This window comes from Manacus vitellinus, unplaced genomic scaffold (genome assembly GCF_001715985.3).
Source record: "Manacus vitellinus isolate BGI_N305 unplaced genomic scaffold, ASM171598v3 scaffold_4_pilon, whole genome shotgun sequence".
In the NCBI taxonomy this organism is placed as follows: Eukaryota; Metazoa; Chordata; class Aves; order Passeriformes; family Pipridae; genus Manacus; species Manacus vitellinus.
In genome coordinates, this window is record NW_021940604.1 from 8685006 (window position 1) to 8757094 (window position 72089).

Below are 72089 nucleotides of genomic sequence, written 5' to 3' on the forward strand. Positions count from 1 at the left end.
TGCCCATGTAAACTGGTGACACTTGTGAGCAGAGTTGGCATGGACAAGTGTTGCTCTGGGAAACGAGTAATTTATGGTTCCAGGAGTAGAGATGTGAAAAAGAGTTTCAATACTTACATTGCTGATTGACATTTCCACATTCTAATTCTTTTACTCTAACTGTACAATATATTTCCGTATATGACTTGCTCGATTGATTGGAGGTCAATACAATTATTTTTGACTTTTAGCTTCTCCAGAGCAAGAGAGATATTTTTCAACATTTTTTTCCTCTTTTTTTTTACCTAGAGGAAATGGACTCTGACTTTTTGTAGCTAAATCCTTCTCCATATGATCATGACTTGTGTCAAAAGCCTCTTAAAATGCAAAGAAGTAAAATTTGCTTTAATTTGACACTGAAACTATCTTGACAGTTTTCTTTCTAAAGAAAGGATATCCTTCTTAGCCTTGTTTTCAGAAAAAAAAGGACTTAAACTCACAAATCATTATTGTAGTGTATTTCAAAAATTGCATTGATTTTCCCCAGTAGAAAAACTGCAGACCATATCTCTCTATGATAGATGTCAATCATGTTGCTCAAAGCAGATCTAGAAAGTGCTTGTATTATGTGATGATGGCAGCAGAACTTGGGTTAAGGGAACATCTATGGCTATGATTGATTAGACCCAGGCTTCAAATTAATTCCACAATGATTGCTTGCCCATGTGGCATTTACCACATGGTTAGTATGGGAAATGGGGAGCTTTGTACAGGGCTGGAATAGAATATGACTCAGATGCTAATTGTCCAGAAACTAATTCCTCCTTTTTATCCCTTTGCTCAAATCAACCACAACTAGGAGGCAGCTCTGAAAACACATAAAGCTAAATGGGGGACCCAGGGGCTGACAGATCCGGCCTTTGGTAATTGAACACCATTGCACACTTAAGTGATTTGGCCTTCTATTTGTTTGAAGAAATTGTTCCTCATTGTTTCTCTGTATAGACAGTCCTGTTGAACACAAAGACCAGAATTATACTGCGGGATTTGGGAGTGCTCTGTTGTGAGTCAAAGAGGGTGAATATCAGCCTTTTCCTTACCACAAACTCAGGTTTCCACACAAGGACATCTGAGTCCAAGAAGGAAGGAAGCTGTGGTAGACTTTAGTGCATCTATGTTGAGATAATGGGGGAATCAGAATTTCACTACTAGATAGTAGTGAAATAGATAGAATATCTATCACACAATATAAGCACACCTGACCTGTGACTTTGTAAATGTACGAAATTACCCCACTAAGCAGAATAAAGGAATATTAAAGGAATACACTGTAGAACCAGCACTGTGCTCTAAATTCTAAAATCCCACTTTCCAAAGTTGTTCCCTCCTGCCATGTATTTGCACTCTTCATCTGTTAAAACACAACTTCATTGGTCATACTGTACAGGCACACAGCAGTTCATGCTTGGAGGTGCACGCAACTCCAGTTGTGCTGAAATGAATCACTTGTGGTTGATCAAGGTGATAAAAATGGACTAACTTCTCTCCCTATCACATATAGCTTTTTGCTCAAACACATTAAAAAAATCACAGCTGACACTGAGCAAAGTATTCATGGTTTCCTATTTTAAACATCAGAATATTGTGACTGAAAAAAGGAGATGACCTGGAAAGTTCAGTATATTTCTCCATCCTTCAAAGTTAAGATATCATATTTCAAGAACTTGATACAATTCCCTTAAAGGGCAGAAGTCAGAAAACTTGAAAGCGACTCATTCATCCTAAGTGCCTACTTTCCAACTGAATCAGTCTTTTTCTAGGAGGTTCTTTGAGCTGGAGGTCTGTTTCTGAACTATATATAGAGATCAAATCCCCCCACAGTATTTGGAATCACATGTGGAAACCAGCTGAAACAGCTGTCTCATATTTTAAAGCCAGGCTAATAATATTTGTTAAGTACCCATCAGCATACAGGCATTCATCCCATTCACAAATCTGTATCTACAGAGCTTTATAATACAAGCAAAAATAAATGTTCTATGAAACATCTTGGCATAGGAGCATTATTTTCAAAGACCTTCTTCTGCACAAACTTGAGCATGTCTGCACAGGGAAATTGCCCATTACAACTACAGTAGAATAAGCCCTCCCTGTAAGCTCTACTAGAACAGCTATTCAATGAATATTTCACTCCAGAATAAAAGTGATTTAATATCAAAATAATTATTCCACTGAGATTTACTTTGCCATTGGTAAGCTGGACAATTTCCTGTTTCCAATTTTTATGTTCCAACCTATCCGGATATTTTAATCATGTACTAAAAATAGAAAAAAAGTGTTGTCTGTGCTTTCATTCCACTTCTGTTTAAATGAACATTATTTATTTGTTCAAATATGATCCAATTTATGTGATGTTATTATTTATTTCTGCACTGACAGAGATCTTGCACTTTAGCAATCGGTTACTGCACATCTGTAGCAAATATTGCAGATTAATGTGTTAGAAGGATTTTGTTCACAACACTGCTACACTTTCTAATAAAGTTTAAACCTTTTAGACTCTGGCTTCAACAAAATTACTTCCTATGCATATATAAATAGAGACTTTATTCATAAAACTGGAAAGTCTATAGGTACAATGTTGCTCCAGTTAATCATTTGAGTCACGTAAATATCTATGATTGAGACTTTTCATATACCTACAATATGAAGTAGTTTATGCAACATAAATTTAAACAACTCAAGAGGTTTTGCCTTCTACAACTTCCTTTACGGCATCTATCATATCACATAATGGGGATCAGACCTCTGCTGAGCTATTATTGGCCTTAAGTGGTGACTTAAGGCCAAACTGATAAAAGAGGAAGAAAAATTTCTCAGAAAAGTCCAGTCTCCATAAAGTTCATTTCTCAGCTTCACGTTTGGAAAGTAAACCAAGGAGAGAATGTTTGGTTAGATGATGTATGTACAGATCCTTCATAACTAACAACAAAATGATCTTAACAAGCTTTGTGATATCCTTATACCTGAACACTCCCAAAAGCTTTGGTTGCATTTAATCAGCCTAAAGACTTATCTTTTTTACATTGAAAATATTTGAGGGGAAAAACCCAACTGTAGAAAAGGGGCAGAGGGTTTGATAAGAAAGAGATGGAGCAATTGCATAATTACTTTAGAAAAGGATATAAAAAGTTAGTATCAATTCCATACTTGATCTAAAGAAGTTTGTCTATATTTGTGGGCTTGAGCAGCACCCAAAAAGAAATACAGACAAGTCCTGTGATACTATGAAGTCTCAATCTTCTTTTGCAGGTCATAGCCATTAACTGTCTTTTAAACCTTGGCACTTGATACTTCAATAACTGAGGAACTCAAGTCTCTTTGAAACACATCTGCCAGAGGATTACTGCTCACCCTGGAGGAGACACATGAGGTTCTACTCATCTTGCTTCTACTGGAGCCTGAATCACATCTGAAATGATCTTGTTAGAATCACTAATCTGCAAACCAAGGAGAGGTACCAAGCTCCAATTGTTAAACTCAGAAAAGCAAATAGTATTGTGTTATCATTGTAAGTCATAAAATCATCATACAGTTATAAAATGAACATTTTTGGTATTGATGTTATAGGTATTCTAGCAAGTTGAAATATGTTTCTCTTCTCGAAGCTTAGTTTGTGTTTGTGTCCATGTAAGATCTAAATATATATTAGATCACTGCCACTGGAGACTGACTTTGCACCTTCTGTTAACACTCAGGTAGGAATACAGAAACTAAGCTTTATCAGGCTTTAATCTAATGCTGCAGTATTTTAGTGAAACAGATTCTGAGTCTATCTTTTGTATGATGAAAAATCAGATACTAAAAGTGTGATAAAAAAGAGAATTATTGTGTGAACTTTGACATGGGAAAGCAATAAAACAGGCATCTACTAACTGCTTGCTGCTAAAATTTTGGAAGTGATTCTGAAGGCTTTCAACAGAAACTTGAGTATGTATGCAGTTTTAAGCACCTATGAAAGGGTGGGAGGGGGATGCGGGGGTGTTGAATACCACTAGCATTTAAATGTCAACCCTGACTGCCTGAAGAGGTATTTATGTGCCTAAATTCTCCTTGTGAATCTAGGTCTTTAATGTTTAATGTAGATGTTACTGATTGCTAGAGTGAGATGAATAATTCACAATTAGCAATGTATTCATCCAACCTAGCTCTTTCTGCTTGTAGAATGTGCAAGAGTAAATCTATGTTTTCCTGAATTTATTTGCTTTATTCCTTTAGATGGATTGCAAACAGCTTCTGTCAGAGATTTGTCCATCACAACAGAACTCTGAGCTTCATAAATTAAAGTTTGAGAGTTCAGATTATTCAGTGTATTTTCTGATCTCTGATCCTGGTTTATAATAGGTTTTAAACCTTTTGGGAAGTTTCAGTAGATAAAGAAGATTAACAAATTTTAGAACACTTTAATTCTTGTCCTCTTTAGTCATATAGCTTTTAAGGAATTCATAGACACCAAAATTAGTTTGTTATTGAATACAATTCCTGAAAACTGAGCTGAAGTAACTTTTTCTTTCACTGTATTTTAGTCTTTGCATAGAAGACTTATGAACTTGAGTAAGGAGGGGAAAAAACCACAGAAGCCTGATATATCTGTTTCAGTTGCCCATGATTTGTTACATACAACTTAATTCTCTTGGACTGCAAATTTTGATAGTCAATGCATTGTGTTGCTACCTTCTTGTCCGTAGAAGTCACCTACTGTCAATGAGACAGCTGGATGCAACTGTTGCCCATCTCTCCGAGTGATGTGCATCTCTGAAGCTGCTCTTGTATCTTGAGACATCAAACCTGCCCTGCAACAGACAGTGTTAATACAGTTGGATAAAAGACTGCAGTCTCTCTCTTACTCCTTATTGGTAAATCCCTAATAACACAAAAACTATTTTTGAATCAGTTTTGCACTTAGGTGTGCTGCTTCTGTGTTTCCTCTGTAATAAGTGTCACTTATTGCATAGAATGGTGCCTGTTTGCTCAAGCCTTTTTAAAAGCAAGTGCAAAAGGAATAGGAAATGGATGTAGAACTCAAACAAAAATGCACAGAAGATATTTTACATTATTTGTCTAGCTCTTAATGATTAAACAACCAACACAGGAAGCAGTTGTCATGCAGAAAGTATTCACTGTTTGTTTTGTAGTTTTAGGCACCTAGTGTACTCCGGTGCAAAATGCTGATGTTTTATTAAAATGTCAAACGTTTTAAATGTGTCTTTAATTAAACATTAAAAAAATTCTCAAGGATAAATGTTTTGATAAAATTCCAGTGTTTGTCATTGCTTTTCAACCATGTCCTCTATCTGCTAAATCTCTACAGTACCAACTGCACTTTAGCAATGGGAATACTCTCAATGTCCATCTTCATTTTATAATAATTATTATTTAGCTTTAGTTTTTCCTTTGGACAGTCTCATCTCTTTTTCTTTTGGAAGTGGAGAGGTTCATATTGCCTGGGGTTTCAAACAGGAAGCCTATTTACAAACGGAAATCAGGTGATTGCTTCTTTTATCGGATATTGTTGGCCTAACCGGGGTTGATTCAATGTGGACATGTCATGGCAGAAAGACCAGAGTCTCCTCTACATATGTCTGCATAGACCCTCTTCACTCCATGAAGGTTATAGAAACCTTGAAAATATTAGAGAATGCTTCTTATACACATATTTTGTATTTACTATAGCAGCATATTTTGACATTATGCCACTGGGAAATAAGACAGAGGTCGGTAACATGTAAGTGATTCAAAAAATAGAGTGACTAAATTGCTGCCACAAGCATCTGGAACTGAATGAATACTAAAACCTCTTTTAACGTTCAGTTTTTAATAGCACTTACTTTTCACATACTATTCAGCTTGGATAATAATAATATCAGACCCAAGCGTCTGTTTCCGGTTAGCTTTAATTTCATAAATTGTCATATAATTCCTTAGGTTTTAACATAGTACTTCAAGTTTCCTCCAATCTAAAAGAATGTTTAAAAGCCCATAAAATATTTCCATATACTAAAACAAACAAAACAAAACAAACAAAAAAAAAAAGCAAAACCCACAAAAACAAGCAAACAAACAAACAACAGATCCAGTTTATTGCTATTTCTGCAAAATTTAGTTGATGGGAGAATAAAAGTTTCATTAGTAGAGTTTAACTTAGATCCTCTCATAACTTGTGCATAAGAGTAATACTGATAGGATACAGATGATACACAAAGCTTTTGTGTGGATTTGGAGTCAGGATAACCTAACTTACGCTCTTCCTGGCAACATCACTGCACTGACAATGTATCACAAGTGGGCATATCCAAAGGAATCCCAAAGTCAATTGCAATCCTTTTCATTTCTGTTTAGAGAAGTATTATCATGTGGTGCTTATTCAAAGTGGCTATGTTTCAATCCACTTCATAGCCTAATACAAATGAGATATTCATACCTTTGAGCACATAACATTTGAAAAACTACAGTTGCTTCAACAGGTAACTAGTCAAATACATGAAAAATCTTTCCATGAAAATCTCAGAAGAATGAAGTTTTCCCACACTTGTGACAAAACAACACAAGAAGAGGATGTTTTAAAAGAATGTTCTTGTCACAAAACCCCATATTCATAAAATATAGACTGGGTCCTGTGGGACAAATAAAAAAAATACAGTGCTAGAGTTACAGATTCTCTTCTTGAAAAAGAGAATCTGATAACAAAAAATCAACTGGCCTTTCATTGACAAAAGGCTCTTGAAATGCATGTTTTTGCAAGTCTTTTCATTGAAGATCTTAGAAACATTAAGGCTGGAAAAGACCGTTAATATCATTGAGTCCAATCACTAAACTGGCACCATTAAACCATGTACCTAAGTGCTCCATCTACACATCTTTGAACACTTCAGAAATGGTGATTTTGCCACTTCCCTGGGGAGCTTGTTCCAAGCCTGACCACTCTTTCAGTGAAGACATTTTTCCTAGTGTTCAACCTAAACCTTCTCTGGTGCAACTTGAGGTTCTTTCCTCTTGTCCTATCACTTGTTACCAGCCCCAGCTGGCTACAACCTCCTTTCATGTAGTTGTAGTGACAGATAAGGTCCCACTGAGCCTCCTTTTCTCCAGCCTAAACATCCGCAGCTCCCTCAGCTGCTCCTCATAAGACTTGTGCTCCAGACCCTTCACCAGCTTCATTGTCCTTCTCTAGACATGCTCTGGCACCTCAATGTCTTTGTTGTAGATCTACAGTAGCTCCATAAAACATTATTTCTATAAGACTCATAACCTTATACTCCTGCTGTCTTCTTAAAAGACAGGCTTTCATTTGTAATGTTCTTTGCTGCTAGGTAATATGTTTTAGTTTTAGATTTCCTGCCAATAAAACTTCAAGTGATAGATCCCTGTTGTTTAACTCCTAATTTTAAAAAAGCATGACAAGCCTAGTAAATCAAGATGAAATTTCTACCCAGTTAATTTATTCCACATCTATGGGTGAACCTAGTGACTTTAGGAATTTCTCTGCTTTGGATGGTTGAAATCAGGTGTGTTGCTGTAATGATGAGCTTTTTTCTGAGGAAAAACAGAAAGCAACCATGCTTTTTCAGCGTCTTTCTCTAATCTTGGCCTGAAGATACCATTAATGAGAGTCAGATGACTGTGCATTCCACTCTGCTTGTTTTCTCATCAGCTTTCCTGATTTATTCAAGCCTCTCCTGATTGCAGTCTCTCATAAAACTTGAAGTCAGTAAACATTCTAGAGATCTAAATATGCACTCATTTGTTATCTAAATATGTACTTCTTTGTTTGTTCTTAATGCAGGAGTTCTGGGGCAGCCTGTCTGCATGACCTCAGCCCTTCGTATTTACACTGTAGATTTACATTCCTGTGCTCAGCACTAAAAAATAATCAGGTAACTCCACCTCTCTCACAATTTAGATAGTTCCCATCTAGCTGTACTAATTTTGATGCTGTTTATGTACAGTTGGCACTGGTGAACAAATCTAGGAGGGAACTATAGACAAGCACTGAATTAAAAATTTAAATTTTTAAGGGGTTGATCTGCCTAGGAACTGAGTCTTCAAGATACTAGCTGAGGCAAACAAAATGCATGGTGATTAATATCTCTTGATATCCAAGATTGCTTTCTGGAATCATACACTTCTAAAGGAAGGTCACATGGGCACTTGAAAGTCTTCACTATACTGTTTATATTTTATATCTTTGCTTTGATACTGAGCATCCTGGAGCCAGTCCTGTGAAAACGTACTCTGACAAAAATAATTTCATTCCAGCATATGCACTGGCTCTAGTGGCATCACTGTTCGATTAAGCATTCAGACCAAGAGCACGAAATTGCCAGATTAGTCCAAAATGGTGACAGGAATAAGAAATGCTTGTAATAAACAAAGGAGGCATAAAAACAGAATCTCTTCTTATTGCTTCATAAGTAGTAACTTATGCTTTTAGGCCATTTGAATATTTTCCTGGAAGATGGACATATAAAATCTGAATATTTCCTGCTGTTTAAGCATCAGAAAAATCCGCAGTTTCAAGAATCAGTTACATTTTCTCAGCTGTTTTAGTGGTTGTGTACTTCCATAAAATAATCTGTTTGTGATATAAAAGAATAGTACAAAATATATAACGTGTTAATTGCAGTTCACATAATCTCTATATTACCATTAGTAAATGTATTTCTTTACTCATAAATATAAATAGACAACTCAAAACAAAAATAGAATAATCTGCTGTTTATATTAAGTAGATGTATGTGGATTTTATTTGCACTATTCTTCATTATCCAGAAATCAATTAAATTAAACTCATATTCAAAATCCTCTGTATGAAGAAATTGTAGAATCAAAAAGATTTCAATACTTTCACATATATGGGCAAAACTTGATCTATATGAATTTTCCTGGAAAATGTAATTTCTTTAGAAGATTTAGAATTTGAATGTTAATATTCATAATTCTTATTAAAGATCATCATCTGTATACCACAAAAGAATCAGAATGCTTATTTTTAGTGTTTTTTCCCACCTAAATAATAATCTCTTAATACCAGTATTAATGTTAAGGGACTGAAAATAGATATGAACGGCCAATTTACCAAGAGGTTTCCAGGACTAGCTAAACTTTTCATAAGACCAGGGAATTGCTGCAGAAGTGGCTCTTTCCCAGGGGCTGATGAAGATAAAAAAGATCACATTTAATTAAAGCATAAATAGGATACCATCACATGCTTCTCAGCATAGGTTTTCACAGGATATAAAGGTTACTTTTGTGTTAATTTTCAAAGTTGTTTTATACATAAATTATCATTGGATGGAATTAATTTGTTGTTTTCTTTCAGGAGAAAAATCTTCAAAGCACCATGTATAGTAGGTAGAGTTTATTTAGGTTAAAATGCAGAATTGCTGCAACATTCTTCCTAGGAAACTTCCTTACTCTGTGCCCAGTTCACAATATAGAAACATGGGGAGGACCCTAGAGAAGGTGAAGATGGTGAATGAAGTGTAGGCAGGCACAGATCTACTGTGAGGTGAGGTTTCTTCCTTTGCCATGGATAAAGTGTATCAAGTGGCTAATACTTTTCCCACATTCATGAGATGTTTTTATTGCCACTGTGAGCTGGCAGCCTCCCAGATATAATTGTTTAGACATTGGAAAGACACAGAGTTATGCAGATGTTGACCAGTTGTTTATAAAGATCAGGTGAGCTTTAGAGGGAAAAATCCCAGTAGTCTAGTACAGTATCTCCATAACACAAGACTAATTTTAACCTAGTAAGTTAAACGTTGCCAGAGAAGACAAACAGAACAGAAACACAAAATGAGGTCAGGAGATTAAAATAACAATGCCAAACACAAATGCATGAAAGCCAGGACTTCAATAAATGGGTTATCTCTGATTTTTTTATAGTACAAGCTTCAGAGCAGTTACAAGTACCTTTGAGTTCAGTTTATCCTTTGGGCTACTATGTCCTTTTTCTTTTATGATCAATTGAAGTACAAGTAGTAACACTCACCAGTATTTGTGGGAGACTTGCTGTTGTGGACAAAAAAAACACTATTAAACTCTCATATTCGCCCTACTTGTTCCCCAGAGCTATAGGGTGAGAAGGCAGGCAGACACGCTTTCCTTGTCTCTGATACACCTCGGGTACTTTGTGTCTGCTGAGGAAAGGTGAGGACATCATGTAGAAAAGCAGTGCAAATAGGAACCCAACCTACTTGCTTGCATTTTTTCAGGTCAGGAATCATATGCTGTTCCGGCTTATTGCGGTGGACAATTATTCAGGTGGAAAAGGCTAATAAAGAAGGGTCCTGTGCTGCCCAAATACACAGGAATAAAAACAGAGGGATAGAGAGAAAGGAGTCAGCAGCTTAGCATTGGCAGATGATACAGATCAATAGTGAAGATATACAGCATAGGGAATAAGGTGTCCAGTTGTGGGTAGATGTTGCTGGATGGGTTGCAGGTAATTAATAATGAGAATAAGAAGGTAAATTTGAAATTTCATTCAGCCAAGAAACATGATTTCTGATATTCTTCTTCACACATCTTCAGTCTGTTCTGCACAGAAGGGAAAGCGCTGCAGGGGAATCCCTGCAATATTTCCTAGGGGCTCTGACAGACGGCAGTTTACTCTGCATTCTTCCATTGTACAGGAAAGAGAAAAAACGTAGAAACCATTTTTAGTGTTGTTTATTTATATAATAATATATCAAGAACTGTTAATACTCACAAGTACCTTCACTTCTCAGAAGGACTTACAACCAGCAATATAATCTTTGCAGTATGTTTCCATAGACCTGGACAATATTCGAAGGGTAGCCAGATTCTTTCAATTTCCCTCCCTCAAACATCCATCTGTCCAAATCTACTTCAAAATTAGCTGCTTGTTATGTCGTGGCAAATTAATTGTCACATTGATACCAACTGTAACCAAACAATAGCCAAGTCCAAAAGAGAACCCATCATATTTTTTGTAGCAAGGTTGAAGAATAGACTCCTGTATTTAATAAAAAAACAGCAACACCACGTTTGCTTTTTCCTCAAATCAAGACCTCTTTTACTGATATTTATTTTAGCTGTATTTCATTACTGAATATCATTAAAAAAGTAATAAAAAGATACAACACGTTAGTTTCCCTCAAAGTGATGTGAAAACACATCTTATTGTATTTATAATCTTTTTAGGCTGTAACTTTATGATCAAACAGTTGTTGCAACTATGAATTTTATTTACATACTCTCAGCTAGTGATCTGTCTTAAAAATTGATATTATCTTTTGCAATATTAATAATTTAATTCACAAATAGCTGCACAATATAGATGTACTATTGAAACTAAAGGACAGTGCTGGCACAAGGACAAATGAATGTAAACTGATTCTGAATAAATTTAGGCTGGAAATCAGAAGAAGGTTTTTAACCATCTGGGGTCTATGGTTCAAAAATAGCCTTCCAAGAAAAAAAAAATAAAGAAACCTGTAGCGAGGGCAAAGAAGCATTTAATTTCTGGAAGAATATGATTCCTGCTGTCTCAGCAAATGTTGCTTTTGAAGGCATATGCTCTTTGGTGTTCTTGCTCAATTTGGGAGGGTCTCTGAATTAACTTTTTTTTTTTCAATTTTCCTCTGCAGTTACCCTGTCCTTGACACTGCAAATAAGAACAACATCCTTCAATGTCTATTTTTCAGAAGACTTTTAAGTTTTGAAGACTTTGCCATGAAAAACTGGAGACCTTTTCCAAAAACCCCATGACATATTTTTGAGAACTCCACTCAATGGAAATGACATGTTCACACTTGAGATAGGTTTGTTCTCAGAGCTTTGCTCTTCACTACCTGTTTTAGATCATTACCAGCATTTTATATGTCTTTTCATATCAGTGAAAGCTCCTTTATTTATAAGAGGGGATTTTGTTCTTGAAGAAGATTTAATTCATGTCTTTGACTTTTCTCATTCTGTCCTCTGTGTGGACCACCCTAGCCAAAGACAGAAATTCTGAGATAGAACACTGTAGCTTATTTCCATATAACTTTGCTAGCTACTCTTTCAAATGAGCAAATTTTTTCTGCATGTAAGCAAGTCTTTCCTTCAGCACACTGTTTCTCCATGTCAGCCTATACTCACAAAACATTTGAACTTCTTACATCTTCCTGTTTGCCCCAATAAGAAAAAAAGCCTGTATTCATGCTACTTGTCAGATCATTGACATTTCTCTTCACTTGCCTTTTTTTTTTTTTACTTTTACCTTTTCTTTTCTGCATTTTTCCTTGTTTAGTTGTGCTCTATGTCTCCTTCAAGGACCACAGCATGTTTTCATGGTTGTTATTCAGCATAAGTGTCAGGTCTCTGAATGTATTTCCTATTTACCTTCTATTGCTGCACCAAAAGTTATTTAATTTTTAATGAGAAAGTCTTTGAACAAGACTTTTTATCATTATGAAAAATGACTATACTGTTTTCTCTTCTTACTCAGTCTGTACCTTTTGGAATATACATTTCTAGAAAATTTATTAAGCTTTTCTGACTGTATATCTGGCTGCTTAGCACCCCCACTGCAGACAGAAAAATCAAACAGCTCACATTTTCACAAGATAACTGATCGTGTGAGGCTATAACTTCCACTTTTAGGAGGCTACAGACCTCCTGAAATGCACTAACACTCTTGTTGGCCAAGTGCTATGTTAAAGTTCCTTTGAAGGCACTCAGCTCAGACTTCTCTGGAAAGACTTGAAAATAATGTAAACACTTAGAGTTTGTACTTCACCTCTTTCTTTGCTCAAGGCTTACCACAGCCTCCTCCTGTACAGGCAACATGTGTGTGCATACAAGTTCTCATGCAGACTCTACAAGCATATATGTGTTACTGTAGCTTTGTCACCTTACTCACTTCCAGCACATTATTTCAGGAATAATGAGATATTGTGAACAAGAGTTTCATACATAGATGAAACTATTTCTGGTGATGATTTTGAAATATCAGCAAAGCTCATTGTTTCTCCCTGTTCTTATACAGACTAAGATCCAGTCAAGTCAGCACTCCAGTTCTCCCAGTAGATGGTCCTTCACAAAGGTATGAAAAGAATAAATTCACCACTGAACAGCTGATGCTCAGTTGTCATGCAGACAGGTAAGCACAAATCTACTAATACAGCATCTTTCTCTGAATCAGAAAGTTCTGCTGATTAGAACATGTATTGATAGGACAAGGGGGAATGGTTTTGAACTGAAAGAGGGCAGGTTTAGATCAGATATTAGGAAAAAATTCTTTACTGTGAGGGTGGTGAGGCACTGGAACAGGTTGCCCAGAAAAGCTGTGGATGCCCCATCCCTGGAAATGTTTAAGGACAGGTTGGATGGGATTCTCTGAGCAATCTGGTGTCGTGAAAGATGCCCCCGCCCATGGGAGAGGAATTGAAACTAGGTGATCTTTAAGGTCCCTTCCAACCCAGGTCATTCTATGATTCTACTATTCTATGATTTTCCTTGATTGTATATTTCTTAGACTGTTGTTAGAAAACCAGTGGAAGGCTTTGGATGCACTTTAAATGGTTCAGATGTTTCTTTTTTCCTATCTTAATTATACTCTGACTAATATTATGGAAAAAGTAACTTTTTCTTTTTTTTTTTGCCTGAAAACTGAACTTTTTGAAGAGACAAAAAGCACATTGGAAGTTGTTCCTATCTCTGTAGCTATTGTGAATGCAAACGTCCTTTAGTCCAGGGCATCCAAGGCCACTTATTGGATTATATCTATTTTAATATTTTTGGCTATTATTTAGAGAGAGATTGGCAAGTTTTGTCTTTCCCTCAAACAAAAACAACTTCATTCATAAACAGAAACACTTGCAGATCTTTAGTACATGAGGAAGCTGGGAAGGACATCTTTGGGGTTTTCTGAAACAGCAAAAAGTTGAAGTTATTTATTTTACCAAAAAAATTGCTCTTCACACATACTAGAGAATATATTCTACTTCAAAATAAGATGACCGTATTCATTAGCAAGACGTTGCAGCATCAATATTCAGAGGCTTTGCAGACTCTAGGAGAGCATACCTAGTTCAAAATTATCAGAGCACCACCAGATGTAATGCATAGTAATCTTATTACGCATTGACAGTTTACACCCTAATGGCTCTGATGGAGCTGTTATGATGTATTGTGTCACATCCTAACAGGGATATAGTGCTAAAAACAGCTGTATCTTGACAAGCTCCACACAAACTAGATCTGAAGGATCTATGGCTCTGCATGCTGACAGCGCATATAAGATAAAAAAGTTTATATAAAATGAAAAATAAAGTGCTCAGGGGAGGTCTGCTTAAGTAACAATAATACTTCGTTCTTATCTAGAGTCTTCAGTGTGAAAATATTGAAAGACTTTGATTAATTGAACCTTACCAACACCTCTGCAAGCTAGGAAATGTTTTAATATCCCCCATCTCACGCTGAGGCACAGATATGTTCTGTGACTTGGCAAGGTCACCCTGCAAGTCTGTGACTGGGAACTCAATGTTCCTTGCTTCAGACCTAAGCCTTAAGCAGAGAGTTCATCTTCTGCTATTGTTTAGGAATATTAACAAACTTGAATTGTACCCAGTTATCATGTCATTCAAAGACCATTTAGTAATGTAAATTCATCCTAATTCTAGTGCTAATTCTTCAGCATTAGTAGAGGATAAAACTGATGGCTTTACCCTTGCATTTCCTTGATTCTGTTCATTAAACTTAGACTGGTGATATTATTTGCATATAACTTTTAGAATTTAATTTTGAGTCAGGGTGAAAGTAAAAGAGAGATTTTGTATTCTCTTGCAGGTTGGTTCAGAGGTGCCACAAGACTGTGTTTCTACATAATTTAATGCAGTCAGTGTGACTGAAGAAAGAACTGCAGGACTATAAAATATAAAAATAGAGAGACAGTTCAGGTGCAGTGTAAAATGAGATTCTTGTGCTGGTACCATCCTTTGCTTTTCCCATGGGGAGTTGCAGTTTTGAGCCTTTAAATTCCAAAAAAAAAAAAAAAAAGGCAATGTTTTAGTACAAATGAATATTAAACCTGGATGGATGGATGCTTTTGGCTGGGGACATTTAAGTCAAAAAGGAAAGTGAATAGAAGATACATAGTATTTGTTCTCTATTGCGGCTGTTATACAGGAACAGGGTACAAACAGGCAAAATATTTTCAGTATAACTGGTGGAGAATGCAACCAAGAGATCTGTGCAATAGAATTAATTTCCTTCTCACCATGCTACTTCTCATACTATCTTTCAGTGAACGATTTGCACTAACTCAAATAATTAATGTGCCAACATTATTCAGAAATGGGCATGGACATGAACTGTGCTCCTAATTTTCCTAGTCAAAGCACAAGCCACCATATAGAGCCTTCCACTAACACAAGTTAGCCGAATGAAAAAGATTCCACGTGGCTTCCTCTGAGGCTCTGGGTAGGCCGTTTTACTTTGTCCTTAATCATACTTATTTACAACAGAAAGAAAAGTGAAGGACAGATACCCAAGGGATGTCGGATAATATTTCGAAAGACATTGGCACATGTTTAGAGCAAAGAACCAATAGTCTGTCACTTTCATGTCATTACTCTAAAACATAATTATCATAACTTATATGAGGCTTACAAAGTCATGAAATATCAAAACCTAATGAGCAGTTTAAGACATGTGCTCAAGATGGTATAAATACAATTTCCAGATCACATCCACGAGAACTGCTTAATGGTCAGTACAGTAGCAGGAAAAAAGCCATGGCCTAAGGGGATGAGAGACTTAATGTCAGTTAATAACATTTCATGCAGCATATACATGTACACTTTCCCAAGAGAATTGCAAGAGGATAAGAGGATGAAGAGATAATAGATATCCCAGTGGCTTTTTTATACTGGGTTCTCAATTTAATCTAGTCTGCTTATTAGAGAAGAGGAAATAATTCAGAAAATACAATTTATTCAAGAAATTTCTTCTCTAATCCAAAGGAAAATTTTCTCTAATCTGTTTAGTATTCAAAATGATTTATGAAGTGTTTTTTGCACACAACAATGGGTCTGAAATGACTTCTGAGATTTGCTGTGTAAGTATGCAAACCATATTGATTAGAGAGAGATAGATTTATGCTTCAATGAATGTCAATTGAAAAATCAGGTACCCGATTTAAATTCAGCAATCCATTCAGTCATAATGTAGTTTAATATTACTATCTACTGATTATTCAAGGGAGTGGGTTAACAAAGTAAATTTACCTTCATGTTGTTATTAATACAGTGAGTGCTTTGTCTCTATAAGCCTAATTACTGCTATGTATTTTATGTGAGCATTATTTTCTATCAAATCTAAATAAATATATAATAGATTTTATAAAACTATTAATTTATCTGATAGGAATGTTCTCCAGTGTTCCCTTAGGAAAATACAGGATAGTATTTTAATCTGTTCCTAATTTTATTTGTTATCCAAACAGCACAGAATCACTTGCTCATCTCTAAGAACATAAATAAAATCCATTGATTTCATTGCATTATGTAAGTGTCCTAAATAAAAATTATTTTCTCAGGAAAATTAAAATTATATTTAGCCATCTTTCCACATAAAATGGCACTGCAAATGAGAATATTTGATTATTTTTAAATTTTTAACCCTTTCACAGGTTACAAAGCTGAGTGTAACCATAACCACTGAGTAATTTAGAAATCCTCATTGCCAAAAGTATTTATTAAAGGTATTATTAGAATAATGCAACAACCTTTAATTACTAAACAACCTGATCACATATCCACACCTAAATAACCCAAATTACCTGTAAGACCATTTCTGAATGGAAAATCTTTACACGTATTTATCCAAATAAGACGTATTGTAAACTGCTTGTGCTATATAGTTCTCAAATGGTTCAGAAATTGTACTTTATCATTTGTTGTAATGTTTAGTTGAAATATTTTTAGCATGTGACAACAATTTAAATATTTCCCCTACACATCACAGGCTACCTGTGCCTGAATATCTAAAAACTTTAAATGGTGTTTGATTCTTGTACTCTCTGAAATGGAGAGACTGCTAGGCCTAGCAGGTAGAAGAAATTCCAACATGCTCCTTTTATTTGCCATTTGTTCATTATTTTCCTCCAAAATCGCTTCGAAATAAGAAGTTTAAAGTTTGCTGTGCCCTGGTATTAGTTCTCTAACTCAATTATATATGCGTTACTTATCCTGGAAAGAAGCGCTAACGTATTTCGTGATATGTAATCCAAGCCACATAATCAGGTGGCTGTGCCTTCCAGAGGCCTGTGGCAATGTAACGTGCCAGTTAGGTAAATGACAAAACGTGATCCTGGACTTCATTTATTCCACTTCTATTTGCCAGTGATATTTATTCTTATACACCCGGAAACCTACTGACTTGTTACCTTCTTCTTAATTTGCTATATATGACTGTGACATTATTCCATATTTGTTACTTGTTTTACTGGCTGGGAAAACAAAATGACATAAGAAACTTCTTTCTCCTCTCAGTCATGTTTTGCCATTTGTGTATACTCAATTTTTAGCATTGTCTAACCTTTTCAGGACTTACAATTTGTTGATTTACCAGATTAAGCAGAATCTATGTGCTATTTTGATCTATGCATAGAAATCATTATCTAATAGCAATACTTTCACTTGAGACAACCTGTGTGTTGCAGAGGTATACGCAGTCATCATCTGTGAGACCATAAAAAAGTCAATCTTGTTTAAAAAACAGATTGAGCATTCACTAAAAGAAACCATATACAAAATTCTTTGGCTGAATAAGGGAAAAGCATAAGTAAGAAGTGCCCCTGAGGGGCTCATTCAGCACAGTATGCTGCCTCCAGTAACAACAGAGGTACAAGGAGAGCACATAAGCTTGGTCACTTTTTGAAGTCCATTCCCCACATACATGTCCTCAGTGTCCAGAATGGTTTAATTAGTATTGTCAGTGGGTACATGCCTGCCCAATATTAAAAGAACTAAAGGGCACCTTTGTGAGAGTGTTATCCATGAATAAGCCCTTTCCAGATCCGCAGGTAATGGCTTCCTCCACCCTTTCTAGTGACTCCTGGTTCAAGAAATTCACTATGTTAAGGAGTACACTCCACCAGCTTAAACAAAACCCCTATCGATTTCAAGTCCCAATAGATCTAGAATTGCGGGATTTTGTAAACAACCGTGGTGTATTGTTTATATATTTCCTATATGATTTCATGAACCTCAGTTATAACCTCCCTTGGCCTTCTCTTCTTCAAATGAAGTGTCCCAGCCTTTTAGTGTCCCTGCCCAAGGCCGCTGCTACATCATCTTGAACATTTTACTTGCTTTTCTCCATACTACTTTGGATCCTGTTACATACTTCTGTTTGGACCCTTCCTGATATGTGGAGACCAAACTGCACGTGATACTCAGGATATAGGCACATCAATTTCCGGAGTGATTCTCTGATATTCTCTTATTTCAGGCACCTTCTGTTCCTAAGGATAATCTCACTAACTTTTCTAAACTTGCCTAACAGTTTGGTAGTTTTTTGTCTGCTGCTTGACGCTGAGACATTGTCTTCAGAGAAATGTCAGGGGTTCCCTTCTGAGTTTTAAGTGTCAGTTCTGAGTTCAGCATCATGTCAGCAGGGTTTATGTTATTTTTTCCTAGATGTATCACACTGAACTTCACCTGTTGACTTTTAGTCTGCTCAGTTTTATTTTGGAAATTCTTGCCATTGAAGCCAAATGACACTGATTGCAAACAGAATTTGTTATCCACAGACTTGCAGATTTCACTGTTCATTGCTCTATCCAGAGCAGACATGCTGACTAAAACTGGTCCTAGTATCAATTTCCATTCTGAAATGTTGCCATTAGTAAGGCCTATCCATTGATTCCTCTTCTTTAAAAAGCTTTCCCTCAATCCAATGGCAACACAGTTTCTTTAACAAGCCTTTGGTGTGGAACTTGATCAAAGACATTTTAAAAAACGAAGTGTATTATGTCCATTTGATCCCATTTATTCTTATTATTACTGATAACATCCCTGAACTGCAGAAGCCATGCAACATCAGGCTCACTGGCTTGTCATCCCCAAGATCATCTCTAAAGCCCTTCTGACAGATGGCAGATACAACAGCTGTCCTAGTCCTCCATTTGTAACGTCATTTTATATCCCTTAGCCAGAAGTTTGGGAATTTTATATTCAGAACTCTTGGTTTTATGCCATCTGGTCCTGACGACCTTCCTAACCTGCCTGACTGGTCTAATATTTCCTGTTCATTTACTTCAAGTTGATCTGTATCTTACAGACAATCTGCTACAGAAATGCATGAGGTGTGAGAGTCAAAGCACTAAATACCTATGCAAAGACTTCACTGAGTTTCTCTGCTGCATTTTCATCCACACTGCATGTCCCTTCTACGACCTTACCATGAAGCAGTAAAGTCATTGACAATCCTCACTTTATGAATTATCCATCTTTGTAAAACATAGGATGAAAATTGTTTGTTCCTATTGTTAAGTGAATGGAGTAAATTTTAAAGTTTGTGAACATAACCCTAATATATAAGTATGATGTGATCTTAGTACTAAATAGAAGTCTAATGTTCTGAGGTTAGTTAGAACATTAGAACATCAAACCTAGAACATACCTTTCTGTTAGGTACTATTTCCACAATCTGCATAACTTGCAAATATTTGAAGACTTTGAAATCCTTCAGAAAAGTCTAGGTCTGAGATCACACACTGTAAAACATGCAAAGTTCACCTCCACAAAAGATTTATCCAGTCAAAGGACAAAGATGTAAGAGAAAAATAACCAAGACTACAGCAGCTTCATCCTCTTCTTAATGGCTTTGGAAAAATTTTGGAAAGTAAGCTTTCCAAAAAGATCAGGAACAGTCACATTGTCATCAAAGTTTGTGTACTGCTACATGTTTGCTGTTCCTATGAAGGAAAAATTTTTCAGTTTCTATACTTCATGCAGGCTACCTTCTAGGAAAACAATTAAATATACAGAAGTGGAAATCAAAATCACTCCCCAGCCAAAGGAAAAAGAGAAATTATCAATTGCCTTTGGTAATTAAAGTGATAAGAGAAAAATCTATGTTATTGTACTAGAACTACTTAAACTACAAAAAGAAGATTTAGCTCTCATACAATGCTTTTCAATTTTAAAACATTTATAAACACAAAACTGTAAAAATTCTGAATGACATCTAAACCTGGAATAGTACATGGAATAGTATAGGGTTTATATGCCTCTTATTCTGTACTTCAGACCACATTTTGGAAGCATGAGAGTGTTTTGGGAGTGATGAGAGAGTCAGAAATTCTTCACCTCAAATGGGTGTTTGAATTAGAATTTGGGAGCTCTAACTCCCACAGCTGTGCTGTGATCATAACAACCTTTATATGTTTGGCTCAAAAGTCTGCAGGTCTTAGTTATTTTTTTCAGGAAGAAAGGATTTCTCTCTTAGAATGATTGCCTTTTTGTAGACCAAAAAGAAGTTATTGTTGATTTGTTAATTGTGAAGGCACATCTGTCCTATTAAACATTAACATTCATTATTAAAGTTAACTTTTAAAACAGAATTTTCAATTAAATGTTCAAACTTGGGTCATATATGTAGAAAAAGTTTTCATGGACTCATGACACCCAGTGAGAGTGAGATCAACCCTCAGAAATACATCATAAAACCAGATTACTAGTGGCAGTTCGAAACCTTTCCTTCTGCAAAATATTTTTTATAACCTCAAGTAGAGCAGAATGTTCTAGAAAATAAGCAAACAATTGGATTTTTCTGACTCGATGTATGCAATCAGTTCTAATAGCTTCAGCATTTCCAAATGATATAAGCAGTTTTAACAGATTCAAGTAATGTTTGAAGACCAAAGGCTGCTCTGCTTCTCAAAGGGAATAAAGTTCTGCTATTCCTAATATTTCTTATTAGTTTGCTCTTAAAAGATATGCAGAGATTTTTTATAAGTGCATTGATTTTACTTAATGGTAGCACACTAAACGAAACTTTGGCCATCATCACTCCTTAACTGAAAAGACAGAAATCACACTACCTTTATAACAGTCCATTAATTCACATCTGCACAAATAACTGACTGGAGTGGAATACTGAAGTAATATTTTGTATAGCTCTATTAAACTCCCTCCTCAAAGTTTGGGTTAACCCTTTGCTGGAGCAAAGAGCACTCTTGTCTTTTCTGAGATGTTAAACATAATTAAGCTGTGTGCAGTAACTTAAAGCCTGAAATTAGGTACTGACTACATTTCATACACCAAAGTGCAATTTCTATACTAAAAAAGTCATAAAACAGTCTAAATATTGTCTGGAATCCGGACAGAAAGTTTGAAAAGAAATATAAAAAGTAAATCTATTAATAATTTCTCCTCAGCTTTCACACCATTACACATCTATTCCCATGTGAGGTTTTTACACACCACCTTCACGTTTAGTCTTTAGCAAACATATATCAATACATTTACTTTTGAATTCTATTCAAAGACAATTTCCCGTTCTTTGTAGTACACCCAGAATCTTTAAAAATTTTAAAAAACAGTAGTGTCTATTCTTTCTGAGAGTTAGATATGAACTTTCCAAACAAAACAAACTTGCAGTCTTTGCTCCATCAGTCTTTGAATACACAGGTCCTATACCAATAGAGTATAGATGGGGTTTTTTTGGTCAGATATGAATACCACTGCCTTCATCCAAGGTGGTACAGACCAAGTTTCAGCATATAAAATAATCACCTTTGGAATTCCCTAGAACTATCACTTTGCATGTCATTTAAAAAAAAAAAAACAAAACTAAAAAAGACTATATAAAAGTTTACCTCAGCAACTTCTTATTCTTTCTACTCTCAATATCTGAGACAGCAAAACAGCTCGAATTTCATTAGTATATCTGTTAAGCTCTTTAACCTCTGGAACCAGTGGAAGTTTTCCCACTGACCTGCCAATTGAGTCCATAAAGTGTATTGAGAAAAGTTTCCCTGAAAAAAAGAAGTTGAAATAACATACAAAACTGAGGAATTTGTGTGAAAAAATTCATTCATAGATGGGGTTCAGCTCTCACCCCTGTCTTTCAGGCATCCTTGACCTCAACGCCAGCATTTGAACTACTCCCATCTTGAACTCTTAGCATTTGATTTCTCAGATTATAAGAACTATAATGTGAGTAATTTGTCAATATACTGCACATGAATTGTTACAATGAAAAATGTAGTTGTACATGGAGTGAATTATATCATATACCAGACAAACCAAAACTAGCAGACCAAAGATGATCCCACTTGAATGGGAGGACTCTTGTACAGGGTGTTCACACTACCAACGTTAAATTAGTTTTGTTTAAATTGTCTTTGTGATTGAGGAGGAAAGAATTGCCATTTGGAGAATAGGAAATAGAGAGAGTGAAGTAAAATCAGCTAATCCTGAATTTAGAATAGTTATAGTAATTTAAGCAGAATTCAAAGGAATTCCCACAAAAACCAGAGAACACAGCAGGAGAACAGCACAAAAAGAAACGGAATTTGTTTTCTGCTTGAGAATTATGAGGAAAAAAGGAACTGACTTCACAGGGTACAAAGAGAGTATCCATGGTTCAGAGGAGAAACTAGAGGGACAGGGAAGATCCTGGAACATACATTGGCCATTTTGGTGCAAACAAAACACCAGTCCGACCAGAACTTTGTCAACAGCAATGACCATAAACAGATGCAAAGGGAAGCACAGCAACATGATAAATTATACTTTCCCATCTATTTTCAACTATAGGGATTTCCTGATTCTGATGTGATTTGTCTGTTTAATTACACTCAATACATCTCTCTTTCAATTACTTGTCCAGTTTCTCCTGTGACACATGTAAAACAACACAGTTTGGAAAGGAACTCCACAGTGCTGTTTGTGATCCCATCCTCTAACAGCTTCATTTTATGGTCTTTTTTCCTTAAATTGGAAGAAATGGAGATGCAGAAGTTTAGACCTTAACATTTGTGTCTCTTCTACTTGGCTTTTTTTGCCAACCTTAAACAATAGAATGCTGCTGTAGAAACTGCACGAGTTGGCTACAGAACTGAAAAGTCAACATTTTTCTTATAGATGGGAAAAGCACACTGTCATATTTGAACCCCAATGTGTTATAAGTAGCATATGTCCTGTACAACCCCAACAATGTGGCTATCAACTTAAGTCCTAGTACATTTACAGCAACAGCTGACAAAAAGGCCACCTAGAAAGTGGTCAGTACTTTTCACTCACACAACCACCAGTTAGTGGTCAACAAATAGTAATATGGAAAGGGATGTCAGGTAGTCATCTTCAACATTTTAAGTACCAGTGTGAAATTAATTTATAAATTAATATCTTTTTAAAGTTAAAAAGTTGGGAGACATCATGTGGGTCTGAAAGATAACGGGTTTTGCTCAGAATATGTAGGACAGGCAGAGAACAGAGAGATGATATTCACCATTATCATCATTGTTATTATTATTATTATTACAGTGTCTCACCCATAATTCAACCTGAAAGTGTCCTTGATAAAGCAGCTGTGGCCTGAAGGATAAACAACAGTACAAGTAGTCACCATCAGGGAAAGAAGGAACTCACAAAGCCTTATGATTTGCTATCAAGGTTGTCTTGTTTTCAGATAACCTCTCTTTTTCTGAATTCCCCTTGGTAAAGGTTATTTGCAAATGCTTATTAAATGCTGTTTCTTAACATTCTCTCTATGCCTTGTCATTGTAACACAAAACAAATGAATAAACTTTCAGGCTGATTGTTTTATTTCATCTTTTTCCAAATTTCATGGTGATATCAGAAAAACTTGACACTCTCTTGAACTCTTCACCTCAGAATCTGACATGTGCTGTATTTCATATACCCCCTTGGGATTCATGCTCTCTCGTTAATCTTCAGCCGGCAAGAAAGCTAAATGGAAGGAACCTTTTCATCTAAGAAACCTATCTGAAGCCAAAATTTTATGGTTTTTATCTTTCTTTGTTTATATACATCAATTTTTCTTTTCTGTAGCTCATTCCAATTAATACACTATTGGTCAGATGGTTAATTAAGCACGCTCTACACAGTGCCCTCTCTAATAGTTATCACAAAAAATCCAGTCCAATTACAAATATTTGGCAACAGTTGAAATTCAACCATAAAAGAAATACAAGTAACACTGGTGCAAAACATGATATAAATGGCATACGAGAAAAAAAAGTCAACAGGCAAGTAAATCTGTGTGATGATGTAATTGCTGGATAGAAATAGTCAAGACTGATTCTAAAAGAACAGGGGGGAAAAGCATGGGATGTTTCTGGATAAGAAACTCCAGGTGGAATCATCACTAGAATCCAACAAAGAGTATTTCTAAAAATGGCAATAAACAATGAAAATTTCAAAAACTTTTTTAATACAACACCAGCAAATATTTTTTTGAAGCATATTCCGCTTTCTCTACATTCATTCTACTTTCATTTTGCTATTCTTGCTAAAATAAAGGACAACAAAGGAGAAGAAATAGCTCTACATCTTAGGTGTTGTATATGGGCTATTGCATTCAATGCACATTCTTCAAAAAGATTTAAAGTAAGCTCAATGCTTATAATTACCTACATTTCCATTGTAAGATAAGATTTCTGCTGTACGAAACTTTCTCCCTGTTATGAATTGAATGCTTTGCTTGCACTACACCTTTTGCACATTCGATCAACAAATGTAAGACTTCATTAAATCTCAAAGAGCTTAAGCTAATACAGAAGGAGTTTATTTTTCTAGGCATGGTTTGCATTATAACTACCTGCAGTTCATTTTAGACCTGAAGAGTTTTATTTGCCAGGAAAAGAAAGGAATACGCTTATCTTTAATATATGATCATTAAATAAACATCTTTCATGCAAGAGATTTGTTATATTAAAGAGTATTAAAATTATATCAGCCAACTCTTTTAGTTTGAAAGACTGCATACAAGTGATGAAATACAGTAATACTGATGTAGAGAGGTATAAATAATAGGAAAATCTTCTCACTCTCTCTCCAAAGAAAGACTCCATTATTTTACCTGCTATCCTGACAGTCCTCCCTGGGAGATGAAATTACTCCAATTCATAGCTGACTTAGGGTAAGATTTTTTTGCATTTCTATCATGGTATGCAACTCCATCTAATTTTCCATGCAACCTGAGTATCAACATCTTTTTTCAATCCTAGATCAATCAGGGAGCCCCAAATGTCCCATTTTTCCAGTGATGCTCACACTGTTAGTGAAGGGAGAAAATGTAACTGAGCTTCTCAGACTGCTAGTAACAACCAGTTACATGAACAAGATTTGTTAGCTAACAAATCTGTGGTTCACTAAGGACTATGTAAGTTCTTCTTCTCTTGTACCTCCAGAATAAATCTTCAAGAAAAGCCCATCAAATGGGTTATGGAAATTCAGAACTATTAATTTAAAGCAAACTGGACACACAACTGTATTCTCCACTTACCCAACACCATGCCCTGATGTGACCATCCTTGATCAGTCTAACTCTTCCCATTCAGGAATGGAAAACAATAAACACCTGGGATGATCTGTGATGTCAGTAAAGACAGGAAGGGAGGGAAACTTTTCCTGATAAAGAGCAAAAAACTAAGGCAACCACACAAAGAAGCAACCTCAGAAAAGTAGAACTATTAATAACTCCAGAAGGAAAGCATGGAAAGCATCAGTTGAAGTCCCCCACACCAGCTCTGGCAACAGACAGGTATGCACTACTTTTTTAATCTTCTCAAGTGTTGCTTGATCACTATTAATGGATCATTTGTCCTACATCAATATTACACGCAATTATTATAGGAAAATTATTACCCTAGGTCCAGTGCTAGGAAATATCTGAAGAGTCAGGGTTCATAGCTCAGCTGATTATGGTGTTAATAACACCAAGGTTGTGGGTTTGATCCCTGTATGGGGCATTTAGTTAAGAGTCGGACTTGAGGATCCTTGTGTCTCTCCTCCAACTCAGAATATTCTGTGATCTGTGTTCAAAAGAACGTGTTAAGGGTCATATATTTTTCTGAAGCTCCGATAATGTATTACTCCTGGTGTGGGGTTTGGTTGGTTTTTTTTTTTTTTGGTGGGTTTTGTTGCTGTTATTGTTTTAAAAATAAAAATCAGAAAAAGTGAGATCATATGAGTTGTATGAAATCTGTTGTATACAATTGTCACAGTTTTGTTAAACAAGAACAAGCAAGCTTTAGTTCATATCCTGTTCCTGAGTAAAATTCATTTTCATGCACACTTTCTCCCTTTGCATGGGTTTTGTTCCATGGAAGCCCTCAGTTCTACTGGTTTCAGTAAGGCAATTCTAGACTACCCAGACTGAGAAAAACGTTTTCCAACAGTTCTGTAAGTCTCTGATGCTCCTTTGAAACTGCTGCCAACAGGTGGTAAACTGCTACCGTTCACTGCAAACAAATTTGCAGCATCAGCATCAGGATGTTACAGTAATGGATGGTCCAAAACAAATGGACCTGCAAAATTCCTGGGACCACATAGTAGGTTCATTCTGGCCATGAAGCAGCCATCAGATGGCAACAATTTTGTCACCACTAGTACAGAACATAATGGAATATGTGTCTTGGAGCTGAAAAGCTCCATAACTCATTAACTATCCCCTGAGTCATGCCTGTCACCACTAGCTTTAAGTTTTAATTTCCTTGCTTTCACTGGTTGTCAAGGCTATTTGACTATATCTCTTTTGTGTTTAATCACCAGTACCAATGCTTTTGATGAGATTATGTTGCTAACCTGGTAGTCCAGGAAGTCATAAACACAATTTGTTCCTGTATAAACAGATCTAAGTACAGCTTTTTACTTTGAGATAGAAAAAAATAACTAGCCCTATGAAACATAACATCTTTAGCAAAAATGCTTTGGAGAGCTAGATTATCAAATGTAACAGTTCAGTGGTTCAATTCATACCTGACAGGCTTCAAAGAATATATATGCAAATTGATCTCCCAGCTGCAAGGGTAATTAATATGGCCTTCTGCAGGGGGCTCTTCTTCCACCCATTCTGTTTGATTAGTATTTTAGTGACTTTACATTTTTCTCAACCCACTGTCTTTTGGTATGGAAATAAATCTAACTTCCTGCTTTATGTAAACTTCATTACACCACAATCAGCAGGGAGTCTAGCCTGCTGCAAGTGAGAATGTTTGAAAACCAATACAGCCTGACATAAAGCTTAGCACTGTACAAACACTTTTGTTGTTGATATTCTTATGTGTATTTTCCTGGTTTTGCCAATACACTTCTTGTACTGTTTTAAGGGACTACAGTAAGCTCAATTCATCCCTTGAACTTAAAGCAGTTTAACAACATTGAGATAGAGCTAGCAAACGAGAAAAAAACAAAGCATCTTGGAACATGCTGTTTAATCCATCTTTTGCTAGGGCATTAAAACCCTATTTGTACTCAAACCAGCACACTTTTTTTTCCCCTCCCAAAGCAGGAAGGATACAGCCCTAAGGGTGGAGCACTTCATGCAGTGTTGGACCTGTTGGCAATATACTGGGTCATGAACTGAAGTATGTGGTTCTATTTCCACAGAGACTTGTGCCCTCTGAATTACATATTGTTAAATGTTGTCCTTATGGTTATGAAGGAACACCAAAACTATTTTCCCATTGTATAATGAGTGCAACTTACAGGGAAACAATCACGTTACACATGCCTGGGAAAGCTATAGACATAAAAACATTACTGCCTTTGGAGACCTTTCGTAATTAGAAACTTCTGTATGAAGCCATTCCTACAAATTATAAAGCAAAATTGTATGTTAAATCATTTTAATCAAATGTTTATGAGTAGATATAAAGTAACAGGTATCTCTATAATTCATAAGTGGCTAAACTTTCCCTTACAGAGGGTCACTAAAGTCAATTGATTTACTACAGGGACAAATGTAATCCAGCCCACTGCATGTTTCCATGTTACTCATCTTTATATCAAAGTTTGATAGTGCTTTTTTCCACAAAAGCCTTTACAAGCTTGAAACAACAGTGTGTATGCAAATGTGTGCATGTGTATAAGCACACATCTATGTTAAATAACATTTGGAAAATCCTGTCAGTGGTTGTAATATATTGTTAAGCATTCAGGCTGTTTCCTCATCAAATCAGCATCAGTACACAGAAAACCTTCAGTTACTAGATTTAGGCCAGTGCCTTGAAGGGCCAGGTCATGCCCTGTATTTATTCTCATCTGATGCCAGAGTACTAAACTAGAGGAGCTCTTCTGCTGCCTACACACTATTGCATATCCAATACTTAACCAAGGTTAACTGTACGTATGCTAAGAGGACTCTGGGGGGAGTGGGAACAGACTCACTACTGCATGGCTGGATAAGGCCAGTCCTGACCCTGGATATCAATCCCATATCTTTCCAGAAAGTAAGTAAATTAACTATGAGATGGAAAAAAGAAAAATATGATAGAAAGAGAGAGAGAGAGCACATGTGTGCTAGCTGTTTGAACCAATTTCACGTTTATGAAGATATATTGTTTTAAGCATTAACAGATGGGATTTTTCAGTATTGCCTTACAGAATCAGGTACCTATTTTCCCTTGAACTTTATTGCTCGTTAAGAGTTTATCTTTCTCAACCTCCACAGAGTAGGCCAACCTGCATTTTGGTCTGAAAAAGGAGGCTTCATAAATTACGTGTTGCTGCTATGGCGAATTGCACCTTTATGAGTCAGTTTCTGGCAGATTAGCATCACCACAGCTTCACATTCAAGTGATTTGGACATGGCCCGTAATGAATAAGGCATCCCCAACAACCAAACACTGATTTTGCATTATTATAAACCAGAGGTTGACAATAAAATACCATTTTTACATTTTTATAAATGGGGGACCGAGAGTTACTGCTGCCTGGCAAGGGTTCAGCAACCATTTGTTGGCAACCTCAGTTGAAAGGCCAAAGACTGGGAGGGCAGGGAATCTGAACATATCTTTCTGTAAGAGATTCCTTTCAGTCAGTGTTGAGAAATACTTCAATGCCCAGGGAAGTTGCTGAGAGTTAAGCTTGCCATCATCAGTCCTGTGTCATGAAAGAACAAAGTTTGAATTTTCAGAGTGGACAAACTTCCACATCCCACAAAACTCAGGCTTTAAAATAATTACAAAGAAAATGGCAGACCTGTAATAGGAACCTGAAATGCTGACAGGACAACAGAACAGTCACAAGCAGGGACTGATTTTTTCCACCTCTGCTGTAGAGCTGAAAAGGATGAAGTGGCCAACAAAAATTCTGCTTCTGTAATTTTCCACTGTGTCTGCAGAATGGTTCTTTAAATGCTACTTGACCTTGAATGCAAAAATAATTTGTCCTTTATCAGTCCTTTTCATGGCCTGGCTTACAGCATCAAATTTACACCCTGCCTTATTGTGGATCTTCTTGTGATAATGAATTCAAATAAGTACCTGTGCTCCAGAAATGCATTCCTTTTCACTGTATAAAATGAGGAATGCAGATGCCTTTTGTCTGTCACTTACCATTCGACTCTGACCTATGGGCATCACCACCATGACAGATCTGGCTCAGAAACCCTCCCCACCTCCCCTTCCACTAAAGGCCTATGCCTTATACTGGAAAGCAGTGCTCAGGCTTTTGAAAACTAAAGGTCATTCTTATGCAATAACAAACATTTCTGCTTTGTTACCCTCTATACATCTTTCTCTCCATCCACTCTTCCTCTTATTCTATTTTACTAAACTTAGCGAGATTGCATGAAAATACACACCCGAATAAGAGGCGGCAAAACCAAGCATTTAGATTATACAGCTGTGGGTTCAGCTGAGTCCTCCCCTTCATACTGAATAGTGCTGTGTGCTACGTCAGGTGAAGAATGACAGTAGGGCTGCAACACATGGCTAGGGTGGGCTTCTGGTGTGTCATGGTTTGAGATGGCCCCCCCGGGAGTCGGGGGCTCAGAGGTGGTTGGGTGCCAGGGCAGTGTTCCCTGGAGAGCCAGTCACCACTCGTCTTATTCGCTTCTGCTCAAAATCATACATACACAGCCACTGGAAGCTGTTGGCATATCTCTCTGTTGGTGTCTGCTGCGTGTAGGTGGAGAAGGCCAGGGGGTGGCTGGACTCCTTCTTTCCCCCCTCCAGGGGGGAAACTCTGCCTAGGCCAGAGTTAGAGGCAGCATTTAGAGTGAGTGTTTGTGAGGGACGCGACTCACAGTACCTGAGGTAAGAGGAGAGAGGCAGGCCTTGCAACCAAGCCCTCTTCCCCCCACCACCTTTCTGCAGTTAAGCTGTGGAGGGGGACCTTTTCTTTCTCTCCACTGTAAAGTGGAGGAGAGGCTCAGCATTTGAAGCAAAGTCAAGTGGACGAGCTGATAACGAAACAGCTCGGCGCTCCGGAGAAGAATCCCAGGCGAAATTAGAGACGGATCGGAGACAGGCCCGGAGGATGTCCTTCACAGTGATTTAAATGCAGGACAGCTGAAAACCCAGAGGAGGAATCAACCTTCCAAGATGCGTACGTTGATAAGCTACACTACAGCAGCCTATGAACCGAGCTATGAGATTGAGAGAGAGGGATCATACAGCAGAAATGACACATGGGACAGAGGAGAAAGGACTCAAAGCTACCTTCTTGGACTTCATGAGGAGAAAGACTGCAGTAAATAGCTGAAGGTTGGTGAGGGAGTGTTCAGGGCCCCCTGAACACTCCCACAAGAGAGAGACTGCGTTACATATCAGCCTTGAAAGGCTGTTCCTGGACTAAAGTTAAAGGGACGGGCTTAAAAGGACTGATAGAAGTATAATATGTATATATATAGCTGCTTTTAGTTTGTACAGTATATTTATTTGTGTAAATAAATGTATACACTTCCCCTTCCCCCTATAGAAGCCTCTGGCCTGAAAGTTTTCTCTTCAGTGTTAGGATAAATTGTGGGAAGGGGTGGGGGAGCCTGAAAATTGGATTTTGGATTTTCTAATGTGGCTCAAAGTGCCACATTGTGCAAGACTGGAAGGTAGACAATGGAGTGGGATATGGAATAGACACAGCTTTGACTCCTGTGTAGCACACAGAAGCAAGAGACAAAGAAGCGGAAGGAAAATTTAACTGTGGGGAAGGAAAACTTCGCTAACCTTTCTCACCTATTCCCATTTACATGAGAGTATGTATTTTTCTGGATAGAGGCAGTAGCTATGTGCTTGAGAATGTCTGGCATCTGCTGAGCCTGTTTCTGATTCTTTTGGAGCATGCACTGAGACAAACTGCAACAAAAGGTAAATTCAAGAAAGAGTAGGATAGCATGGGTTAAATGACATCTCCTCACAGACTAATTAATGTACGTCTAAATTAGGACGCATTCAGTTAAAATGCAAGTATAAGATTTTACTCCCCTGGTTCTTTCCACTGAATTCAACACACTGATTATGCAGCCTGGAATAAAGATGTTTGCCTGACAAAAACTAACTTCAGGATCTGCAAGGCTCCTGATAGACCTTTTAACAAACTGGAGAAATTATAGGGCTGTGGAAAGCAACACTGTCCTGCATTCCCATTAGCAGTATTTTATATGAAAATGCTCCAGGATGGCTAAGGGCCACTGCTATTCTTTTCTCCTTTTCAAAAGACCTTCCAAGCACCATGCAGGGTGTACTGACTCTCCCTATTGAATACTGAGTGTGCAAAAGTCATGGCAGTTTTCCTATGTCCTCTCTGCAGCATATAGTCTACAAGCAATATTGCTGCATAGCAGAAGACACTGAGCTTTTTCTGAGGAAGAATTGCTGTTCTGAGATTATTTTTGTCTAGTCATGAAGGCAGGAGAAATAAATGTCCTCAACATCTACAAGGGGCCACCAAACTGCAGATCTGAAGAAAAACCTCTGATTATACACCCTCCAGATGATGCTGGATCAGTGTCAGCAGAAAGAACAGCAAGCTGCACTATGCCCAGTACGTGCATAATGGAGACAAATATATTGGAGGAATTGCAACTTAACCAAGGGACAAAAACTGATGAACACCACTCTCTTACTTTGATTCAGATTCTTAGGACCTGGTAAAGATATCAAGACATTAGAACCACATCAAGGAAACTCTTGCCAGGGTTCTCCCAACTTATATGGTCAATAACCATTTCACAACAGTCCAACCATTAAGCAGCATATCCCCTTGTACAGACCTTCCCAGCACAGAGAAATGGACCTCTTCAGAAGGACTGGAAGCATCATTCTACCTCCTTCCTATCCTCAGTTTGGCCTCCTCTTCAAGCAGAAAGTTTATTTATCCCTTATCAAAGCCACATTTTTAAGCAGATATTTAGCTTCATCTACCATGCTATGAAATACGTCTGGGCATGTTTAAGTGCTCCGGTGAACTGGCACTTGTATGGCCAAAATAAAGCTCAAGGGGGGTTTCTTGCAATGCTCTCACAGACTTGGAAAGTATCAGGTGAAGGTCATCGTAGGTTAGTATTTCACTGACTCACTTTACGTGTTTTTATGAACAAGTTCTCAGCAACACCCAGTAACTGAACACTTACAGAATAGTCTTTCTGAAAGGTAGGAATGTATCTTAAATAATTCTATCAAGTTGTTAAGTGAGGGGAAAAAAGTACATGCATTTGAAATGCACACACTATCACTGTATCAATTTATTTTTGGAAAAAAACAATTCTACTTCAGGACTTTATTTTTTTAAAATTTTTGGGAGGATTAAATTAGAAGACTATTTTCCCAAAAATTTTCTGCAAGATATAATTATCTTTTTCAAAACAGTTACACTAGAGAGGCATAAAACTAGCCCTACCCTACTGTTTTTATTACTTATAAAAACTTGCAGATACTTCTGCATATCACAGAGAAGCATTAATACCTTCTGTCATGGCCAAATTTTGTCACCAATCCATACCATTTTCCAGTAGCAGGAAGCTGTGGGCTTAAAGTTGAAGATTCTCTGGTTTTCTAGAACTAACATTTTTCCTCAAAACCTTTGCAAAAATGTTATATAAAGTTGTACCTCCCCATGCAGTGACAGAACGTCCTTCCAGACCCACAACAGTCTCCAGCACAGTCCTCCCATAGTTAATTTATTCCTGTAAATTCTGTGCTGGAAGGATCTTGCACACATCTCTGAAGTTTCTGTGATAGCAAATGGTATCAGCTGTAGAATTAGTAGATGCAGGGAATATTTGTAGACATGGAGCCTAGATCCTAAAATGCAAAATCTTGATTTTACTGGGAATTCTACATTTAGAAATAACACCTACTTACAATGAAGGCCCAGTAGCTACATGGATAAACAAGAGGAGTAGGAGTACTTTCAGGACCCACAATTTAGCCAATACCAATTCCTACTACTGTTTCCCAATTAGCCAAAAGAGGGGGCTAGTTCATTCCTTTTTTCCCATGATTTCCAAAAATATGTTTATACTTCCTGACCTTGGGTTATTGGAATATTTCTGCCACAAAATGAGGTGAAAACTTCTCCGACAGCACCTTTATTACTAGCAGATTGACTCACAGTGAGGATCTTTGCTTTCCATTTTGTTCACAACACTTCCACCTGCACAACTATGCTTCATATTAAAAGGCTTCTGCCTCACCACAGCACCCCACATTTCTGTTGGATCATTTAATGGCATCAAATAAACTGCATCCAGCAAAGAAGACCTGTTGGACAGTGCGATTTCAGCAATGGGAATGTGCATTATACTGTTCTTTGCCTACAGGTCAGCAGAGAACCAAGAGAAGAAAAGTTGTTACGCAAGTTTCAGCATTAAGCATCTCTGATTTATTGCTGTGATTACACTAATTGCTCATCTTCCTAGTGGGAGGTTGCAGGAAGCTGTTTCGAAGTAATCAAGCTGAGATGCGGCCTTCTATTTATAAGAGGCCTAGAAATCTTACTCTCCCAAAAAGAGCATCTAATTGAATCTCTAAAAAGGAGCAGATAGGATTTCTCTTTCCCTCCTTGAAATTTCACACAAGAGTTTGCAATTCTGTTCTTCCTTGCTGTGAATGTCCACAAACTTTAAGCAATGCTGCCTGCCAGTACTGCAGGCAGAGCTTGTTCTCCCCTTTTCCCAGACTTTGAATGCATGGCAAAATTTCTGCAGATCCGTAGATGATCTCCAGGATCATCTAACAGAGATATATAGTGCCATATGAAAGCACATATTACCCAACTCCTAAATACAAAAGTAATGTTTCATATATACAGGAAGGTTTTTGGCCCCAAACAGTTCAGTATTGTGATATACACATACAGCACCAGTTAAAGAGAATAGGTTCTGGCTGCCACACAATCATAGCCCCAAGAAAGCTCTTCCCTTCAACCGATTGGAGGGGGTAATTTGGGTGAAGAACACTTTGATCTGTGCTGATCACAATAAGGACCACCGAACATTTTTTCTCTCTGCAAGACCTCTCAGAGTAAAAAAAGGCCAAAATCAATGTATTTACCTCAGACATATGAAGGCAGAACCCAGTACCAGCAGGATTTTAACCAATATTTCTAACTGATCTATTGAGAACCTTTTTGTGATAAAGACAGGGTAGCCTTCCTCAGAGCAACAACATCATTCTGCTGAGATGAGGTTAAATTTCATCATAGATTACCGGCAGGAGTTTGCTGTTGTAGATGTCATTGTTCTCCTCGTTTGTTTTTTTTCCTAGTTTATGACTACAGTTTCTTGGTAAAACTGGGCACGTATTCCTAATAAGTTGTTCCAGGAAAGCTAAAATGACTTGATAGCAAAGGTTATGTTTTGCCCAGTGCTTTCAACCAAATAAAAAGAAAGTGGAAAATCTAAGTGAACTGTTCTGACATTTCTGAAGCACTTCATTTACAGACACATGCAATAAACACAAAGGAAATAAAGAGCTAAATCCATGCTAGTACTGAAGCAAGCAGGAGAAGTGACTATTTTTTTCACAGTAGATTCGCTACTAGGGATTTTATGGAGACTGAACAAAACTCAGGTTAAAATCCCTCCTCAGCACAAGGGGATTTTAAGGCATATATTTCATTTCCCAAGGAAACATCTTACTCACTGACTGTTCTGTAAGGTACCCTAGGGCAGAGAAAATGCAAGAAAGACAAAATGTTTCTTCAGTCTATATTTTCCTTGAATATAAATATGGATTTATAGTAGGAGCTTTAAATAATAATTAAGGTGGCTTAAGGACGTGGTCCTTTATATTCCATCTAAGAGCTTTCTTACCTAAGCACTGATACTTCTGGATGTAGCCCCAGCTTAACAAATATCTCTCGAATATTGTACAACAGTGTCAACAGGACTATGGATAAAAACACAATCCAGACTAGCATGCATGTCAAGTCACTTTCCTGGCAGATGAGATATCATTTCAAATCACCTTTGGCAAAAGGTTCTCAACTGAGGTCCCCTACACCACGTATGAATGCCCCACAGCTGAACTTTTCAGGGAGAGGGACTGATGGCTGTGTAAGGCCTATTTTTAGATATTCACAGATACCGGATGCTGAGACACAAGAAAAGAGGGGTTTAGAGAGAAGAACTTAGCATGGGAAAGTGGCAGGATTAGGAACTACCATTTGATTGTTTTATTACACAGACTCATAGGAGTCAGAGGCCAGGGAGAAAAGATTGCTATTGAAATGGGATTTGAAGACAGTCAGGGGGTCACAGAAGCAAACAGCAGGGTATCTGTTACAGAAGCAGAGATTCACAGGAGGAAGACCAGGAGAAAAAGGTCCAAAACTGAAAGTCCTCATCTCCCTCTATACATCATCACAAATCAATACAAACCAAATAATTCACAGAAAGAGGCAATTTCATGTGTTTGCTTGCAAGCCTTGATGAATCTTTTGGCTGGAATGCCTATTGTCCCTACCCTTGACGTGACATACACAGCACAGGTATCATGATGTATATAAACCATGAAAAACTCCAGTGTGTATCATTACTATGAGAAATGCAGGGGCTGGCTGCTTTTGACAGCCAGTGATGCTATTAGCTAGCCTTTTGCGTTGGTAGCTGAAGAAAATTCAGTCAACATATTTTAACCTTCTGAGCACTCCCAGCACACTGTGATCTTACCAAAGCAGCTGATAACAACAGAAGTACAAGCTCTGCGTCAGACAAACGGCAGCTGGGGGAAGGGAGCTCTGCTCTCATACCTCCCCCACGACAGCCCAGCTTGTAGATCAAGCTTGTCATCCCTTTCAAGGCAAAAGGCATTGACAACATCTTTCTTCCTCAACAGAAAAGGAAGGGAGCTTACCACTGCACTGGATTATAGAGTGGTGAAAATACACGAAAGCACTGGATGGCTCTAAGAGAGCACAGGCAGGACAGCCCAAACCTACCTGATGCTGTGGCTCCAGCATAGACCTTGCATTATAAACTGAATTAGGCTTTGGTCCAAGACAAATCGTGAACTCTACTGACTTAATTTCAGCTTCTCTCTGCAGCCTTTCATTAGGAGTTGTAAAGGTTTCTTCTGAGCTCTTTCAAAGTAAGGAAACCCAAGTGGTCTCCAATTTCAATTGTGTACTGTGATGAAAGTAGGCTGTCTGGGAGGAAAAGGGGGGCAAACTGGCCAGCCCTTTGAGTTCAGTCTGGGACTTACATATGTAGGAGTGCAGAAATTCCTCAGCTTCACATTTGGAAATGGGCCCGGGTCAGAAAGTAAAAATAGAAAAGTGTGTATGCGATTCTAAGTTCATCTGCAAGGAAGGGGGAAGAAAGTTTCCTGTAGACCTTGATTCAGACTTTTTTGGAAGTTTCAAGGACAAAGAAGAAGCAGCTGCAGGGCTCCATTTAATTTTGAAAGTCACAATTCATTATTCTGCACAGTGGAAAACTATTTCCAATCAAATGAAACCATTTTTTAAATCTTGTTTTACAATTTGCTAAAAAAAAAAAAAAGACACTTAAGTAAAATATCCATATACAGTTTCCATGGTTATGTTATGTCAGTACCACATTTTAAGCATTATTCTTTCAATACTAAGAAAAGGAGAAAATATCTGGTTAATGGAGAGAATTAACAATAGAGAACACTGTTTCTTTAAGCTCTAACCTCAGCAGAGAGCAGCTGTATCGTTTCCCTCAGGGAATAGAGTTCTGCTTCCTTGCTCAAATATCCCTAGAATGAGTGAAACAGGTTTGCTTGAGTATGTATATCAAAGAGAACTGAGCTTAAAGTAGGATGCCCAAATTATCTGTATATGTAAAGCCCATGAAACTTCCCTGTAGACAGAGCACAAGCTATGTGCACCTTGAGAAGGTAAGTAGAGAGGAAACCAAGGAGTAGCTAACATGGGATTAAAATATCCATCTCTTGATCCTGTCTGTTCAGTGATGGACTGTGCAGGACTCAGCCAGCAATACCTAACTGTACGCATAACTGTGTCCGTGTGTGTGTGTGTGTGTGCGTGTGTGTGCACATATAGCTACACACAAAGGAGGCAGCTGCAGGTGAAGATACAAAGGCAAGGGCACCACTGGCTACCTTTTTTTCCCCTCCCCCACAAAAAATAGCCTGGCTGTTACTTCTTCTGCTAAAGAAAGAAGGCCCAGACACAGTTCTGCTGCTCCTTCCTTCCCAGTTCCCCACGAAGTTTGACTAACCTTCCCCTAACACTCCTTGTGCCTTGGGTGTGTCCTTACTCCTCCCACGACAGAGTATGCCCCGGCACACCACCCCTGGATAGAGTAACTTATTTGCCTACAAAGCAGCCTCAAGGTAGCTCTGCAGTGAGGCCCCTGTGGCCTCCCCGTGTCAGTCACCATGTGCCAGGCTGGTTTGTCCCTTTGGCTTCTGAGGCCTCTCATTACTCCACAGCTTCCAGACTGGCACTGCAGGTCCCACAGACTGGGACCAGTGTGGGGACAGGGCAACTGCAGGTGAAATACATGAGGTTGCAGGGACATAGCAGATCACTCTGACAGGCTCCTTCACATCAGTGGCAAGAACTATAGCATCCCTGGACAGCCAAGGAAATGCTGGACTTTATCTAGAACTTACTAGACCCAATATAATGAGGTCATCTTATTGGACCCTTTCTTTCTAAAAGTTTTTTTTTCATCAACACACAAAAGAGGAGGAGACATAACTGCTGGCCCCCGGAAGAAGGACACATGTGTGGGAAAACATACACGCTTTCAAAAAATTTCTAAAAAGTTAACTGCACTATCAATCTCACTGTTGTCCATTTTAATCCAAGATTCCATTCTGTTCCTATTTCATCACAAACTTTTTATTCTTTTTTGTGGGGAAGTAATAGTAATAAAGTAATTTTGCATGAAACAAGAGCACACAAAATTTCAAATAGATCAAGCATGAAACAGCCTCAATGCAGGAGTAGCTTTTCAGCAGTTCTATTTGCAGAATCAAATCCGACTATAGGTTAAATGAATAAATAAAATGACCAATAATTTTACTGAATGATATTTTTCAGTTTCAATTGTGTCCCACAATTCAAACAGCCCGATGATTGATGTGTTATCATGACTTTCTGTATTGTGTCTGTAATTAATGTGTTTTGGAATGACCCTCTGAGAGGAAAAAAATAGTGGAAATAAGATACTTCTGGTGATTTGGATTTTTGACTCTTCTAAATCAGTTTTCAAATGATCAGAATCTCTATTAATAACAAGAGTAATCCCAATATATGAAGAATAGTGAGAGTTTTCAGAATATAGGTCCTCACAGCATCCCTGAATGTTCTTACAAGGTATTTCATGACATTCAGACTCCTCAGAATGTAGAGAGACACAAGGAAGGAATCACGTATATATTTTCCAAAACAGTAGTTTCCCACCTGTGATCACTCAAAGCCACAGACTAAATGGCCTACAAAGAGAATCTATGAAGAACAAGCTCGTTGTGTCTACTCTTGATTTGGGAAAGAGTCCACAGATTAAAACTCATTAAAGTCATCTGTGCTGGTTTAAAAGTTAACCAGCAGGGGAAATGAACTCAGCTCAAAAGAGAGATTATAAATCAGAATAACAATTTAATAAAATAATACAATAAGTACAATTATACAGACAAGCAATTTGGTTTTCACCCACAAAACCCAAATGTATAACCCAGCACCCTCGGGCATGAACAAAGTGGTGTTTTTCTTGGGCCCCCCCCCCGAGTCCAAAGTAAAGGGAAGGGGAAAAAACCTGCTGGTGGGAGAGCTGTTGCAGTCTGGTCAAAAGTGGTGATTGCAGTCCGGTTGAGAGTGATGAGCTGCAGTCTGGTTGAGAGTGGTGAGCTGCAGTCTTCCTCTGGATCCCACGAGTGGTAAAAAGGTTCCAAAACTCCAAGTTTATATATTCTCCAGTTCAGGCAGGAATGCTCAGTCCTTCCCTCAGAGCAGGGAATTCCATAAAAGTGTATGAGGACAGGATCATCTTCCTATCTTGCAGGCCTCTACTGCTAACAATTTCTGGGAAATGGCATGGAAGGCTATAGAAAACACAGTTTTGGGTTACACCCGTACCATGATGAACTGGTCTCAGCTGTCCTAACTAGGACATCATCTTTTACAATAGGTTAAGGCAAGCTCTGCAAAGTTTATCTTTCAGCATTCAATTAGCAGAAGTTTGAGTCGATGCAGTCCTTTCTCCTCACATTCAGAATACTCCACATAACCAAGTCCTTTCATTTGAGTGTATGGCTGGATAGTAAATCTCTGACATTGGACCCTTGAAAGTTTTACCATTTCAAGTGCTGCTGAGGGTTGTGCCTGCTAAAGTAATGCAAGTGCTGGAGGCATCCCTGAATATCCCTGTCACCCTGTCTATGTCCCAGGGTAGCAGCAAGTTTTGTCCTTGGCTGTCACATCACTTATCAAATCCAAAGAGAAACTCAAAACTAAATCTCCTCAAATCTAGAGGAGAAATTTCTATCTATGTAGCCAAAGTTTTCTAATCACGCTGTAATTATTTTATTAATTTAAGAATCTCAAGTTGGCACTAGTTCATTCATTTCCTTCATCTATGCTGCAACTGAAGAGATGGGGTTTAGTGCCGCTGAGTCACACTTACTGAGCTACACTTTGGCTTTGCTGCTTTCAAACTTCTTTTACTGTTTGTTATGAAATTGATACTGCTCTGCTGTGAGGTTAAATTGGAAAAGGCAGCCCAAGTTTTGCTGATGAGTTACTTCAGTACTTTGGGGGTAAAGAAAAACATTACTTCAGCTGCAAAAAAATGAGTATACGTACTGTAAGGAGAAATTAGTTGAATATGGGCAGCTGACTGTCAAAGTCACAAATATATTGTGAAAGAGCTGCTAAAGTGGAATAATATTTATACACTGCAAATAGATTTGTACTGCCAAGCAAATTTGACTCCTCTCAGGAGTAAACCTCAGAAATGTGTTCCTTTGCAGGCAACACAGTGGGCAAACAAACACTTTGGTGTCAAATAAAATGAAATATAAAACAATATATCAGGGCTCAAATGGGAAAGAAAATGGAAAGTGGGCATACCAAACATAAAGAAGCTGGAAGAAGATTACAGTCACACTCATGTCATCCTCTAATTGCTAGTCATCAGCACCCAGTTCCAAAACCGTATGACTTTACTCTTTCCAGTACCAAGCCTGCATTAATGGCAGTCTAACTGTGACAGAAGGTGTAGGCATCTTCTGTACAATGATGTGACAGCTCTCAATTGCAATGCATTCAAGTGTGGATCAAAAATAAGCAACAGTTCAAGCCAGTGGTTCAGCCAATCCTGTGTTCTGTTCTAGGGAGAATGTGGTATTGAGACACACATGAAAACAGAGGCAGCACGTAAAATATACTAAAAACAGCACACATATGGTTGTTTATTATTTATTGAGTTCCAATGGTATGTTCAGCAACTTGCATGGGAATCTTCCAATGCAATTATTTAGGTCATTCCAAGTTACAGCATCTCATTTTTCCACCCCAATATTTACAGATTTAGATTCCTTATGCAGGCTCCAGCTTGTACAGAGTGTGTGGAAATTTTACCAGCAGGATGTATGAGATTGTTCATCTTTAGTATCTGTAGTCAAATGTCCACGACCTGCCCCATGGATATACAGATTGCCCAGTTTTTTTGAGTTTGCAAGGCCAAATTGTTCTGCTTTGTTATAGTTCAGAGATTCGCCTGCTTCCACTGGTCTTATTCCCAAGATCACTGGGAGGTTAAAGGGAAGAACAAATACGACAAATGCATTCCTGATGTAAGCAGATGAAACCTTATAACCTCATTTTTCCTCTGCCTCCATTTTATGAATTGTCAGCTGAGCAGCAGCTGTTTACACCAATTATGAATTTGGCCTAAGATATAGAAATAAAGCAGCAGATTATATTCCATGGAGAGTACATTAAAAATAAACAATGCATTCATGTGTGTGTGTCAGAAATGAGTCTTGAGTCCTTAATTATAGGAAACAGGAAATACTTTGGTTGCTCTCCTTCCCAAGATCAAAATTTGTTAATAATTACACCACTTCTTAAAGGTTCCTTCTCCCTTTGGTTTTACTGACACTGGGGAGGGGGAGGGAAGGGTGGAGGAGGGGGGAGGAAACCAGGGATCACCATAACAATATGTAGGTGGAAAAAAGAAACATTACGTGTTCTAAGATAAGAGCAAGGAAAGCCTTGCATGATAAAATCAGGCCGTCCTTCCCTTGTGCAGCACAGTAGGTCATTCAGGAGCATTCAGGAGAATTCTTTTGCTTCGTTATGTTTTTTTTCACAGCCATATTTAGGAAGCTGCAGAGAACTATCAAAAGACATTCAGGAGCTGGGGGGGGGGCAGTCTTAGCAAAGATTTCAACAATCTTTAAACTGCCTGGCAATTTTCTGCACAGAGATCCAGCTGGAGGTGAAGATGAGGATACAGAAGTTTTTCTTAAAAAAGAATAACCTGGCATTCTTATCTACTTTAAGGCATTGTCTCCTCTGTGTTTGCATTTCCTTCTTTTTAAACCAAACAAATTTAAAATTAACAACTCTTTAGGTAATCTAAGCCAGACTCCCAAAAATTTTGCATAAAACAACTCCATGGCAGCATTTAGTCTGTTGCAGGCAGTCTGCATAGGCTCAAACCCCATTAAGACCTTTATTAACACCACCTTTATTAGCATTTTTAGACCAGTATAATGGCACACTTTTTAAAATACCATAGGTAAAGAGTGAGAATCCAGGCTGCAGCTTCACTGTAGAAAGAAAATTCACATCTTGTCAATATTGGGAAAAAAAGGCTGCAAATGAAGATGTAAAATGAGGTTCATGTTTAAAACATCTAAACTGATATTGCTTTAGGAAAGAAGCAACACATTAAGAACAATGTGTGAATATCCACTGACAGCCCTGAGTGCAGAATATTGTTTCAATAGTGCAGTTTGCTCATGTACATAAAATAAGTAGGATTCAGTTGGTTAATAATTTATCTGGTGACTTCTTAATCTTGAACCAAAAATATCCTTGAATGTTTCCAGAGAAGCTGATATCAGGCATCCACAGCAACTGTAAAATCAGCCCTTTTTCTGCTTTATACTGTCTGACAGTTCATCATAGTCTTGGCTCTGTGAAAGACATACATACGTGATTAATTTAATGCACAGCAAGTGGTGCTATTAACATCATGTGCCTACTCCTTCCCTAACTCAAGGGCTTAGATTTACCCAGTCCCTTCTCAACACAGACCCTCTTGGAGGGGCTTTGAGTAATTCTTATTTCTAAGAATGAAAGAGAGAGTAAAAAATATTTTTCTCCATAAAGGAAATATCTCTGCAAGCAGTAAAAGCCAGTGCTGTCCACAGGGGCTTGCAGGATTCTTTCTCATGTCTGGCAGCATTAGGGCACTACCCAAACACAGTGGCCACCACTGGCTCTGCAATTGTTAGCCCTGAACATGCAGCAGCATGATCAAGAGGGTTGGAATCAACTGAATAAAAGTTCCCCAAACAATGAGAATAGATATACAGTTGTTTTTGCCACACTGGCAAAAGAAACCTCTCTGTACCTTTTGGCTTCTCTCAAAGAATCCTGGCCTTTTTTTCCTGAAATCTCTCAGAGAAAGGCCCCAGGGCTGAAGCAGTGAGCATTCAACTGCTGCTGGTCTTCCAGTAGATGCCATTAACCCTTTAGCTGTTAATTCCCCTCTGCTGAAAGAATGGATGTCTGCACTTGGACTCTTCAGGATTTATCTGCTGTCCTGCTGTCTTTGAAAGTTCAGGGTTCAACAGCATCTGAGCACTTAAGCAAGCACTTACTGCAGTGTGGTGGCCAAATAGATAAAAGCGATTATTTCAGAGGGCTCCTTGAGTGCTTTCAGCCCTGCTGCTGACTCCACTAGCTGTCCCCAAGCAGTTCCCTCCAACCTTGCTGCATGATGTGTATTAACACTGAATCTGGGAGGCTTACTGAACCAACTAGTGTAAAAGGCTCTGCATCTCCTGGATAAGAGCAAGCAATGTGAGGAAAAACACCCCATGCTATGCTGGATTTTAAGCTATAAACCAAATCAGCAGATTTTAGAGAGCAGCTATGCTGAGCACATGCATTCATCAGCAGTAAGCATTGATACTTCATCTCTCCAGTCAGACAACCACAGCAAAAATTTCTTATATCAACCTTGCAAAGAGTGGGCTCCCTTGCTGCAACAAAACAAAGCAGAACACATTCATGCAGCTTGGTATAGCTCCCCTTAATCCATGTGCTTACAAACACGGTGGGCATAGATATTTGGAAATTGAATAGATTTGTAACACAGTGTTGTAAAAAATAATATCACTCTTGGTGTTAAGTGGCAATTTCAGAATGTCAAGAAGAGGCTCTTAATGAATTTACTGTTGACTACCATGGAAAAGATGATAGGACTGGGATACCAGATCATTAAATGCTTGAAATTATTATTCCTTTAATATTGCAGTGACCATAAAGGCCAACCCAGTTTCTGCTAAAAAGGTTCTTACAACTGAGTCTTCATTTTTTCCTAGAGTTTATTTGTTGCTTTTGTTTTTCTAAGTTTGAGAACATCCAGCTATATTTCTGCTCTCTCAGACTCCGTAAAAAGCTTTCAAGGCAATATTTAGGGAGAAGACAGTGAATAGCCACTCACCACATTGTATTACCTTTCGCTGCAAACCACCACAAGAGTAATTACCATGCTAGAAATCCAGCTCGGTCTTACGGAATGGTTATCAGAGTCATCTAGCATAATTCTCACAGAGGAAAAAAATGGTTTATAGTAATAGGAATAGTTTGCAAGTGTACTCTGAAATATGCCCCTTCCTGCCCCCCCTCCATTACTCTGGAAGGAACTCCTAAGTACTAAACATGGGCACTGGACAAGCTGTAGAAAGCAGAAGGAAGCCTGAATTTCTGCTTAATGAGTTGTCGTATGCTTCCTTAGTAATTCTTTTATACAAGAACTTCCTTAAAATATGATCATTAATAACATGCTATTCAGGTGCCCCAGATGAGTACTCAGGTTTCCACTATAAGCACACTTGCTTGTGATTATCGCTGCAATAGGAGGATTTGAGTGTTAGTGCCCTGCTTAGCCGCTAACAGGTAACACTTAAGATTCAACCTCTGGCAAGCTGTCTTACAGCCTGATCTGCTTTGAACCAAGACAGCTAATGCAAGCACAGTTTCACTCACACACAGACAGCAGTGACTCCTGGAAAACTGTTTTTGAAGTCTAGCACTGGTTTGAAAATTTTTGAGACCAACCCTCAGATTTCTATAAACCTTTTTTCACTGCTCAAGAAGTTAAAAAAAATCAACAGCAACAAAAAAACCCCAAACAAACATGGTTTTGACACATATTACACTCATTCGGAGTGGCATAGTGGTTTGGGACAAAGAACAAGGATGCATGGAGGATGCTGTGATCCTGAGGTCCAAAACCCAGTGTTCACATTCTAAGAAATTACATCTTTATACTGTGATGTCCTCTGCATTATTGCTGCAGCTCTTCATACTGTTTTAGACTGACGTAAAATTCCTTTCCTCTTAGATATTTTATTTTAACATCAGGAACACAATAAATTTATGCTAGTTTAGATGGGTGAGAAGCAGACAGGTAAGGGGAAAGCATCAGAAAAAGAAGAGTGTCTTAAATTGCTTTGGAATACAGCTGATTCTCTTGGAGAGAAAACAATGGCTTGGTTCCACCTAGCATGCAATATATCGATTATTTCATTATTTGTTAAAATAAATAGTACAATATTCTTCTATATTATTTGATTTTTTTTCTGCATTGTTGCCTAGCGCAAGTCTCATAAATTGTGAAATCAAAATAAGCATAAAAATAACATAAAAATCTCCAGGCAGATACATCATCGCACATACAGTTTTAATCTGCTAGCATCTTCTGTGGTCATACCAGGTATTGGCTAAGACTTCAATTTCTGCTTTTTCCAACAATGACAAAACTGCTAGCTCCTGTATGAAATATAGGTCATTTGGAGAGACAGATAACAGGTATAGAGCTACATACTTAGCTACATATATATGCAGAAAGGGAAGAAAAGGAAGAGAATCCTAATACATATATTCTTATCTAGAAAATAAATTATGTTTGCATTTGTATGTAGCACTCTTTATTCCCATGAAGCAATTATTAGAAGTTTCTTTCTCATATTTAGTCATGTTTGGAATTGTTTTCAGGATGTTTAGACTCTTTTCTTCAAGTTGTCACCAGCTCATTACCACAGAATTACATTTTACAAACAAGGGCTGGCTAGAGCCAACTTGGCTTGGTTACTGCTGCCTGAGGGAATTTGAAAAAATTATAATTTCCTTGCATTTGGAAATAGACAGACATGGACCCAACTGCAGGCAATCTCACCTCTTTACTGCCTTTCTGAGCTGAAGCAGGCAGTTTTCGCATTCTTGGAGGAGCTCTCCTGTTATTTGAAAAGAGAACACTTGTACAGAATATTTTTGTCCCCAAAACGTAGCACATCTGAGCAGACACTACTTTTCATCTTAATGACTCTCAAAATGCAGTTCTGCACAATAAGGAACCAACTGCATGCCCTAGAAAGAACTGCTGAAGCTTCTTCCACTGCAGCAGTGAGTCATGCCATTGCAACCAGTGCTCAGAGAGGGACTCCACAGAAGGTTTAAAGCAGCCCAATTCCTTGTCTTTTTCAAGAGACAGAGTTGATGAGAACACTGACTGCACACACAGCATTTTCCCGTTAGAGTCCCTGGGACTTAAAACTAGCCCATCTGCCCCTCACTTGATAATTCACACGCCACTACCCCTCAGACACACACACACATACACGCACACATATACCCTCTTGCAGTGTGATAATGTCATAATTATAAATTGATTTTTTTGTCTAACAAGAATTGTCTTGCTACTGTCTTTGATCCTTCTGAAAGTGTCCCTCCTCAGCTTCAGCTTCGTAAACCGCCCTCAAAGCTTCAGCCTCCACTTCCCTGTAATTCTCCTTTTGCAGAAAAGGAAGTTCTAGCTTTATAGAAAATTAGAGGCAAACTTTAAGGGATGACCTGCCCACATGATTGCTCAAAGATCAAAATGATGTGTTTTTTCTTATAATTACAGTTACATAGTAACTGCTAGTTAGTGATAAATTAAGTTAGCACATCTTAAGTTGACTTGGCATGAGAACAGGATATTAATCACCAAATAGCCATCATTTACCTTCAGTTAGAGCATAAATTGCAATTGTGGATAGATCAACCTTATATGCTTATTCCAAAAGCAATCTACAGGACAGCTTCTCAGGCAGTGAGAGCTTCCAAAGTTTAATTAAATTCAGAGCTACATCAATTAACACTAGATGAGATATGGGTTCAAAGGATGATCTGTGGAATAAATTGAAAAAAAATTTGCCTTAATATCAGTAAGAATATCCATATTATTTGTCCTTATGGAACAGCAAACCTGTCCTGAGCGCACAGGACCATTTTACAGCACTTCTCCCAGATGGAACTGTATGAGGAGTCTGCAGAATAATTCCCTCCTGATCATACTCCAAGTGTAATCAGCTACCTGTACTTGTTGGGAACATCAAGTTAATTCCAAGGTTCGTGGTTCCCATTGCTAAAATCTCTTGCAACAGAAAGGCGAATTATCTAAAAGGTAAGACTACACCCAGATTGCATGAACAAAAACAATGTAGCCAGCAACTTCAGGTGTTCAAGTCTTAACACAGAAACTACAAGCCCAAGCTTGTGAAAACCAGAAAAAGCAACTGTGCCCTTGAATAATCTTCAAAACACAATGCAGAATGTGTTGGCGAAATTTTCTTGAAAAAGAGAGCAACAGTTAAGAATAAAAGAGGATAAATGTTTTAGAAGCTTTCTATTGAAGTGTATTTGTTATTTCCTGGCCCATAGTCATTCTTTTGGGGATGATTTCAGACAGCATAGTGCCTGTGAAAGCAAGAAATCCCACTTTTCAATTTTTGCTGTCATTTTCTTATAAGATTCCGAAAATGAGACTACCATTTTACAAAAATACTTGCAAGATTTTTGTCACTGTCTCAAAATGGATAAAAATGTGTCAGAAAATTTGACAAACATCAAGAATGTGCCTCTATGCTGTCAAGAGCATCCCCCTTCTTGATGAGCCAAGACATGTAATACTCCCAATTTCACAATTCTGCCAAAAGCTCTGTAACTAAGTGTCCTAAACCTTGAGCTGGGAGATTTTCCCTCTGTTTGTATTAGGTAGAGCACAGCCTTTTGCCGCATTAGCAGAAAGGCTACTTATCTTGGAAACAGGCTGGCCTTCTGAATACTACATCATCTGAGTACTTTTAGATGTTCAGCAGCCAAAGTGTCCGATTGTGGCTCATTCCCTTGCAGAACAAATGTTGCTGTCTGAGACTGCTCCAAACATTTGTTTGGCACACGAGAATCCCCTCTCCTTTTGAAGCAGTACTAAAAGCACTGTCAGCTCATTAATGGATTTTTTTTTTTTAACTTTTCTTTTGGCAGAAATGAAACTATCACTGAAGGAAATATCTTGTAAACATTGAAACAACCACAACAGCATTCCATGCGTACATGCTGGAAAACAAAAACAAAATAAAAGCAACCTTTTGCAATGAAATGTGTCTTTCCTGAATCAGCAGAGACTCCCATGACCTTGCAGACATTCTTTGGAATAGCCACTGAGAGCTGCATGAATCAAATAACAAAATAAAAGTACTATAGTGCAAAGGACAAATTGTACAGAGTTAGAGGAGAACCATTGCTCTGAAAACACCAAGCACTGAAATCATACCCATAGATTAACTTGTGTACAAATGTCACTATGCCTACGTCAAAGGCCAGATTTCCCAGAGGACTCAGGTTCCCTTAGAGAAATTCAGTAATGATCAGTTTTAAAGACCTCAGCAAGCCAGTTTTTTAGTAAAACATATTCCAGACAGCTAGCATTGATATTTAGATGAGACAACCTGGGTACTGCACAAAGTTTATACATAAGAAAGTCCTGATAGATAGCATGATGAGTATTCTATGTAGAAATGTAGGAATACGGTTGCTAGCCTTACTCCCTCCTCTTCTCCTTTTTCCCTTTCTTTTTTTTTTTTAATTTGAGAAACTAAGGACATTTTAGTTCAGCTTGATATACATTCTAGGTATGAAAGGAAAGAGGTTTAAGCTGAACTCCATAGCCTCTAGATAGGCAGTTTCTGTAAAAAATTCTGTGCTTTTCCTTCTATTACTTGTTATCTCTGAATGATTTTCTTCTCCTAGGCATTTTTTATGAAAGATGTGTTAGGAAAATCCAAGTGTTTTTCTAGAATGTGGCTAATACTGATGAAATAATAAAAAATTAACAAACAAACAAGCAAAAAAAAAACTAAACTCAAGAAAACCACCAAGAAAACAGCAACAAAAGGCTGCTGAAACACGTTCCACTTTAAAGTGTCTATTCTTCACAAGACAGAGACAGAGGAAAGTTGAAGTCGTTCCTGCCTTTAAAAGTTCAGTATGGCTTGCTACATTGTATCTGTGTCTTCTGAATGAAGCTGAAACCCTAATTACCCTATTTAGAAGATATTTATATATATGTACTAGAACAGAGGAACATGACATGTTTATTGAAGTTCATCTCTGTGCTTTGAAAAATAATTGATTGACATCTTGCTAATTCCAGAGAACTCCAAATGATTTGTTAGATCCATGCAAAATCAGACACATCCAGGTTTGTAAGAAAGGCTAGATAAAAATTATTTTAATGAGAAGTTAGGTACTGTTTAAAATTGATTAATATTGGTGAAGATTAGATAAGTAGGTAGTTAGACAAGTAGATAGATACGAGGGGTACTGGGTCTTGGAATGAAATGCCCTGAAATGCCCTAGCCTCAGGTGCTCTCAGTCTCATAACAGATTTGTGATATGGACTTTGTCATCAGTCAAGAAGAAAACTTAATCTAGAACTGCCATATAATGCATGGGGCAGTTTCTCCTAAGGTGTAAGTTTTATGTAAATAACCATCTGTCTCACTCATGCTTATAACAGTTTGGGCAAAATAACTGTGGTCCTCTTCCTCTCTCATAGCTGTCAAAATGCACTGAGCGGTCAATGATTCAGACAGTCTGAGCAATTACCTAGAGCAGACCAAATTCTATGCATCTTACCAAAAATGACAGGAAAGATGGAGCTTGTTCCGATATCTTTGCAAGAGAACCTGCAATAACAGATGAGCTTGCAATGCGTCTACAAGAACTTAAATCACTGAAAGGAGTGGGTATGAAGAGGGAAAAACAATCAGATCATCATGGCATCAGTATTTTTAGTCATCATGGCTAGGCTTCGCAAACAAAGATTTAGGAAGGTTCTATCCACATTTGTTACAAGCATGCTGGTGGCTTATGAGGCCAAATCGAGATAGACATGTCCGATTGCAAAAGGCACAGCAGAAAGACTCCATAGGTGGTATATTCTGCAAGACACAGTTCTTTCTGTGTTGTCTTTTCACCTCGAGGGTGATCCTGTGTTCTCAAAGGAAACAGCAGTGTTATAGATGGTGTGTCTCCAGGCCTCCCAATTTGAGGCCAGAGTAGACCAGTTATGTTGATCAATGTGGCTGAGGCTGAGATGTTGTTCCAGGGAGTCCTTGTATCTTCTCTTCGGGGCTCCTCTCTTGCGGCAGCCGGTGGCAAGTTCGCCATAAAGCAAGATCTTAGGGAGGTGGTGGTCCTTCATCCTTGAGACGTGCCCTGCCCATCGCAGCTGTGTTCTCAGCAACATGGCCTCAATGCTTGTGACTGCTGCTTGTTCTAGAACAGACGTGTTAGTCACATAATCTGACCAGTGGATGTTCAGGATTGTTCGGAGGCAGCGTTGATGGAAGCGTTCTAGGATATGCAGGTGGTGGCAGTAGATGAGCCATGATTCAGATCCATATAAGAGAGCAGACAGCACTATGGCTCTGTAAACACTGATCTTGGTACTTTTCTTCAAGTGTTTATTTCACCAAACTCTTTTATGCAGCTTTCTGAAGGCACTGTATGCCTTTGCTAACGTGTTGTCTATCTCTCCATCAATCTTACCATCTGAGGAGATGAGGCTACCCAGGTAATTAAACTGCTGGACTGATTTAAGCTCTGATTGGCCAATGGTGATATGGGGATGATGGAAGACTTCCTGAGGTGCAGGTTGATAGAGAACTTCTGTCTTCTTTAAGCTGATTTCCAACCCAAGGAGCCCATATTTTTAGTACTTTGCCTTAAAATATGGGCTATAATATAGAGGATTGCATAGAACATGTAGAAAAAAAAAGCCTAGATGATCAATTCTGATTTCACATGCCTATGTTTTGGAGCTTAGCCTCTCTTTTTGGACCATACTTCACTGTGACTTGAATATTGTATAAGAATATTCATTAACTGCTGGCATAATTAGACACAAAGAGGCAAAAGGGAATATCTCCCCTCCCTTGTATATTTACTCTACCTATTAACCATTCAGTTGCCTGAATCTTATATAGTGCTTGACAGCACTGTTAAAGTTTTCCATTTTACAATGGGAATTGGGCAGGCAGTATGCACCCCAATGCATGCATAAAGTATTCTTTGGAAAAAGCATGACATCCCTGATGTAAGACAATTATTAATGAGTTTGGCTTTGAACTAGTGTGTTTCAGTTGCAAAACAGTAGTACAATTTAGAATATCCTAAAGCACTTGTGTAACTAGTCCACTTTTTACAGCAGAACAGGGAAACCATCAGTCACAGCCTACATTATTTCCCAGACCTTAACATGACAGGGAAAATATTGTGTTTAACGATGCCTTTCAACTAAGAGAAGGGATAAAACTCCATGACATTACAGAAGTCTTACAAGGTTGAGTCTCACAGCGGACCTCAACATAGGTTTGGAGAACTGATGATCTGTCTGTTCGTAATACTTTCCCAAGCTCTCTGATGTCCCACAGTGTGATACCTGCCTCAGTTTTTTTGCCAGTCTCAGCAGGTTTCCTTCTTCCCATTCTGAATGAAGCAGTTCAGGTTGCATATTTGTTCAGGTTTTCTGCATTTTACTGTATTGCTGTGTCTCTCTGATCGAATGCACTTAAGAATATATATCATATCTACTGCTGTATTCATCTGAGTACTTTTCTGTTGTACTGGAAAAGGATTCATTTCCACAGAAACTAGTTCTGCTCTGGAAGGGAATTTTCCAGAATTTTACTGGGGAAGGAAACCTAGAATGTGTTTTTCTGTAATCTAAAAAGTGGCTTTCAAAGAACTGACACTACCTAATCTAGTGTACACTACAATCATTGAATTCATCACTCCTTCCTCCAGAATGACTTCCTAAAACATCATTATCAATACATGTTATGTCCAATTACAGAGCCTAAGTATTTCCATTTGAAATACTATAAGAAATAATCATCTCATGACATTGGAAAATATGTTTTCTCTGAAGAAAGGAAGACTGAAATTTCACAGTCAATAGCGAACTAAAAGTTCCTCTCAACATCACTTATATTTTCATTCTACCCTAGAAGAGTTAGTTTTAGCAAACATGGACACCTGAATTTGAAAAAGGGGCAGTTTGAGCCACTGGAAAATGAGAAACTCAAGGAAAAAATATCTTATTTGAGTTTGTAATGGTACATGCCAAATTGTAATGGAACAGGGAAAGGAATAGACGTATCCAACCTTGTTTTCAGAGAGTTTGGTTAATTCATGCTTTTCTTGAATGGTTTATATAAATAAATACACAGTGACTGTCACAAAAGACTGTCACAAACTTTTGAGGCCAGTGAAGGTCTCACTTACCTCTTGGATGCCATCATACATCTGGCAAAGGTAGCAAGGAAATATACATATTAATCCGTTCCTTCCTTTTTCCAAGGCAAACAGAATAAATCACCCCCATCCCTTTCTCCAGCAACCTTTCCTCTGTCACTGTCTTGAAAGGACAGTGGGAGAACTGCAGCAGAAGAGAGATTGTAGTCAGCTGCATCCTCAAGCGGGTAACTCAGGAGAACTACTGACATCCCCCAGATTGACAGCTGCCTACACAAGACATTACGTCACTGCATTGCGCGCTCCGTAACCAGGTGCTTCCAGGAGCAAGAAGCTAGGAGAAAGTAAGGTATAAATCATGTTTACAAACCACATGTGTGATGTCTTTCAGTCCATTTATGGTCTTTCAGCAGCTCTGTTTAGTATTCTGTACATCTGCTTGGGGGGCTGATTTTTTTTCCCCATAGCATTTCCGATCATATCAGCTACAGAATTGCCTACATGGAGGTATCCATAAATTATATTGCAGCCTAGGAGTTTCTAGTGTGTGAACAAAAGGCACAAATGCAAATGCAAGATGTTTAATTCACTGTTTATGTGTGATGTTACCCAGGTGCCAATGACATCCTTCTGACCAGCACAGAGGCACAAGGGACCAACCCAACATACATTTTTAATGTGATCAGCTGTGACAGCACATACACAGAATAGACCTTTCGGCCTTGAAGCCATCCTTTTGGAACACTTCTAGGGGCCCAGAAGAAATGGTTTAATTAATCTTCTTTTTTTCAGGATTGCGGATTTTTTTTTTCAATATAAATTATGTACACTGAAAACCTGCCAATTATAGCAAATTAAGGGACTTGGCAAGTGCATCCCTTGGAGACAGATGGTAAATAACATTCAGATTCTGAGTTGAAATAGGGCTGGCGATTAACTGGTACAGGATAGAAAAGCAGTCCAAATAAATTGAATAAAATGTTTGATATGAATGCAAGTACTGTAGGTTGCTTTTTTGTGTGTGTGTGATAATGATGGCACCAAAAATATTGACAATTCATAATTAATATGCTGCACCCTCTGAGTGACAGCAGGATTTTAGATCTTTAGCACTATTTTAAAAACCAGTGCCAGTTGTTTATTTTGCTTTCACAAGACTGCAGACAACTGTCATTTCATCCTCTCTGGACGATCTGCCAGTTAAAAAGACAAGAGTGTAGCCTCACAACAAAAAGAAAATGGTCCTACAAGTAGGAGACCACAGGCAAAAATTCAGAGGAAACAGGACCTCCTGAGATGAAGGCTGCTATAGCAAGAGTGGAAGTACCTGAGGAGAGTACATTTGTTTCCAGCTTGAGCTGCAAATGAAACAGGAGTGATGACCTCAGCCTCCTCCCCTCCTGACCATTTCTCCATTTCAAAAATTCACTGCACCTACTGTTCAAAATAAACCTGTCATCCCTAACACAGCAGAGGTGGTGCTGATCAGAAATACACTGGCAGAGTTGCAAGATGGTAGGTAGAACTCACAGCACCTGTGCACGCTCTGTCTGGGAACAATGATTATTGCTCATCCATCAGTCTCAGCAGCACTAAAATACACCAAACCTAATTTGGTTTAAAAATGCAAAAGCACAAAGAGATCTTTTTAAGAATCCAGCCAGAGATAAAAAAGATGACAAAGTCAAGAGTGTGTTAGTCATTTAATATGTACTCTGCTTAGAATACTAAATTCAGGAAATGACTCAATCACACACACAATTACAGCTATTTTCAGATCATAAATGATGCAATACGCCAATACTGATGCAAAAACATACCACAATTAGTTCCTGCAAATGCTCTTCCAACAAGACATCATTTCCAAGGGAGCCTTCAACCTAATTATGGCAACAGAGTATGCCTCAGGGCACACCTCTCTATATGATTTCATTATTCTTGTAGGGTGACCTGACAATGATGTCACCAGAGTGCTGCTTCACCTTGTATGCTCCCAAGCACATGATAAGAAGGTTAATTGCTTTGGACCTATAAAGGGTCCATTTTTCTTAAGATGTTAGATGCACACAGAGCAATCCACTCACCAGTCTTTTCAAAGTAATGTTTGCATCCAGGAAGAACTAACATGGAATAATGTTTATATGAGACTGAAAACTTGAAGACAAGCAGTAGCTGATGGGATGTCTTCTAAGTATTGGTTTATTTATTCAAGAATAATTCACATATCAGTGACTTTTGTCACAAACGAGGTCAAAGAAAACACATGAGCAATAAAACCACAAGAGAAAGCTCTATTACACTTGTTCAGATTAGGAAAAATCAAGATCTGGAAAAACTGAGAATAAAGTTTAAGATCAAAATCTGGGCTACAAGGGAGTGCCAGAACTCCTGCTAGATGCATTAGGACTAGGATGACAGGAATAATCTTTGCCTTTATGTCAGCTGCCTTTTTGAAGTTAAAAGGGGGAGTCATTCATTCTTCATAAATCCCTCCAATACCCACTCAAATACAGTAAGTTAGAGCAATAGGAGCCAAATCTTCAAATAAGGGACTCCAGTTTTCCCTTGAGAATGATTTCATTCATGCTTTTCCCTTCTTAGTTTTAAATCTAGACTGCAGTATGTCAGTGATACAGGATTTTCCTTATGCTGGAAAATAAATTGTAGCTTAGGCAGATTATATCATTATCACACTGACAGATATTTTTCATGCAATTACAAAAATTCTGAAAGTTTACACTGTATTGTTTATATTTTCTTCTATTTTAAATTTTTGTATTTCCAAAACTCTTATTTGAAGTGTGCACTCAAGATCTTTCCAATTACGAAAGCTACTTTACTAGCCAAGACTACTTTGCAGAAGCTGGAAAGCACTGACTCAACTAAGAATTACAGCATTTGAGTCAGATTTGTGATTATTGCCATGAAATTTCAAGAAAAGCATGAAAAACCTCAAGTTTCTCTGATACTTCTCAATTACAAAAAGTCTTGGTAACTGTAAATTTCTGTTTCTGACATGCCTTTATATCAACACATCTTATATGTTCAGACTAGTTTTATTTAGTTCTTTGCACATATAATAAAAGGAAAGGTCTAAATGTTTGTGCAGTGTGAACAAGTCTATCCTGTAGAAACTCCCGGTCTCCAAAATGCAACCTTATTCCTCTTCAAATATTATGTTTTAATGCATTCAATCAAAGGATGTTCAAGGGAAAAGTTGGCTCTGCAGTGTAGTTCACAGAGATCAGTGAAATGAGGAAACCTAATCTGAACAATAATAATATTGCTAAAATTTCCACAGGCAACATTAAGATAATTCTGAATACTGTATAGTCTTTTCTTTATGCATGGGTGAGATCTTTGTTGGCTGTTTTTTCATTATTATTATTATTTTTGGTGGTGGTGGTTGGGATTTTTTGCTTGTTAGAGAAAAATATTTTATGAGATCAAGAAGATATACTTTTAATGGCAGGGTGGAAGGGGAAGATGTTCTTCTCAGGAGGAGAACAAGATCATATTTGCTAAAAGCCACAACACGAATTCTGGAATCATACTAACAACTTTGTTTATGCTGTTGTGTTTCAGGTATTCATATATATGTATATAGGGTTGTTTGGTCAAGAACTGGACAAACACTGCAAAGCAAAAATTCACAAACTTTCTTTTTAGTTCTGAACAGTTGTTTGTTTTAACTGTGTACCTGTGTCTTTTCCATTATTTTACAGGAACACAATTTATTTATTTATTGAGGCATGTGCATGGCTGTCTGGAGAATGGCTGCTCTCCACATGAATGCCAGTGTTTTCATAGGAACAAAGAGGCCAAATGGTGGGGCTTATCCAATAAAGGGCAGCAAGAATATTGCACAACTTAAGAAATCAATTGCAAATGAGAGAGGTAAGTTAATTGGTTAAACCCTATTTGTATTAACTGCATGGAAAACATTTTTTATTGAAACTTGCGTTATTAGACATCTGACAATAGCTAAGGACATTTTCTGAATTCCAGCAAGGGCAGAACTTAACAATTTAATCTTCTCAATAATTCTTGGTCCAATCCTAATTAATATTTAAAGACATAAAAGCTGGAAAAGAAAATGCAGTTAAACCTGTGTTTTACTAGCCTTTTACTTTGATTGTTTGAGTCATGATAGTGCTACCCCCACATCAGAGTTTCACTTCACTTGCTTCTCTCCTTCGTCACCGTATAAAGATGGTCACTGCCCTGAATAACTGGTAGTTCAACAGGAAGATAAAGGAAAACAGCTGGCTTCAAAAAGCAGATGGGTGGATCACATGGTAATAGTGAGAGCATAATTAACACAAGCATCATCAGTCACAGCACACCAGCTGCCAGCAAACCTGCACACACTGCTTTTGTGTTGTTTTGGCTTCTTCAGAAGAAAAAACCTCTTTAAACAAAGTTGAGATTTTCAATAAGGCTTTTTCTTAACTCAGGACTCTTGCCGAGTACCTCTCCAGCTGTGTGAACCCTGGCCCTGCTACAGCATTATGTAAACTATTGATGAGCTCTCCGAAAAGATACAAATCTCAGCCAGGTCTGATGATTCCCCTGAGCTGTGAGAATTAGATTAAAGCAGGAAGCCAAACACACCAAAGGGGAAAAAATATGAGACTATAATTCCTTTGAGAGAATAGTGGAAGGAACTATATCACGGCAGTACAGAAAACAATTTCACAAGGCATAAATGAATGCAGAAAAGAAATCCTTTAGCACTCCTTTTTTGCTTGGACATATGTGTTGCTTCTTGACTCAAATTTTAAGTGGTTCCCTTAAAAGTAATTTAGGAGTTTCATTAAGGATCTAGATGGCTCTTTTATGAACACTGTCATCTAAAGGTCAGGGACCTGGGAATGCTTCACAGATGCACAAGCCTGAGTGAGTTCTCCAGCCAAGATCCCTGCTGGAACGAGACCTAATTATGCTGTATTCTGCTTCCCCACCGTATCACTGTTTCCTTTGAGAATGAAACCTGAGTTTGGTGGCCTTAAGAGCATAACATGGTATGGTCCTGGCCACACACCTGGATGATGAGTGGAACAGGACCCAAGAGGACACACTGCAGCACGCACTTACCACACAATTCCCCCCTATCCCTAAGGTTCTCTGTAATATATGTGCGTGACTTCCATCAGGAAGAACAGATGATAACAACCTATTTTGATGCAATGTGTAAGCACATTGGTTTCTTACATTTTTCCCCTCATCCTTTCTGTCTTACATGACTCCGTGTGTGTGCATGCGTTGTATGATTGTCTGCCGATAGACCAAAAAGTACTACGGTAGCAACAAGACACTAATCAGGGAATATGACATAATGTGACTGAACCAATTTCACTGTACTGAAGAACTAACCATAAACATTGATGATAATAATAAAGTAATTCAAACCTTCTCAGATACTTAAAAATATTATTTTTCTTCTCTGTTTTCACATATTTATTTCTTACTATCCTGATTTAGCAGAGAGTTTTAAAGAGATGTGTCAAAATATCATAAGAGAGGCTATTTTGGTATCAAAGTGGAAATGAGAACTTTCAGTTGATTATCTTAACTTACTATAATTAATACTCACGTGTTTGTGAAATTCACTTCTCACTTTTATAACAAAAAAAGCAACTGTGAAATAAATACTAATAAAATACTACTGAAACTAAAATTTGAGAGATTTTTCCTAACTTGCTTCCTATTGAAAACAGATTACCAAAAGCCGTAGTTGTTCCTAGAAACAGATCAGGTTTTATACATTTTTTACATGGAAAAAATGTTGACATTTTCCTGAAGATCTCAACATTTATTTTTTTTAATATCTACAAAAAGAAAACAACTCTTCAGTTACAATCTACTTTTTACTTCGGAATGTTTGGTTTTTATTTTAACAGTGACCAAAAATTAATCACTTCAGGATTAGGTAAATTACATGTTTCAGGTTTTCTTAATGTTTTAGTAGAACATGGCAATTGTTTCCTTCTTAGCTTTAACTGAAGTTTTCCAACACTAGTAGGAAGCTGTTGATAACCACTGCTAAGAAAAATAAATAGATTATTAAAGGCCCATCCAGCAAAGATATAGTCCCAAAGAAAAAGAAATTTTCACTTATTGGATTAATTTTCACAATGAAGTGATCTGTCCTATTCGCTCCATTTGTGTGATAAATGAGACATGCTAAATTCAGAGCTAAACAAAATTACACTCTAAAAAGTTTAAAATTAGGTGCCCAGCATTTCTGAAAAACAGGTTTTAAATTGCTAATATATTAGGAACAGAGTAATTTCTAAATTACTCCCCAAAAGCATATGATACTATGTTCTTGATTAATATGTTCTTTGTACTCTTAGAGGGGAGATTCTGACTGAAGTTAATCAGTAATTAGTCAGTAATCTGTGCTTTTATGATTCAATACTTGAATGAATCAACATGCAGGCAAGAACTAGTACTAATTTTTTCTAACAGACATGGTGAAATATAAATAAATGAGTGAAGTGATCATGATCATAGGATCAGCAATAAAAGCAGTTCATCTCGAACACAGTGGGTCAAATATACCAAATAGTTATACACTCCAGCAAGTGAAGTCCCTCATAACTGCTCAGAAACTTTGAAACCATATATCCTGTCTTAGGTTAAACGTAAATGCCAGCAGTCTGGCTATACTTGAAATAAATTTTTGTTCACCGTTTCTCTCTACCAAGGAATTTCATGGAAGTATGAACAATTAAGCGCAGAGAACAAAATTTTATTGAAGGAAAGAGAACAAAATTTTCCTTTTGAGGTACTTTCCTATTTCCCTTCCCCCATCCAGCTGATTTTAAACACAGCAGAAATAGTCTTGGTTTTAAAGTAAATAAGAATTTTCTTTGTCAAGCATGTTCATTTACAAAAGTCCAATTTCATGTCCTGAGATTATACACACTTTTGTGTGACACTCTCTATTATCCCTTTTCTAGGTGAAATTTATTCATCATACTTTACTCCTGCTTTATAAAATAGTTAGTTTGTGTCAGTCTCAAGCTGACTGAAAGACTACTTCTTGCTGCAAATTATATAGTATCTTTTCAGAAGTATCTCTATCACAGAGAGAAGATATTCCTGGGCTACAGGGACCACCAGACTATGTAGGACACAACATTTAATATAGCTGCTCTGCGTAGTTTACTACATCCCCTTACAGAAGCATCACGCTATGCAATTCAGGTTGTGACATGTATCTTAAGTATATCTCAGTAACAGTTAAAATATCTCATCGTTTTTGTTAAGCAGGTGCCTTCTATAAACACATAATCTGTTGCATCATTTGGGAAATACCAGACAGTGCTGTAACATCGGTTTTCTTCTGTTAATGTAGCTAATACCACAACTGTATGAAATCATGCTTTGAACCCGTTTGGGGGCAAAAAACTTAGGCAGCTATCTGAACTCCTAGCTGAGAAGGAAAGTCTTCTAGCCTAAGTTAAGAAGCATTAAAAGTCTTACACTGTTCAGGAAAAGGAAAGAGGAGGCTGCAAAACAGCCTTTTCTAAGTATCCTATCTTAATTTTAACGCTTATTTTACTTTTGACTAGCACTGGCAAACACAGAAATGTTTGTTTCATCATTAGAACATATGGATATTACATATCTTCGGTAATATTGTGTTACAAATAGACTTGCATTGAGTTCACTTGAAATATTTCAATTTTATTCAAGTTATTATATTAGGGACACTGGTTATATAGTAGCTTGACAGCATTGTGTAATTTCAAAGGACTGGGAACAAATCTTTCAAGAGGGAATAAGTATGTTCCTTCCCAGGATATTTTTTTATTGTTTTGGTTTGGTTTGGTTTTTTGTTGTTCTCCATTGGAAGAACCACAAATTACTTCTCTGCAACACTTTTAATGAGACATAATGATGAACGCTCTGTCTGGTAAAGCAGTGGAAACAGAAATTTATCAAAGTAAGAAAACTCTAACCTCTTTTCTACCACAGGCAGACTTAAAAGAGCACTCCTAAGGCTTCGTAGATATTTCAGAGTTTAAAAAAATAAAAATAATTTTAGATGTTGGTATACAGTACTGCTCAAAACCATAGCCCAAGTCATATATGGACTCTCATACTCCAGAAGCGTATTTCGCTGGTATTAAATAATAACTGATGGTGTTAAATAATAGCAAATAAAATGTTATTCTAGGTCTGACTGGGATCTAAATACGTGAAGCAATCTTTAGGGCTCTATGAACTTACATTTAGCAATTTTTTCAGTAGCACATTTGGAAAATAAGAATGGTAAATTCTAAAGGGGAGTGGGAAATGCAGCTTATTTTTTTTTTTCTTGACCTTCACAGCAAGTTAACAGAAAGACTTTCCTTTGGTTGGTGCTTCAACTTAGTCCAAGGCATTTCTCCATTGTCTTTCACTCTGTGTTTCCCCACATTAACAATCGGTATGCCACCAGCCTATTAATAGCTTGTATAAGCATGCACTGCAGACATATTCACAAGCACAGTTGCACATATGGCTGTCACTCCATGTTCTGCACTGAAGGATGGATCCTTGTGGAAAACATTTCTGCCCTCAGACTTCCACTAGCCAATTTGACATCTTCCCCAGATCAGAGACCCTTGCCAGCACCTCCAGGGGCACACTTGGGCCTATGCACATGCTGGCTCCATGAATATTTAACAGAGAAATTGAGAAGAGGCTTGCTAGTGATCCATCTGTTAAGTTGCTGGAGCTATACCAGGGACCCATGAGTTGGCTGCAGATTTCTTCCATAATAATGCCAAGGTTCAACAGAGAATTTAAGGTATTCAGTTGATCCACTGCCCAAAGCTGACTATTGGCACAGAAAGTGGCCACAGTGCATAGTTGGTGACAGCAGATTTACCACTGAGTAAAGCCAAATCTATCTCTGAAATAATCAGCTGTGACTAATAATAAATAGTAACCTATTCTTTTTTAGGATAAATTTAGGATATTTCTGCCCTATTTAAAGTAGGTAAGGTATGCTGCTTCTCACCTGATTTTAGCAAGGCCTAATATTATGTTATCATGCCAAATAATATCCCTTGGACTTCTTGGCTTCAAAAACTCACTGCCCTACCCAATGCTGCATAATAATGACTGTATTTTGGGAAGAGAGAATGTGAAAAGAGGGAGAATAACACAACAGATATTCCATTATGTCATTTCGTGCCACCTAATGAAATATGTTTGTTGCTTGGGAAACAACCTCAAGATTTCTAATAAATCATTGATGGGTCATAAAAAGGTTGAGTCAGCCTCCTGCAGGATATATCACTTCTGTGTGAACATAGAAACTGTGAAAGAACAGCTAGGTTTTCTCGCTCCCTTACATAAATTTTAGATTTTTTTTGTCCTTTAAAATTGAAATGATCTTGTTCTTCAAAAGTCAAGTAAACCACATTATTACTTTTCAAACAAGTTCAACTATTTTAAAACAAAGGTTAGAACAGTTGGTCATTTTTCCTCAGCATGAAGCAACAGTTTTAACTTCAGATTGGATCTGCCTGCATTTTCTTTTTTTCTCTTTGTCTCCTCCCAGCTCACAATCTCCATGAGAGTCATTCAAAGCTGGAACAAACCTCTAAAGGTTTGCTCCTTTAGAAATTTTTTAGCTTGTTAAAGTAAAATTCTTAACAAATTAGGTTAGTTGACACCATATGAACTGGATGTCAGCCAACACAGGGAGAAGCTGTGTTCAACATAATGGTCTTTAGTAATTCTTAAACTCTGAAAGACAAAAATATAAACCTGTCTACTAGGTTATGGTGCTGAAAAAAGACTTCTATTTCTCCACATTGGCAGCAATTGGCAGTCTGATGAGAGCTAACTCAGTTGTTAAAATCATGTCTAAACACAGTAAAAATGCCCAAATGCATTAAAGCCCTTAAGTACCATTAAAAAGGCAGTTAGTGAAACTAAGTCTCTGGTTTGATGGCACCATAAAGCTCTCTTGAGTTCTGCAACTTAATGGTGTAGCAATATGATGCACAGTCCAGCTCTGGCTGAAACTCATAATCTTGCAAAAAATTTACACTTTTTTTTCTGACAGGTTCCTTCTGTACAGGTGTGTTGGTTCACGAGCATCTGGTCCATGCAAGAATTTCTCTAGACTTTTCCATTTGGTCTAGTCCTGCCATTCCTGCTCTGTATCTTCAGAGTACTGTAGATATCACCAGCCTTCTCTAAACATGATCTGAGAGCTTCCATTTTGGCTGTATTTCCATTTTTGTTTCTCATTGTGGTTGAATCTTTTCTGATCATGTACTTCTGGGCCAGCTTTAAGTAGTTAGACCTTTGGCACTCAGCAGCGGGTATAAACAGTGTCTGAGTTTGTCCATTTCATGGCTTTGCTTTTGTGTGTTTGGTGGCTTTGCTTTTCCTGAAGTCCTGTCTTTTGGTATCCAAACAAGAGCTGTTGGCCCTACCGGAACTCTGGCAGTACACATTAGGAAATTGTCTGCCATTCTCTTCTGCACAGACGCTTCAGTGTAGACTCCAAAGCAACCTGGAACAAGGCAGGCCAAGATTGGACTCCGTAAGAGACTACAAACAAAGCCAAAGAATAGACAATCTTGTGCTGCAAGATTAACATACCTTTAGTAGGAAGCACTCCAGAGTGCCTGAGGATGCCTTTTAATCCTAGTTCATTTCACACAAGGAAGAGAGATATCCCAAAAAAATCATGACAGAGCTATCCAGAGAGTGGAACTTTGCCATTACCCATTAACCAGAAACAAACGATTGATCAACTTGTCACAGACTAGACAATGTAACCTTTTTTTCCAGCTGTTTGGAGAGGAAGGCTTAATGTCATTTTATGGAGATGCAGTTAAACCTTGGATGCTTGGCCAAAAAGCTAACAATTCCATACTGACAGTCACCCACCTGCATCAGTCCCATTCTATTTGTCTAAGCCTGCCTCACACCAAGGGTTTTCAACAAAAGCATCCTACACTTTGGGTCTGGGAGCCACCCTAACTGGAGTAATACTCACTCCACACACAGTCTCCACATTTGATTAGGCTGTAACCAAAAGACAGAATCTATTTAGAAATCTCTGAGGACATCTACACATGTACAAAAATCTCAGTGACAGTTCATTATAGTCAGGAAAGCATTTGGTGAAGTAAGGCCAGCCTGTATTCACATTTCCCCTCCTGAATAATTACTAATCATATGTTACATCTCAGAAATGTGGTATAAGACTGAACTGTAGTTCAAAACACTGATACAGCATCCACCAGATGGTCCTCAATATATAAAGTCTCTTCCTTGATCCTGTGTGGGATGCTTTTCCTGACCATGATTTCAGCATTCGCCTCAGTCACCACGCATAATAGCAGTATCATTCTGTATTTGGCTAGACTACCATCAACCACGAAGAAAAGAAGTTTCATCAGCATGTCTCATCACAGCCATTTTAAAGACACTAGCACAAGCCATGGCAGAGAGCATCCTCAACATTTTCAGTTATTTTACACTCATTAGTTTCAGCTGGATTGATACTATTTTCTAATTTCAGATGGATTTGGCATAGTAGAGGTAACAGTAGCACACAGGTAACCCTGCTAGGACAGGTGCCTAGGACACACCAGGTGAGTTAGATGCTGGACATGATATTAGATATTTCTCCATTGACTGCAGGATATCGGACTACATGCCTAGGTTTTAGAGGGCCTCAGTCAAAACAAAATTAGCACCACTTATTGCACAGGTTCAGAGTGTATTAAAGCCTCTAAACAAGACTGTGAAAGCAGAGAGAACTAGCAAATCCAGGCAAGAAGAAAAGCCACCATGTCTCTCCTGGTACAACTCAGTGCTAATGGAGCGCCTGCCCTTTTTCACCAGTACCTGCCTTACAATTGGATAGTTGACATTCTGCTGATCCAAATGATGCTCTGGATGCAGGTGTTGGTGTATGTGACTAGCCTAGGAATTCCAGCCGTTTTCACAGCCGAGCTGCTATACATGAGATGCCTTTGAAAAAATTCAGCCCGGGGCCCACAGTTGGTTACTATTGGTCCTTAATCACTTTATCCCCTTCTCAAGACTGTCCAAGGCCACTGAGAGTCACTGCTGCACGATAATATTTGCCCTCATCCCTAACTACAGTGCCTTTACCAGCAATAATTATGACTCAGAGCTCAGAAATTCCCCAAGGGACTTAGCAGGAAGAGGTCTCTCATCTAACTAGCAAAATCTTCAAGCTGCAAGAGATCAATGGCAGCTTGAAGAACCATCCCACATCTTCATTGCCAATGTGCAGTGTGGACAAGAAGCTACATGTACCTCAAGAAGCCAGTCACTGCATGCAGCAGTCTTAACCACACCAGTTACATGCATGTTAATTGTTCTGCAGCAGTCATCAGACCAGATCATGCTATTTGACATCTTCTGTACAGTTTAGGTTGTCAGTGTCCTACACACAAGGTTAGACAGGGATTTCTAATGCTTACATATTTGAAATGAGGCTTCAGATGTGAACCACTCTTCAGAGACCTTCCTGCTCAGAGGCACTGTGTTCTGCCAGTTCTCTCCTGACAATCTGAGATCCTCAGATTAGCCAGTAGTTGTTCCAACCACTTCCAGTATAGTCCACTTAGCACCCAAAGCAGTGGTCACAGGAATTTTATTTTCAGCACCCCTCTAAAAGACTATGAGAAAATGTTAGTCAACTACAGACATACTCCCCAGGGTTTTGGAAACTGGTTTTAGGAGAATATTACCATGGGCAACTCACTTTCTGAGCAGTTTATGAAGGAAGATTCATTACCACAGTAAGTCTGATATTGCCTGATGGTCAAAATCTGCAATGAGGTTTGTCCCAACACCCTGTTGAGCAAAGCTAATTACCAGACAGGCTCTGTGGACCCTTACAAGTTTCTCCATCTGAGGACCCAATTAGACAAGAAGAATTTGTAAACCATGTTAGATGCTTAATGGTGGGAGGCATCTGAAGTCAAGGTTGGAGTTAATATGGACACACCATTATGCAAGGCTGTATAGCTTTGATCCCATGAAAAAAGTCAGTTCTTGTAACACTGAATTAGAGGGCAATTAGTTTTACATGGACAAAAAAAGAAGTCTTGGGAAGAGATATTACTGTTTATACCCTTAGTTAAAAATAAAAAATTTATGCATTCACATACAAAATATTTAATATTTCCACTGAAAATAGAAACAGGCAGCACAGTTTTGACCTGTACAGTAGAGGAGTGTAGTGGAATCTGATCCTTGTAATCTGAATATATCTTGCAAGTAGACAGTCCTGTGAGAAGACTGAATGCAGAAACATCAACAATGAACAGGATGATGCACAGCACATAATTGTTTGTTTCTTTAAAAACATGTTGTTCTTTTCATAATGAAACTTGAAGTCTGTGTGTCCCTAATTTTCTCTTTTAATAATTCCAGTCCCTTCAATTTCCCCAAAACATCATCATTCACATACTGCTCTCCTCATTTCTCCTGCCACACACAGTGCATGATGGAGCTTGTCTGGTTCAGAGCTGTGATGCACTGATCAGATACTCAGTACACATACATTGACTGGACACTTAGATACCCCCTCTCAAAATGGATAATGGACTGAATTTTAGCAGGATTTCTCTCCAGAACATTCATAATGGTTTCTACCTAGCCCTTTCATGCCATCTATCCAGGCTGAATTTTTTTGTCCTTCTGCTACCAACACTTCCTCAGTTGATGAATGGGTTTCACACCTACTGGGCATGAAAGGTGTGGGCTGTTGGGAGGAAGCTGAAGGGAAAGTGACAGACAGAGTAGACAACATGATTTGATAAGCTAATTTCCTCAGAAAGCTATGCTAAATATGTAAGCCTGTACAAGATCATGTTTCGTCTGTCTAATGAGGATCCTTTTCTAAGGGTGCAGGCACTTGAAGGAAGCAGGTTTCTTTATTACATTTTAAAGACAGTCTTCAGAAGTTAAAGTGGGTGTACACCTATACTGCCAAATGAAACAGGACCGCTCACTGAGTCTGAGTGGCTTGGTTTGACTGCATCCACACTGCATAGCAAGTAGCCCTGCATCTTTTTTCGTTTGGTTATATACTAATTTCTGCTTACCTCAGATTCCCACAGAAATGGCTAGTGTCAGAAAGCCTGTCTGAGAAGTCAGCTGTGACCCTATGCACAAAGACTTTGGATAAAGTACCACTGGCAGTTTCTACTCTCACTAAAATTAGGATTCTTAGTGAACAAGTCAAGGTCTCTTTTCCCTGTGGTCCATAAGACAAAACTAGACAGTGATGACAAATGTGCCAATTCTGTGATGGAAAATTCTAAGAAGGAGGGACTTCTGGGTTTTTTGCACAACCTGTAGGAATACTGAACTCACAAAACACCACTTTCACCACCCCTCCATCACCATCTGCATACACACAGACACACACAGAGAACACCTTCTCTCGTAATTCAACCTTCCAAAGTTACAGGGGACATTTCAGAGCTCTCCAGCAAAATCATCCCTCAGAAAACAGAATTCTATTTTGTAAGACTGAACTGCTGTCCTTAGACTCTGTCATGCTCCCTTTGAATATGTCATCCAACTAATGTCATCCAACAGCTAATGTCATCCAACCCATACTTTGCCTGCTCCATCCTCACAGGCAAATCAGATGTGTTTATTTCCCTGCATTTCTTGCTTGTAGTAAACTATCTCAAATGTGATTGAATCACAATCCTGTGACATATATGTTACTACAAATTTATAATGGAGTTAAATTGATTCTCCGTTTCCACCAGCATCTCCAATGGTTCTTGAAGTAATAAATAAACTTCTCTTTAAAATTGTGGTGTTTTTAGAAGGAAGTGTTGCAATGAAAGATAAAAAGTTCTGATCTTTGCCCTTGCTGCTTATTTCCTCTTCTTCCAAAACTTTGTGAACACCGAAGTGATGACAAGAAAAATATTTATTCTTCTTACTGCATCAGGGTAGGGTGGGGAGCATACGGGAGGAAGACAGGACTGTAAGGAATGGAGGGAGATTTGTAAGGGAAACCTGTGACCCAGACATGAGTGAATGTTGCAGAAATTTATCAATGATGTTTGTTCAACAAATGTTTTCTATGTCAAGTATCACATTTTATGAACAGCCTAAAAAAGTTGATTGAATACCAGAATAACAGATTTGTCAAACACATTATTTATTGACTAATAGCTGGCTTTTGTTAGTCAGATTTCAAAGTCAAGGAAAACTCCCCTGGGGCCAAATCCTGAAATTTTTAGTTTGAACAAGGGTTTGCTCCATACCAGAGTGCACAGCTGTTCACTGCAGTCAAGATGGTGCTATTTGCCTAGTAAGAAATGCATAGAAGATGAATCCATGCTCTTGAGATTCTGATTTTTTGATCTGAAGAATGCACTTCAATGGCCATTATAAATAAACAACTTTTTTTCTCACAAGTATCTCCAACATTCTCCCTATCTGCAGATGTTTGTTCAAAACATAGCTATTAAACTGCATGAAAGTACCAATCTTGAGAGGAGTCACCATCATCAAACATTTGATCTTAAACCTATAGACTTTACTGGCACACAGGAGCAGTTTATACCAGGAAAAGGACTCAGGAGATCATCAGAGTCACCCAGAACTATAACAGGTGTAGATATAGCTATCATCAAAACAATTTATCATCTTATATATGCATTTAACAAGACATATCACTGAAATAGACCAGTCTTTTCATGTTCCTGGCATTACTACTGACCTTTCCAAACTATCCCATGCTAATTCTAGTCAGATTTCCATGGTGGTCATGTATATCTTGCAGCATCGAAGAGAAATTTGCTTTCTGTTGCTGACCTTCATTTGACATGGTTAAGGAAAAGGGTGTACCCATATGAGTGCAGGATGGTGTGCCCTAGTTACAGGGGCCGGGATCAGTTTATCACTATGTGGGTATAACCAAAATTGTGTATTCTACACCCTCTATGTCATTTCTGATGGACTGTTAATAAATGGATTGTTTGCAGCAGGTGCCCAGGGCACACCTGACACCTCAGGCTACAAGCTGGGTGTCAAAGAAACCCTGCGAGGCAGAGGAGTGTTTCTTTATCCTCACGCCAATGACTCGGCTGTGATAACTCCCCTCCTGGGAGGAATTGCACTTTCACACACAGCCTGAGGGGTCATCTCTGCTAAAGGGCCACCTTGGACTGACGTAATAGGCAGCTGCAACACTTAGACCACCAAAGATTCCAAAAATATCCCATGACTCACAGAGTTAAATCACCCGTTGTGAAACTCCCCACCGTGGGACAGGTACTGGGCATTCCCACCTGAACATGAGTATATATAAACTTCGGGTTTGGGGACTTTGGGTACCACTTGTCAGATCCAGAGGAGGACCAGAACTTCAACAGGACTGTGACTGCTACTCTCGACAAGACTGCGATCATTACTTCAACAGGACTGTGACCATCATCTGGACCAACAGGTTTCCTTTCCTTTTACTTTGCCCCCAGGGGGACCACGTGGTGCTCAGCACAGAGGCTGACAAACACCATTCTGTTCTTGTCCCAGGGTGCTGGGTTATACATCTGTCTTTGGAGGTTAAAACCAGCTTTTTTCTGTATCATTGTATTTATTATAATCTTTTCAGTAAACTGTAACTCTGACTTATAATCTGTCCTGAGTTGGGTTCATTTTTCCCACCAGTTTACTTTTAAACCAACACAAGGTAGGAATTGGAAGGGATGCCAATATAACATTCCATAAACTTGTAGAGTAGAAGATATTTTATTATTTATTTTGCCTTGTGTTTTGCCACTGCACCACCCCATCACTCTACTACCCACTCTATCCTCATTTCGTATTAATGAACAGCATTAATTTTGGGCAACTCTAAAGAAAATGTGTTCTATGGAAGCAGGAAGCATTATTATGTGAAAATAAAATCTAACTAGGAATTATTTCAATACCTGTCACTGTTAATGATCAGAAGAAATTTTGCATTGATGTCTAAACCAGAAATAATATAATGTTTTACTGACTTACCTGTAGCTAAACAGAATCATATACTCTGAATGTATTTGCATATTGAGTTGAACTCTTCTTCACTCAAATTACTGCAGAGAAACAAGATAAATACTATTTGGTTGCAGATGTACACTAGCACTTCACTAGCTTCTCTCGGGACTGCATTCTCCTGTGCATGAATGACTCGTATTAGCTGTACCGTATGCTATTACTACACAGTGATATACTGTGGTCAGAGAGGCTTACAAGGAGAATAGGCACCCTATGCAACTTGACATTCACTGGGGGTTACACTTGAGTTATATCTCATGTGCCTTTATCCCCTGTTTAATCTTTATAACCATTGCAGGAGGTCAGTTGAAGAAGCCAGAGTTTAGAAGAGAGCTACTGATGCTAATTGCACTTGAGAAGTGTTCCACACAAAAAACCCTCCTGCTTTAAAAGACACCCTCAGAAACATCTGATTGGATGCAAATCAGAGAATAAGAGCAAAGAAGTGCCTAGCTGGAGATATTTTGATGACTTGATGGAGTCTGGAAGCAGGTCCTTCTAGCTTGAACAGTGCACCTGAATTGACCAGAATGAATATAAGTTCTACATGGACTAAATTGCTAAATGCAGGGCCAAGTGAAATTTTAGGTCTTAGATTAGGATACCCTCTTTTCTCACATTTTCTGTGCCTTCCTCATTCTTTTCTCCTTTCTACACCTCTGTCTTTAAACTCTCTATTAGCTTAATAGGAGCATTCCAGTTGTACCTGCAACTCAGGACAACTTACAACACCCACAGGGACCAGTCATCCCAGAGCTGGTGACCTCCCTGGCTCATCCAGCCTACAGCCCTCCACAATGAGACAGCAAGGGCACTTGAAGGGGTTATCTCCTACGCAGACCCATATCTGAAAACCCACCTAACCCCTTACTCCCTGATCCATTGGCTCCACGGTGCCTTCCTGTTGTCACAGGATGTGCCACAGGAGACAGAGGTTCCCCCATATATCTTTTGCAAGAAGGGAAGAGAGCAGAGCTGGCAGGGTCTCCGTGCTACTGCACTGGTTGATGTCTACTACCTGAGACAAGGTGATATAAGCACCATGAATTGCAAGAAACTTCTGGTTCTCATTTCTCTTACTAGGCTTCCTGCTCAGAGGGGTACCTAACACACACTTGCACTGTGACTGATATAATTTTACATAAAAAGCCCAAAATATTGATATGAAAATAAATTATAAGCCAGATTCACTGTGGGATGTATGTAGTAAAATGAATATGAAAAGAAAAAATTGTATATAGGTACAGATACAGATATAGATCATTTTTTTAATAAATAGCGGATATCACCTTCATGCTCAACTTCACTCACTTCTGCAATTGTCCAAAGACATCAAATACAGTAATGGAAACTACCAGAACTCTTCTGATAGCTAAAAATGTCCAAATATACACCCTGCATTCTCCAGGGCTTCTCTGTAAATGCTATGCTATTCAGACCATGGACTGACTTTCATTGTGTATGGTTTTGTGTTGTATTTTCTTATTTTTATTGAGTTTGAATTAATCCTTTACCAGAAAAAATATTACGTACTTTGATGCTGAAAGCAGAGTAGATGAAAGGAAGACAAAAAATATAAATATCAGGAGTAAGGCCAAGTTAAAGCACCCATTTTCAAAGTCTGCAATTGTGACCAAAGTTTTTACTGGAAATTAAGGCCTGCTATTAATATGATTCCTCATGACACTACAAAAGGAATTTTGCAAGAGGACGATTCAAGTAAAGAAGCTAACTTCAGCACTCTGCAGGAAGAAGTAATGCTGTGAAAACAAAACTGCAGTGTAGAATCTGTTTATAAGCATTAAAACCTTTCCAGGTTTCAGAAGGATTCAAAGGTGGAAAAGGAGAAGTAAAATCATTAATCCACAAAACTGAGAACATTATAAACTTTGAATATTATCAAATTTAAAAGTATGCATTTTTTAATCCTAAATACAGGGTGAAATACTCATATTGGCATTACCAATATTTTTCCTTTTCAATAATTCTTGTCATTATTTAAATTATAAATTATTCTAATCATAAAGGAGAGACTAAAATCATTATGTGGGTTGTCTTGTTTACCAATACTTTGAAAACAAAAATATTGTAAGCAATACATCTTACATTTAGAATGCTAATTAAAAATATCATAAGCACGAGTTGCCAAGAAAATCTTGAAATAAAATTTGAGCTCTTATCCATGGAAACAATTTTGAAAATTTTAAAGGTTTTGCTGAATTGTTTTGTTGTTCTGTTAATAACACCACAATTATGGAGGAAAAAAATTATTAAGAATGAACAATTCACTAGACTTATTTTGTTGTAATGAACCTTCACATTCTAACTAATTTTTGCTGTGTAGAATAGAAGCCTGCAATTTGACTGTTTTAAAACAAGTCCTTGGATACTATGTAAGGTATGTTTTAATGGACATGTTATTTTACTATCTTGTGTTGGGGTGTTACCACACAGGGAGCTGTCTTGGAAAGAACCTGGTCACTGCTCAAGAAGCCTCAGAGAAGTCAGCAGGACTTTTATTCTTCTTGACATGCATCCTATGTACAGCTTATCTAGCACATAGCAAGAAACATGCCATGATCACCTCAAGTTGGTCACTTATTCCTCAGTAGTGGTCTGTCTGATGGTAACAACTGCTCAGTAAAAGTCCGGCCACTAAACAGTGATGCTGAGCTCCTGCTCTGTTGCAGTGCCCATTAACTTGGGCCCAGATAAAAA